We start from the raw sequence: 72089 nt of genomic DNA on the forward strand, positions 1-72089 counted from the left end.
CACACACACCCCATCTTCCTATATCTATGACAGTATAGTACTGGAAATTTAAAAAATGGTCACATTTATAAATTAGGCAAATGGGTCCGATATTCTGAATATATACACCTTAGAAAAAAAATTAAATCATAAAAAATTGTTGGACTCACTTTAAAAGAAGGATGGACTGAAAACCAGCCTTGATCGATTGCATTCCCTGTTCTTTAGTCATTTGATGGACAAGGTGCAGTTAGTTTTGGATTTTAATTTAAAATGCAAGTGGGAATAGAAAGGTGGTCATTTTGGTCTTCTTCCGACTTCCAGTAAACCCTTGCCAAAGTTGGACATGCATCTGGTTGCGCGGGATGTATACTTTTTCACAAATATCAGAGTGGTGACATTATATCCTGGTTCTTTGCAGGTTAAGAACCATTGAAACAACTCTTTGCGGGGCCGTCTGTAACCTCTTGTCTAAGCCTGCTGAATGGCAAAATTCTGACCGTATTCAATATAGTAGTTACTTTCATTGTCCATTCTCAGTCAAAGATTCAGTGACTCGTTTCATTCCGGATGGCAACTATTAAAGAACCTACCAAGTGTATTTATTGTTAAATTATTCTTGTCCTGAACGTGCATGTAATATTTGCCACTGGACAATAAGCAACATTATAATATTGTAAGTAATTAATGAATGTTATTTTGAGACTCTCATGAAGATCAATTCAAAATAATTTAATTAACCTCTTGAAATACAGACTATTTATTTAAAATATTGTTCAATTATTTCGTGCCGGACTATCATGACTATTGGGGTGTCGGACTAATAGGGCGTCAGACCATAGGGGTGTCGGACTAACGGTGTGTCGGTATAATGGACGTGACCTTGGTAAACTGATGTGTTGATGTCTCTTTCAAATAACACTGCACTTTACTCAATTTCACAAGATTAGTATTTTCTTTTGCTAGAAGTTTTTAAAACAATGGCAAATTAAAACCCCAAAAATATGCTTCCAAACATAAATATTATAATTAAATTATAACAAACAGCTCACTTATTGTGCATTTATATACATGTATGACTTTGTAATGCTTATTGTGTTTATGGAAAACAATGGGAAAATGTTGCTTAACATCTTGGGATATATATTTAGAAGGCATTTATTCAAAAGCAGATAGAATGGATTTGTAGAAAAAAACACAAATAAGGGCAGATGATCACCTATTATAGTACAAGTCTTTGGTTAACCACAATATATTTGTCATCACTGATGTATCAATGTTGCTTTTGTATACATGGTATAAAAATCAAACTTTGGTTTCTCATCTAAACTTGCTTACATTGTGTTACATCATCCAATATGGCTAGGCCGGTTATAGGTTTTTCATTATCACACTTATGCGGAACTGATTTTGCTCATTGTTGAAGGATGTACAGTTACATGTACTAACAATTACATCACTTGGTTTACGGTTGATGGTCGTCTTATTGAAATTCATACCACATCTCCTTATTCTGGTTATCATACAGTATACATGTTATACAAGACTACAATACCTAGTATTATCAAATGAACTAGATACCATTGATATGGGAGCCATCTCTGTGGGCCCCGCTGTCAATAACGTATAGAGCGGACATGATCTTCACCACAGGACACGGGGTTGTCAACTGAAACCAGTTTTTTTTTACCTTGACCTTTGACCTAGGAAGTTGTACATACATCATGACACGCCCTCTGGTGGTGGTTAAAATGGATGTCAAGTATAAACTTTGAAATCATAACGGTTCTCAAGATATAGAGCGGACACGATCTTCACCACAGGACACAGGGTTGTCAAATGAAACCAGTTTTTTTTACCTTGACCTTTGACCTAGGAAGTTGTACATACATCATGACACGCCTTCTGGTGGTGGTTAAAATGGATGTCAAGTATAAACTTTAAAATCATAACGGTTCTCAAGATATAGAGCGGACACGATCTTCACCACAGGACACAGGTTGTCAACTGAAACCAAAGTTTTTTGACCTTGACCTTTGACCTAGGAAGTGGAACATACATCATGACACGCCCTCTGGTGGTGGTTAATAAACATGTAAAGTATAAAGTATGAAATCATAATGGTTCTCTAGATATGGAGCGGACACAAAAAATAGTGATCACGCATGTACATGTAATTTATACTGTAGTAGTATCTGAGAAACATTTGGAAATAGATCAAACCACAACAAGAGTGCATACACTGAAATGTCTCGCCTTCTTTACTTATCATTGATATTATGTTGATAGTTCTAACATGTCTAAGTATAAATCTTTATTAAAAACTGTCACATAAACTTTACATTAACCAAGATAACTAAACAAAGACCAATGAACCATGACAATGAGGTCAAGGTCAGATGAACCATGCCAAGCAGACATGTACAGCTAACAATGCTTCCATACAGCAAATATAGTTGACCTATTACTTATAGTTTCAGAAAAATAGACCAAAACACAAAAACTTAACACTGAGCAATGAACTGTGAAAATGAGGTCGAGGTCAAATAAAACCTGTGCGACTGACATATAGATCATAAAATATTTCCATACACCAAATATAGTTGACCTATAGCATATATAGTATTAGATAAAAAGACCAAAACTCAAAAACTTAACTTTGACCATTCAACCATGAAAATGAGGTCAAGGTCAGAAGACATCTGCCCGCTAGACATGTACACCTTACAATCATTTCATACAACAAATATAGTAGATCTATTGCATAAAGTATGAGAAACATGAGAAAAACAGACCAAAACCATGAAAACACAAAAACTTAACTATAACCACTGAACCATGAAAATGAGGTCAATGTCAGATGACATCTGCCAGTTGGACATGTACACCTTACAGTCCTTCCATATACCGAATATACTAGTCCTATTGCTTATAGTATCTGAGATATGGACTTGACCACCAAAACTTAACCTTGTTCACTGATCCATGAATGAGGTCGAGGTCAAGTGAAAACTGTCTGACAGGCATGAGGACCTTGCAAGGTACGCACATACCAAATATAATTATCCTATTACTTATAACAGGAACTTCATAACATAAGGAAATATCCAGGCCTTTCAGGTTCTAAAATGTATCTGGTGAAGCTTAAATACAAAACGGTACGCTGTAGCCACTGCCAGATTGTAATACATGTACCTATTTCTTGCATGCATGTACTTCAACTTTTGTTGCAGGAGGGATAATAAAATTATACTTTAAAGTACATGCATGATTTATTTGTTTCAAATACTTGGCCACTAATCATGCTAATTAAGATTTTTATTTAATTCTAATTCAGACTTTAATAATTTAAGTACAGCAAGCAGTCATTTGACACTAAACAATTGACACGGACTGCACGAGACCCTAATAGTTGGTTAAGATCTTTTTACACACCCTGGACATGCTGGCGGTAGTTAACAATTGCAATGCCAATATAAACTTCAGATGTGATATACTTGTACTGTTTTGTAAATTTCACTGAAACTAGAAATTCACATTATCCATATTGTTATTATATTAAAATGACTGATTATCCACTAATCAAAAGTATTCATGAATTCAGATATGATGCACTATTATTAGTAGTATTCACTGAAACTATGAATTTTCATTATTCCAAATTACTATTTCAATTGAATAATTATCCTGGGTATTCATGGAATACAGAAACAATGTACATGTATGATTGCACTATTAATATGCACTGCAACTATGAAATTTTGTTATTCCAAATTCACAATTGATCATGATTGATATAGCAAATTAATAATTATCATGATAATCCAAGGTATTTAGTCCTCCAGTAATGTGGTCCTCCTTTAATACAATTTGTAAGTTTCCTATTTGTACAAGGCACAATTTTCTTCTTGTCCAATTTAATCAGAACATCAGATCATCATCATGGAATAATGTTGCACACCGTATTCATTATTTCCAAAAACAATAGATATCTAGCATAAAATAATGAATTAATCCATTGTTTCACAATTTGCAGCTATAAGAGCGACTCAGTGACATCTATATTTCCTATGCATCAAAGTGCACATGTACTAGCAGGCGTCATATATATTCTAAGTGGGAATCATGGTCAAACCAATGCATATTCAGTATGATTCTACAAAATAAAATATACATTTAGACTCGAGTACAGTAAATTTTTAACTACATGTATAATAAATATATAATACTACATGTATATACATTGTGCAATAATAAGAAAGTCAATTACAATAACTGTATTTACCTAGATAAAACTAGCACTTCTCATTTAATTGACCAAAAAATTCTAGCACTTATACAATTCTATTTTCAAGTGCCTATTAACAAGAAAATTAAATCTTTTAAGGGGGTCTAAATTCTATATAGTGTTGTCTTTTTTCCTGCATTAATGATTTTTTAAGTGTGACTGTGTACTTTCATTGAACATGTTGAAGAGTTACTATCTTATTGAGGCTCTCATCATACTTTATTTCATCAATTCTTTAAAGTCAGACATCATGGACATAGACATAGTTATTCCTCTCTAAAACACAACAGGTTATTTCTTTTGTTCATTTTAATTATGTTAATCATTTAACATGTTTAATATGAAATATATTGATACTACAAACATGACAAAGAAAAGTTTAAGGAATGAAAAAAAAAAATAAATGCACTGTTTTATTCAGATAACTTTTAAAATTTGCATTTTTATATCCACAATAATCATGATTATAGTATATCCTGCTGTTTCATATTTTTCTTAAATTATAATTTGTTTTGAAAAAGTTATCAAAAATTTGATTCAAGATTTTATTCATAACCTCAGACACATACTTGTGTACAAGAGGACAATTTTAATCATAATTTGTGAACATTATTATAAAATCATATTCAATATACCCATGACAGATTAAATGTCATCCCCAAGGCAATAAACTACTGTGTCTTAATTTGTATATTAGCTACATCATGTATATAACTATAAGAATTTCTGATTATTACCTATCCAGTGTTAATTATATAAAACATCCTGATTATTACCTATTTTAATGTCACATTTGCATGGTCATATTCAGTAAATACAAATATTTTAATTATTTATCATGTTTATTTTGAATTTGAATAAAAAAAATTTTTAGACTAAATTAGTAGATACAACATGCATGACATGTACAATGCAGTTAACACAGTAAATTTTATGACAACTTACTGAATAATATCATATCTACAAAATATTTTTTTTGAGCTTCATAAAATACAATGAAATACTTTAAAAAAGTTTAAACCATGTTAACATAAAAAAATATGCATACAGATAGATTTTTTTATCAGCTGATAAACATGAAAATGATAAAATTGATGAAATTACTAGTAATTCAGCATAAGCATGTTAAGAAACACATTTATACGGATACGTACAGGTAAAAATCAGTTGGTTGTTGGTTATAAAATGTCCAGTGACAAGTATTTCATGCAAATTTAGGTCCAGAGTAAGCAATACATTAACGAGGGTGGTAAAGGGGGACCCTCAACACGGAAACACGTGAAATAAAAATGGCAAAAACGTTGCACGTAAAATAAAAATCGGAAAAAACGAAGCACGAGAAATAAAATAGTAAATATTAATGTAAAACGTAAAATAATTTATAAATCAGCCGTTCTTGGAGATCATCTAGTTATTATATATCATGGACATGATGACCCTACAGTCACATTTTAGAGTCCGCTAGTCGCAACTGATTTGAAAGAAAAATGTTATTCATAATAATTAATTTCATAGCAATTTTAAATATTCTGCATTGGAACACATAATTTAAAACAATCTCCTGACTAACCGGGGCTTTGAATTTAATCCCGGCCTTACTTTTAATCAAATGAAGGACAAGCACGAGAAATTAAGAGTACCGACACGAAACACGGAAAATAAATAAAGGAGAACACGAGGCACGCACGTCAAGCCAAACACGAGAAAACGAGAAATAAAACTACAAAACACGAAAACACATGAATTAAAAAGGCGGAAAACTTGCACAAAAATAACCCTTTACCACCCTCATTAACATACAATATGTACACTACATGATGTATAGGTCAGTAGCAGATCCAGAACTTTTCATAAGGGGCCCCTATATAATCAAACAAATTGTTCCTACAAAAAAGGGGAAGATATAGAGTACCCTTTTTGTATTCCACTCAGGGTGATGTATGCAAACTAAATAGGGGAATAAATGACATACACATGATAAAAGGGGGAGGGGAACGGTGTCCTTTATGACTTTCAATGATTTGTTATGATGCACAACTCACAGGGACTCGGTTAGCAGATTAAAATTTTGTTAATCAATGTTTTTTATATTTTTTTTAGTATTTCCTGTCTATTTGTATTACTTTATTAACGTATTTGACGATGTCATCGATATTTCTTTGTTTTCTAGCAATGTGCACTTTACTATCCATATCCGTATACTGAAAAAACCTAAAGGGATCTAAGTCGCCATCTTGGATTGCCTTACCTACTTGGAATAAAAAATATTTAAAAATATTAATAAATTACTGTATACCTTACAAATGCACTCGTTTTCTTCCTAAATAATTCTTCTATCACATGCATATTTTCATTTCCCGATCAACGGAACCCTTACGCAGCTTCGGTTGCATTCAGGTCGAAACATTCAAATTTCCCGGCGAAAGCAACGTTGCTGGCACTCTCGCCGTTTCGCAACGATTCAGACGATAGGGGAGGTAACATCTTGTTATTCGGAACTTCTCGGATGAATACTCCCTACCTGACGATAACTACCCAAATTATCGAATGCAATTTTCCCGCAATGTAAACAACAACATGGATTCAGGACAGGATTTGGCTAAAAAACTTATTTGCAATGGACATAACCTTGTTTTGACAGGTCAAGGGGGAACAGGAAAAACACACACAATTAAATCATGTTTTGAGCAATTGAAATTATTAGGAAAATGCGTCCAATTGACATGCTACACAGGAATAGCCTGCAGACAGTATCCCTCATCCATAGGTGCTACAACATTACACAGGTTTTGTGGACTAGAAGATGGTCGACATAATAACAATGACTTGTTAAATTTAATCAGTTTTGATGAAAGATTTCTAATTACAAAATGCAGAATTACTAAAACAGATGTATTAATTATTGATGAAGTTTCAATGGTGTCAAAAAAAATATTTGAACAAGTAGAATTTATTTGTCGAAAAATCAAAAATCCAGCATTATATTTTGGAGGAATCCAAGTTGTCCTTAGTGGTGATTTTTTTCAGCTGCCACCAATACGTGATGAACTGTATGGAGATTATGGCCATTATTGCTTTGAAAGCAATTTTTTTATAAATTTATTTCCTCACAGAATTAATCTCAGTAAAATTTATAGACAAAATGAGACATCTCTATCAAATGCTGTGTCAGAATTAGAAAAAGGCGAACCATCCGAAGAAACCAATCTATTTATAAAATCTTTAAATAGAGACATAGAAATTCCAGACGGTGAACCGGTTGTAAAATTATTTTCTAGAAACCTTGATGTTGACTTCTTCAATTGTGATAAATTAGAGACATTGAATGAATACCCCCTGCATTGCTTCCCATCTAAAGATGAAGGGGATCATTTTTATTTAAAAAAAATGCTGGCACCCAAACATTTAGGGTTGAAAATATCAGCACCTGTTATGTTGTTAGTAAATTTAAGTGACAAATTGGTCAACGGACTTATAGGGAGAGTGCAAAAAATACATGAACATGAAATACAAGTACAATTTGTACTCGATGGAAAAAATGAGAGTGTTGCTATTACCAAGTATACTTTCACAAAATATGATCCAGTTGACAAAAAATGCATTGCCAAAAGAATTCAGTTTCCAATTAAACTGGCGTTTGCAATAACAATCCATAAATCTCAGGGCATGACAATTCCTTATTTGGAAATTGATTGCAAAAATTCAAACCAACCAGGACAAGTTGGTGTGGCAGTAGGCCGAGCTAAATTAATCAGTGGACTAAAAGTGACCAACTATAAATCATCCAGTATAAAAAGACATCCTGAGGCAGTATACCAGTTTTATCGTTTATGTGAGGTTCCCTACATGATCAATTTTGAAAATGTATGTTGTAAAATTGCGTTCAAAGAAGATAATATTACAGAAGTACATATGAATGTAGAGAATTTTACAGAATCTGATTCAGACATTGAAAAAAGTGAGTTTTTTCTCAATTTTTTAAATGAGTTGGACCATACTTATACATGTACAAGTAGTGAGCAAATTTTGGACCTCAACACAGTTTTTAATGAAGCTTGTCAAGATTTCATAGACACTCCTGAAGAAAACAATGCAGAAACTTCAAAGAATAAACTTTTGGAAAAGGAATCTTTTCTAATGAAATGGTTGAAGGTGCAAAATGATAAGGTACTAGAGATGTTCAACACTTGTTCAAAAGAACAGATGACTTTTAAGCAAAAAATGTTTACTGAATTTTATACTAAAGTTCAATATGTACCTAAAATCATCAGAATTTGAAAGTTCAGTTAAACCATTGATTCATGAAAACAAGTTTGGGAAGCAAATTTTGGTAGCAGTTATGTTTTTAATTCAAAAACGGGTGTTAAGAGATGCCTCAGATTCTCTCCAGAGCACGGGTCAATCAGTTCAAATTAATTGTCCTATAAATATGGAAATATCTGCAGGAGGGAGAGGGAAAATCCGATATATTGGTGGATATGTCATTGCAAAGTGTCGATATAAACTTACAAAAAATATACAAAATAATTTATTTGTTCCTGGGTTAGTACCAGAGGTTAGACAATTGAAATTCAGGGTTAACATTTTAGATGAAATGATTGTGTCTGCATCAGAAATTACAAATGAATCAATATATGAGGAGACTTTAGAGGAGACCAAAAGAAAGCAAAATCTATCAGAAGGTCTGACAAACATTCATGACAAAATTTTTGAATTCTTTGAGAGTCTTGAATTAAAAGTTAGAACTCTTCTTTGTTACAAAAACCTTCAACATCACAGAAAAGAACTGTTCAAATTTGCTCAAAATGAAATTTTATCTGACAATGCACTACTTGAGGAATTTTGCTTAAAATATTGTTATGTAAGGACAGCAGTAGAAACTGAGGAGGAAGAGCAAGATGATATGAGTATTTTATTAGAAATGGGAGAAAAATTAGTAAACACCTGTGTGCATTTGGAAATTATATTTAAATTTATTGTGAACCTTTTTCTAAATGTTTCTATAGCCCAGTTTAGGAAGGATTACTTGACAGCCATAAGAAGAGAGAAAAGTAAAGCATTGCGTAAAAAGGTTATGGAAAAAACTGAAAAGAAAAAAGGAGTTAAAACAATTGATATGAATTTTCTTATGACTGACACATCTGAAAATAAAATTGTCTCACACCTTGGACTAAAATCTATGTCATTACAGAATGAAAAATTCTATTTAGAATTCACAAAGAAAGATTTGATTAAAATCTTGAAAGCATATGGAGTGAATTTATCAATGAGTAAGAAAAAACCAGAATTGGGACAAGTATTGGCTGAAAAGTTGAATGAGAATAGTGCTATGCCAAATTATTGCATTTTCAAAGATTCTAGTACATGTACAGACAAAGAGATACATCATCCTGATACAATTGTTGAAATGCCAGAAACAGAAATAAGTGCACCCAGTGCAACAGTTGCAGTGTCTGATAAAAGTATGACACAATCTCAAGAAGATGCACAAATACATGTACACCAAGATAACACAACTGAAACTACAACTCATTTACCTTCTCAGAGTGTTGTTACTGAACCTGACAGTGCAAGTGTTTTTGTCACAACTGATTGCACCACCCAAGCAAGTTCATCAAAGAGGAAAGGTAATAAGAAAACTACAAGAAAGCAAACAAGTAAAGCCAAAGGTAGACAGGGGAAAAGGGGTATAGGAAGAAAGTTGAAACAAACAACACCACTTCCAGATTCCTCAGATGAGAATTGTGGTATTTGTGGAAAACCTGAAAAATCTGAGGAGGACTGGATTTGCTGTGATATATGCTCTATTTGGTATCATAGAGACTGTGTCGGATTAGAAGATGAAACCAGTTGGCTGACGTGTTCCAATCCTGATGCTGTATATACTTGTCCAATGTGTGTTTAGTTAGACAAATGTCATGAATGTAAGTATACTTCACCTTTCATTCACCTATTTCTAGTAATTGGTTGGCCAATTCCATTCAAATTGATTAAAAATTTTAAATTGAGCTCACTTAAAAACTGATATCTACATGTATTACAGGTGCATGGTGTGGGGTATACATCAATGACAGTAATCCAACAACAAAGACCCTAAAAAATCTGAACAAAATATATATCATGTACATATTTTTGAAAAAATATCTATACAATGCCCAATTCCAGATTGTCCAATGTCTACAAAAATTGTTAACAAATTTACAGAAACTGTATGGGGTATTTCAATGAGATAGCAATCCAACAACACAAAAAAACATGTCATCTAGAGGTCAAAATGTCAATCTTTTTTGATTATGGTATGTATTTTTCCAGAATATAGGTACACAGATTGCCTTCTTTCGGGGCCTTTTTTCGCTGACTATGCGGTATGGGCTTTGCTCATTGTTGAAGGCCGTACGGTGACCTATAGTTGTTAATGTTTGTGTCATTTTGATCTTTTGTGGATAGTTGTCTCATTGGCAATCATACCACATCTTCTTTTATATATTTTTAAGTTAATTTTGTAATTCAGAGAAATTTTGCTTTTCACCAAAACAAATTATCATTAATAATCTGACCTGTTTCATTTATCTGAACTCAGGAAAATAAATAACAATTTAAAATAAAATAAAACATTTCAACAAATTCAAATTTTGTCATTATATTCTATTGCATACATTTTTAGAAGTTTATTGTTTCCTGATTTTCTTGCAGGGCTCGCTACATGTCTCCTTGGAAGTTCCAGTTGTATAGATGTTTGTTGTGGTACAGTTTGACAGTCCACCTGTATTTGATTTTCTTGATATTGAACCTTCACCAAGTATAATAGTGTTCATGGTTCTACTGTATGTTAGGTAAGTAGGATTGGTATTTGCTCCATTGTGTAGACCCCTTTGTTGAGAAAATATGTTTTCTAAAACATCACTGTTAATTCGATTTGGAATAATTGATGAGGATATGCGTTGAAATCTATCTTTACACATTTCATCAAAACCCACCAGAAGTGAGGTAAGATCCTCCCTGGTTTGAAATGATAATAGGCACTTCTCTTTATCTTTGATTTCAGTACTTTGCTTAATACTAGCCTCCCAAGCTCTGAACCAATTCAGGACCTCTCTGTTCTCATCAAGTCTTTTATCAGAATACTGACATATGGGACGTTGATCCCTAAAATTTTTTGTAAGTACAGAAGTTTTTTTTAGAAATTCAATGCTACTGTTTAGCTCGTCTCCTTTTTCTTTCAGTGACATTTGGTAGCATTGCATTAAATGAAGCATATTTTCATTTAAAACATCCTCAGCTAGTTTATTCCGCATCTTTGATTGAGATGTGAGAAAAAAGTGTTCCATAGTTAACTGCTGATAAATTTTGAATGGGTTCACAGCTATGTCCCATTGGTATGCCTTGTACCAGTGCTCCCAAAAAATATGATTTGATTCAAATTTTAATACTTTTTTGTGAGTATTGAGAAGACCGCTTTTAGATATGTTGTTCCGAATTTTTTTCATAACATGGGAATAGTCCATTATAACATGTATATTTGGTTTTGAACTGTCATATATGTTCTTAATACTCATTGAAAACATTGTTTCTGATGTCTTACCATCAATTAATATCTTCATGAAGTCTCTGTTGTATTGAGCACCATCAAGACTAACATATGTTACTGTGAAACCAAACAATCCTAGCATTTTTACTGATTGCCAAAATATTAACAGCATTTCAGATGGAGTGACTTGTGTCGTCGGATAATGTGCAAAAGGGAACCTGAAACCTGTATGTCCTAAAAACAAAAGTTGCAACACATGGGAAGCTAGTTGAAGACTTTCCTTACCGCTGCAAAGAGTTTTCATATAGTTTGTTTCATCAAGTCCCTCATTAAAGCCAATAATTTCAAATGAGTTGCCTTTTTTGCGAAGTTCTAAGTCCTCCTGAATGGACATCTCATCCAACATAATCCCGCCTTCATAGCCACCTAATCCAATATTTTGGGCTAAAGCCTCATTTTTCATCCAATGTAAAATGTCTTTTTGTATTCCAGGTTCATGCTGCACTCTGTTTTTATACGTTTGGAGTAAACACTTGGACGGAAGAACCATAAATCCACTTTTTGCAAGATCTTCATATGCACGAGGAGAACGACAGTAAATTGATAAACACATTCTGATGATATCTTTATCCCAGCGCCTAGCATGAGGATTTAAATTAACAAACTGAGTTTGTGATAATAAAAAAGATTGTGCTTTTTCTGGAAAACCACCTAAAAATTGTTTTAATTGTAACAAATTATTGTTATTTACTGGTAAATCATCACATGGTTTCTGTAAAGTCTTGTTGTCATTTTGAAAATCATTGTCATTATTTTTGTTCTTAAATTTCCTGCATACCGCACATACATTTAATTTTGATTGAAACGGAACAACACCTTTGCAGTTTTTAGATCTGTATTTAAATATCGAATCATGACTGGTATCTGCACGATTTTCTCTCAGCGCATTTTCTGGTAAATCAATGATGTTGTTGATTTCAGATTCATCAACCCCAGAACAGATTATAAAGTTTTTTGCTAAGTCAATTATGCACTTTACACTTTCTTTAGACAATTCAAATGTGTCAGATATTTTTAAATCATCAAGAAAAACCTTTTTACCTGAAATTGTTACATTCCATATTCCAGAGGAATGAAAAGTAATTTCTGTTAAAATTCTGTTGCCATTGACTAAACAACCATTAAAGTGTCCTAATGTTATTGCATGGTCAGTTTTACTTATTAAAATGGTATTTTCTTGAATCATATTTGAAATGTGTTGAAATTTAAATTCATCTTCTTTTGAAACTGGAATCTTCCAGGCAAGTCCATAATAAACTTTGGTGAATTTTTTAAAATTATTTTTACATCGCTTTGTTTTAGCCACACAATTCATAAACATTGGAATTTTTCTTATGATTCTTCCAATTTCATGGGTGGAAAATTCCAAATTTCTTTGTTGTATTTCATACAGTTCAATAGATGAGTTCTCATCTTGAAAGATATTCTCTGTCAACCTAAAAAAATATATTCTTTGAATTACAAAGTGCTGTTTTTGTAGCCTTAAACATTTGTTTTTGCTTTAAATATGCCTTGTTTTGTTATTTTTGTTCATGAGTTACTGTCTCGTTGATGCATACCCAACATCTTCTTTTATTCATACATTATGGTACTAGATTTTCAAGCAACATTTTTTGTTGTTGCAAGGATGTATGCATAAGTAATATAAATCCCATAAAAGCTAGCTTCAGTAAATACAAAATATTCATTGATTGGGCATGAACAATTGTATTTAAGTTTGTGTATTGAAACAGATATCCAGTTTTATTGCTATTTGTTTAAATTTTTATTATGTTAATAAAGTATAATGTCAATTTGCAGCTTTACAGTCTCTTTATATAATGAAAAAGGAGATGTGGTATGATTTCTAAGAAGAAATCTATCCACCATATTGCAATAGGTATCCAACGTTATTGCTGTTTATAAAAACTTGCATTATGTTTATAAAGTATATTGCCTTTAACAATATAAGCAAACAAAACAGGAGTTGTGGTATGCCTGCCAAGTAGGAAAGTGTCAATAATTAATTAATGACTTTATTTAAGCAACTATAAGTCAACTGTACAGCCTTCAACAATGAACAATTTGTCAAAGACCATGCTGTTATGTCAGCTTCAAACATGAAAAATGTATCTATGACGGATAAAAAAAGGAAAATCAAATATGACAGACAGCAACCAATGACACACCAAATAGCAGGCTTCTGTATGCAATAGGATTATAATGTGATGTGGACACTTCCCTGACTTGTACAGCAGTGTATAGAATTTATAAAAGACAAAAGTCAACAGCTACCTGTGTAATGTCTAGTGTTTGCACTGAAACTCTTAATTTCAAAAGTAATTTTTGTTTGCTGGGTACCGGTGTCTATCTGAACTACATCTACCAAATATTTGCTTTATTCATCAAATTATAGGTGTGCTGCATTTTGGGCTTCTTTTAAAAAGTTATTTTCATCTTCAGTATAATAGCCAATGAGACAATCAGGAAATGAAGATCAAACTAAACTCGTATATGAGGTTTTAAGGATATTTTTTGTTGGCTTGCTGTCTAAATGATGTAAACCATTATTATACTTCTTGCGATGATCTAACTTTATGCATGAATATGTTCCATATGAGTTCAGTCAATTGATTCACTTCTCATAATCCTGCAATACACAGCAATACAAACCAGTATATTGGACTTAGGCAGCAACCATTTGAATTTGAAGGGGGGGGGGGGGTATGGTTTTTTTTAGTCAAACTTTTTTCACCTTTTGCGAAAAACAATCTTTCTTTCATATGAAGTCATGAGGTCTAAGTATTTGCAATGTACGTCACTTAACAACGAAAAAAACAGTATCATATAGTCGGCTAGGACCCAGACAAAAAATATAAGTAAGTTAGAAAAAAAGACATGAGAGACATGAACCACTGACAACCATCAAACTGCAGGCTCCTTACATGGGACAGACACTGAAATAACTATTTCAAGTTGTGTATTTCCAGATTATTACTTTTAAGATTTGCCTACCCCCCCCCCCCCCCCCCCCCCCAAGAAAAAAAATCTAGTATTTTTATCAGGAAAGAGACTTCTAACTAAATTAACTAACTGTTATATAACTAATTTTGACTATTAAATTACAATAAATAATTACCATGAAACTAGCGAACTTGTCTCCTCCATTTGTTCTACAATTCTGTTTTATCTGTTAAGATTCTGTTTTTGGCGGATTTGTAGTTAGCGGGGAAATTATTGCGGGAAATTTAATTTCGATAATTTGGGTAGTTATCGTCAGGTAGGGAGTATTCATCCGAGAAGTTCCGAATAACAAGATGTTACCTCCCCTATCGTCTGAATCGTTGCGAAACGGCGAGAGTGCCAGCAACGTTGCTTTCGCCGGGAAATTTGAATGTTTCGACCTGAATGCAACCGAAGCTGCGTAAGGGTTCCGTTGATCGGGAAATGAAAATATGCATGTGATAGAAGAATTATTTAGGAAGAAAACGAGTGCATTTGTAAGGTATACAGTAATTTATTAATATTTTTAAATATTTTTTATTCCAAGTAGGTAAGGCAATCCAAGATGGCGACTTAGATCCCTTTAGGTTTTTTCAGTATACGGATATGGATAGTAAAGTGCACATTGCTAGAAAACAAAGAAATATCGATGACATCGTCAAATACGTTAATAAAGTAATACAAATAGACAGGAAATACTAAAAAAAATATAAAAAACATTGATTAACAAAATTTTAATCTGCTAACCGAGTCCCTGTGGCACAACTAACAAGCTCAATTTTCCCTGGAATATGCAACTTTGCACGAGTGTGGTAGTATAGAATGTCGATTCATAGCTATATAGTCTATCGGAGTATCTCATTATGGAACCTGTAGGATCAGTGGCGGATCCAGCCATTTTACATGTTTTAAAAAGGGGAGGTTTCCAACCCAGGACAAAAAAAGGGGGGTTCCAACTGTATGTCCACATTCAATTGCATTGAGCGGCCAAAAGAAGGGGGTTCCAACCCTCGGAACCCTCCCTCTGGACCCGCCAATGAGTTTAAACAAACTGTAAGGTCTGTAAGCTGACAAATGTGCACATTTTCCCTTCAAAATTATGAAACCATGATTATTCGATAGACATGCTTGAAAATATTGATAATTTCTACTCACCGATTGTAATTTCCAGCTCAGATTATTGTACATGTGGTCTAACATCTAGTTTTCTGTGTAAAGATGTACTTAGAAGTTTGCCGACCTGAGGTCCGTTTTTTTGCCGACAAAAAATTAAAGAGGGTAAATCGTTTACGGTGAAGAATTGTTTTCCGTTTTTAATGAAACTTGACAGATTTTACTAATTATTTTTTTAATCATCGGAAATGTCCCTCGGGGTGTAATTCGAATTAAAACTGTTTTATTATGCTGTACAATATTGGTACCTTAGTCATAATCTTTAAATTTATTTCAGGTACACCCATAGTACATTTTTTTATTCCGCAGAATCTATCCGGCAAAACTTTTTCAAGTATAAATTTGAATGCATATTGGAATCCATTATCATCTTCTCATTTTTCTGCAATAATATTAAAACTCCATTTTAAACAACAGCTTCTGGTTTTTAAAACCAGTTATGAACGACAGATATTATAAAATAAAAAGTAAGGATATCAAAAGAATTATTTAAAGTCAAACGCACATGACTGCCAAAAATAAACGGACAATGCTACGGCAATAAATGGAAAACGACAAAAGACAAACAACGATCGCAAAATAAATGAATAAACAGCAAAACAAGTTTACAATCGCACAATAGACGATAATAGTATAAGTTATGGACTATTTCACAACTAAATAAAATCTTGAGAGCCGGGTGAGACGTGATTTTTTTTTACGCTGATCGACTACCGTTACGCTAAAATATTTGCATTAAAAACATTTACCGACTGTATCAACCTATACAGTGTTTGTTTTAAACATTTAACGACTGTGTCAACCTTTTATAAGTTGTAATAAACATTTAATGACTGTGTCAACCTTTTAAAAGTTGTAACAAACATTTTAACGACTGTCCCAACTCTAAAATCGTTGTGACAAACATTTTTTGACTGCATCAACGTCTGAAAAGTTGACACAAACAAATTTTAACTGTCCCAACTATTAAAAGGTTGGGACGGACATTATGCAACTGTCACAACTATTAGAAAGACTGTAATAAATAGGGTTTGACTGTGACAACACCGTAAACCACTGGGACAGTTCTGAAATGACTGATGGTAGCATTTTTTGACTTTCACAACCCGTAAAAAAGTTGGGACCGACATAAATCAACTGTTGCAACGAAATATGACAGATTTGACAGTCGTTACTTGTCTTTCACAGACTAAGACAGTCGTACAACGACTGTTACTGGTATGGACAGTTGTTTTTTCGTCCAGTAGTGCGGATACAGAAGAAGATCAAGGAATTGAAAGGAGACTTGAGAAGGTTAAAGAAAAGGTACAAAGTCGCCAATGAGAATGAAAGGTTACCATTACAGCAGTTCAGAAAGGAAACTAGGGAGAAACTTAAGACACTTACAAGAGCAGAAGCTCATAGAAGAGATAGAAAGAAAAAGGCAAAGGAAAGAGAAACATTTACAGCAAACCCATTTCAGTATATGAAGCGATTATTTGGAACGAGAGGATCTGGTAAACTGGAAAACTCGAGGGAAGAAGTGGAAGAACATCTCAGTAAGACCCACAGTGATGAGAGACGAGGAGAAGACCTGGAAGAATGTGAGAAATTGTTAACACCAGAGGAGCCGAAATCACAATTTGATGAGTCAGACCTGAAGTTCCAAGAAGTGCAGGACGTAGTGAGAAAGGCAAGAGCAGGGTCAGCACCAGGACCAAATGGTATTTCATATAGGGTATATAAGAACTGTCCCAGACTGATCAGAAGGTTGTGGAAGCTATTCAAAGTAATTTGGAGAAGGAGAAAGATGACAGAGTCATGGTACAAGGCAGAAGGATGTTTTATACCAAAAGAAGAGAACTCCAGGAAAATTGAACAGTTTAGAACCATCTCCCTATTGAACATTGAGGGGAAGATATTCCTGGCAGTTGTAGCAAGAAGAACGACGTGGTACCTGCTTGGCAACGAATATATAGACATCGCAGTCCAGAAAGGAGGCATGCCTGAAGTATCTGGTTGCATCGAACACACCAGCGTTATTACACAGATTTTAAGAGAAGCAAAGGAGAAGACAAGTGACTTAGCAGTGTTTTGGCTAGATCTGGCTAATGCTTATGGGTCCATACCTCACAAACTAGTAGACCTGACATTGGAGAGGTATCATGTTCCACCTACTATCAGAACTATGCTGCGAGAGTATTTTGACAAGATTGAAATGAGGTTCACAGCTGGAGACTTCAACACAGCTTGGCAGATACTTGAAGTTGGAATACTAACGGGGTGTACAGTATCAGTAGTCCTGTTTGCAGCAGCAATGAACTTAATTGTAAAATCAGTAGAAAAACCAAGTAGAGGACCATTATTGTCATCAGGGGTCAGGCAACCAATAGTAAGAGCTTTTATGGATGATATGACAGTGACAGACAAAACAGTCATAGAGGGAATATGGACTTTAGAGGAATTGGAAAGGATGATTAAGTGGGCCAGAATGAAGTTCAAACCAAGTAAATCTAGAAGTTTGAATGTGAGGAAAGGCAAAGTGCAAGATGAGACATTTGAGTTAGCAGGTGAAAAGATACCAACAGTTGGAGAGAAACCAGTGAAATGCCTAGGTAAAAAGTTTGATGCAACACTAGCAGATATGGTAAACATGGGTGAAGTTCAAGTGCAACTGGTAGAATGGCTGACGAAGATAGACAAAAGTGGGCTCCCAGGAAGATATAAGGCCTGGATATATCAACATGGGGTCTTACCAAGGATACTGTGGCCATTACTAGTTTACGAGTTCCCATTGTCCAAAGTGGAGAGAGAAAGATCAGTGCATGCCTAAGAAGATGGTTGGGTGTGCCAAGAAGTTTCAGCAGCATTGGATTGTACAGCACAGGAACAAAGCTACAATTTCCAATGAAGGCATTGACAGAAGAGTATAAAGTTACAAAGACAAGACAGGTTATGACGTTGAGAGACAGCAAAGATGCTAAAGTGAGAGGAGCCAAAGTAAAGATCAGGACAGGAAGAAAATGGAAAGCAGAGGAAGCAGTTAAGGAAGCTGAGACCAGACTAAAGCACAGTGTCATCGTTGGTGTAACAGCAGTTGGTAGACAGGGATTTGGTATGACAACAAAACCAAGGTGGGATACAGCAAATGAGAAGGGACGGATGGAACTGGTGCAACAGAAAATACGACAGATGGAAGAAGAGAGTAGGAATGTTAAGGCAGTAGGAATGAAACAGCAGGGTAGTTGGTTAAATTGGCAAGCAGCTAGAAGGAGGGCTTTGACCTGGAGCGAGATTTGGAGTATGGAGGGATACAGATTGAGTTTTCTCCTAAGATCAGTGTATGATGTTTTACCAAGCCCATCAAACCTCTATACCTGGGGGTTGATAGAAGACCCAACATGCACCTTATGCAAAGACAAACCAGCATCTCTACAGCATGTGTTGTCAGCATGTCCAGTCGCACTGAAAGATGGAAGATATACATGGAGGCATGACAGTGTATTGAAAACCATAGCAGCAAAGTTGGATACCACCAGGAGAAAGAAGAGAAAGATGCAGAAGAACATCACATTTGTAAATTTTGTGAGGGCTGGAGAAAAGAAAGACAACCAGGCAGAAGGTTTAGGGATACTTGGAACAGCATCAGACTGGCAGATGACAGCAGACATACATGAACGCATGAGTTTCCCAGCAGAAATAGCAGCAACATCGCTAAGACCTGATATAGTCATTTGGTCACAGGGAACTAGGCAGGCGGTATTGCTGGAACTAACAGTACCATGGGAAGACATAATAGAGGAAGCTTATGAAAGAAAGATGGCAAAATACCAGCAGCTATTAGAGGATTGCAAACAGCGGGGATGGAGGACGTGGTGCATGGCAATAGAAGTCGGATGCAGGGGCTTTGCAGGACAGTCAATGTGGCGGGCACTTAGGACCTTGAGAGTGATAGGAGCAGAGAGGAAGAAACTGATTACAGAAGTGTGTAGAGAAGCAGCAGTGGCATCACAGTGGATTTTGAGGAAAAGAGACGAAGTGTGGAAAAGTGCAAAGTGATAGAACAATGAACAGTTATTGTGTAGATGATGGACAGATATAGATATACAGAACAGCATTCAGTTACAGAAGAACATCAATGACATCAGCTGAGACATCGGAGCCGTGTAGGCCATCCAGTTCAAGATTCAGATTGATCACCTGAGCCGGCGCACCTCTGGAGGTTGTTGTGGAATAGCGTCGAAACAGCCAAGGAAGGAGGATTCCACCTGATGATGGAATTGGATCAGCATTCCTTTGATGTTTACAAGGTAATATCAACAATTTATGCCAATCAAAATGTTGCTTGACAAACGAAGAGTATGACTGTCAAGTAGTCGTTGAAACATAAACCTTATCTTTCGGTACAAAACCTGACGTAATTTAAAATCAATGAGTTATATTGTCATGTACGGTCTTTAACAGGAACACGTACAATTAAAGCGCTTCCAGGTATCATACAAGAAAAGCTAAACAATGATATATAATGATTTACAATAACTTAGATAAAAGAATAGGTGGTGTAAGTGCCCATTAGACAACTATCTATCCCAGTCACAATTTGCAAAGTAAACCACCATAGCTCAGGACCAGGACCCCAAACGCGGAGCCCCGGTCTACACCAAATAACAAGCCATAAAACATGTTCCTTTGAACGACCAGCTCATAAACCAACGGTCAATCTATACAAAAAACGGTTTAATCTATACAAAAAACTGTCAATCTATACAAAAAATGAGAAACGAGAAATATCAACAAACAACACCAACAAACGACAACCACCGAACTCCAGGCCTCCGACCCAGGAAATGCGTAAACAAACACAGCGAACGTCAAAAACAAGTGGAAAATACTATAAAGAAAATCAAATGTCGTAAGTCAAAAAGAAACGAGCAAATATCATGGCAAAAGAACCGTAAACGACGAAAAGATAAACATCAGTCTTCAAAACAGTCAGACTGTAGTTTAAAAACGGACGAATTTGTTCTGATCTGTTCCTTATGTTCGCCTGAAAAAATCACTTGAAACTTCGCCAAAAAAAAAATGATAACAAAAATACACGGAACACAAGACCTGCAAAAATCCACAAAAACAACTTTTGTCTTCATCCACAAGTTGCTAAAGACATCGTTTTCTTTGTAATGTCCTTGCATAATGGCGTATAGTGCACCATGTCATAATTTGGTAATAAATTGTAATGCCTAAGTTAGTATTAGCAGCATGTAAAATACAACGACGAGGTTGGAAAATAAAATGGTCATAACCTTTCGGAAGTTTGGGTCTTAAATACTCTTCAATTTCGTACTTTATTTATCCTTTTAAAATTTTGATTAGAGCGTCACTGGTGAGTATTTTTAAACAAGACGCGTACACAATATTAAGCTTGGCTTCTATATTTTTTATTTAAGAGTACAGAGCATGACGGTATGTAGTGATCTATAATATGAACATTTATTAGCATTCAGCTTTCACTGTTCCAACGTATATGGTATTTACACAACACAAGTTATTGTACAAAAGTGTGCACTAATCTATAGCGAAGTAGAAGTACATGAAACAATCATGTAATTTTCTAGAAAGAGAATGGCAAAAGATACCAAAAACGATTTTCAAACTCATATGTCGAAAATAAAACAGACAACGCTACGGCTAAAATAGAAAAAAAAATACAAACCCATAAAACAATAGTACATGAATAAAGGCAACAGTAGTATACCGCTGTTCAAAACTCATAAATCCATGGACAAAAAACAAAATCGGGGTAACAAACCAAAACCGAGCGAAACGCATTAAATATAAGAGAACAACGACACAACACCGAAACGCAACACGCACAGAAACTGACCAATCATCAGACAAAACACCACGAGAATAACAAATATAACATGAAAACCAAATACAAGAATTTGGGATAGACAAGTACCGTGCCACGTCTTATCTCAATATCTCAAAAACAAGAGAAAACACAAACGACTCAACGTTAAAATACAACACACAGAGAAACGAACAATAATATAACAATGACCATCTTCCTGACTTGGTACAGGACACTTTTAAAGGGGAATAAAGTGAAACACATCATATAAAGCTAAAAGTGAGCAACACTTATCCCATAAACAACTGGGGTGATCTCAGGTTATTCGCATGAATGAAGCTTACAAATTTTTCTTTAATACACATCACCAGGAAATGAACATTGGTCGCTCGCACATTATCTGTTTTGGAATATCGTTGATTTAAAAGCTACAAAGTTATGCACTGATTATTCCGGAGGTTATCCTCCTTTACACAAACTTCAAAGTGCATTTTATAGAATGACAAAAGTGTAATCGTCCATAGACAAAAATTATGGACACAATTTATAACTAATTTTACAGCTAAAAGTATACATTTGCAGTCTTTGTCAACACATCATGAGTCAAGCATGTAACTACATACTACTACACATATGGTTTAGTCTCAGCATATAATATGCTGATCTTTCTTGGATTTGAAAATAGTACAACATTTGTCAATCAATCTATGAAAATCTAGAAACACCAGTATACCAAATGTTGTCGACAGCATTACTATTCCGAAGTATCCAATACTAGCCGAGGATGGTCGAGAGTCTTTAGCAGATGTAAGTTTTCTAGTGTGAGATGACATTTTTCGTTTATCTACTTTAATATTGTTCACTATCTCCTGAATACTCTCCTCCAATGATAATGTGGTTGTTACATTCTGACAAGTACATGTACAATAAGGAGAAATGCCTGAAAATAGACGATATCATTAAAAAAACTAAACATTTCCTGGACTTTGAATTTATGTATAGTATCTGATCTGATATTACGTACAACATATATATATATATATATAGTTTAGATTTTTGTTATTGATTTTCTGTGTTTTAAACGCCACTTTTAAGCACCGCTTTTGGGCTATATCATGGCGGCCAATTTTTATTGGTGGAGGAAGCTGGAGTGCCCGGAGAAAACCAACAACCTTCGATAGGAAAACTGACAATCCTATTCAATTAAGATTGGAGTCTAGTGCATCTGCAAGAGCAGGGATCGAACTCACAACCTCAGTGTTGACTGGCTAGTTATTACAGTAGTAATTACTTAGATCACTCGGCCACCGAGGCCCTTCATATAGTTTTGAAACTTTTTTTTATATATGAAATAGGACTTTTATTTTTTATGCAATACACCAATTTCGAGTTTGTTTTTCAAGAATGAATTAGATCGGTTGACCCTAGGTCAATCGTCGTATACAACGTCATCGAAGAATAGGTTCTTATTTTTACGTTAAAACAAACGCATTGTCGAAATTCGGATTGTTTTCTATTTGGTATTAAATTTTAAAATGTTACATCTCGTGATCAATTTATTTGGCAATCGTCAATGGCAGTCAGCATGGTTTAAAAACATCAGTTGTTCGACCTGTTAGTAAAATGCGTTTTCTTAAATATACTTTTCACTTTTTTGTTCTTTTGGAAAATGTTGTTTCTGCTGTATTTAGACCCCTCTTCCAAGAAATTTGTTTTACATGCACACGTATAAACATTGCAGTTTTTATCCAACGCAATCATAGGTTTGAACGTTGTTTTCAATTGAGACTTGTTTATAAATATATATTTACGAAAGCAAATTTACAGATCTAACACTGTTGGGTTGATGTTTAGACGAGTTATATATATATAGTGATATGTTTATACCTGGTAACAAGTCATTGTTTCCTGTCGGTCATTTTTAGCTGTACTGACTCAGAAGATACAAATTTAACCTAGCCCGCTCCATTTTTAACATACAGCATATTCTTTCTCTTTAACTTGATTGTGTTTCTCTTTACCGAAGACATTTTAATTATATAATCGTTAAATTAAAAAAAAAAATGGATTTAAATGAATGAATCTGAAATCCTAATTGGTACCTCCTCCAGGGCTTGCTGGATTGCCAATGATAGTTACAACTTCTATTGTTGTCTGTGTTGGTTTCATTCCTGTAGACGTCTCATCTTTCATTGTTGTTGTTCCCTTTTCTGTTGTCATCGGATTTTCTTTTGTTGTTTCTGTTGTTAGGTCTTCAGTTGTCTTATCATCTCCCATAGCTGTTGCATGGTCTTCTGTTGTCATCTCATTTTTGAGAGTAGTCTCTGTTGTTCTGTATTCTGCTGTCGTATCATCTTTTTTTGTTGTTGTTCGGTCTTCTGTTGTCATCTCACCTACTTCTGTCGTTGTGTGTACACCAGTGGTGTGGTGTTTTGTCGTTGTGTGTTCTTCAGTGGTGTGGTCTTCTGTCGTTGTTTGCACTTCAGTGGTGGGGTCTTCTGTGGTTGGAAAACACGCTGGACACTGACTACGTACGTGTACTGTAAAATTATTTGTAAGTTTTTATTTAAAAATACAGTATATCAGTTAACAAGTTAATTTGACGTGTCATTCAATTTTCGTAAACAACAATCGAGATTCAATTCGCCTTTTCAGTATCTGAAGGACTATGGGTAATCTCTTTGTTCGTAGACCAAAATGAGAAAAGCGTACGCAATTTGTTGAATTCCTATTGTTTATAACGTTTGAAAACAATCACAACGTTTTGATGTACTCTTTTGAAGATATTACCCAAAATGCATTAAATTAAAAAACGACGAATTGCAAACTGCAATTTGAAGAACTAGAGGCACTAAAGAGCCTGTGTCGCTCACCTTGGTCTATGTGCATATCAAACAAAGGACAAAGATGGATTCATGACATAATTGTGTTTTGGTGATGGTGATGTGTTTGTAGATTTTACTTTACTGAACATTCTTGCTGCTTACAATTATCTCTATCCATAATGAACTATGCCCAGTAGTTTCAGAGGAAATATTTTGTAATAAATTACAAAAATTTACAAATTTATGAAAATTGTTAAAAATTGACTATAAAGGGAAATAACTCCTTAAGGGGGTTCGCGGGTCTAAATCATTTATATAGGATTTCTCTATATTTTTCTATAAATGAACTTTATCTTGTAGTTAATACAAAAATACAATAAAAAAGTGGGGTCACCGTTCATTTGCGCTCACAATCTGCCTTCGAAAGAAGCATACATTTTTGTAAAGGTGTTTTTTTTTCTGTTAAAGTAATAGGAGGAATAAAGATAATATTGAAAAAAAAAATAGAAATTTATTACAGAAATCGCTCAAATTTTACAGTAATTTAGTTTAAGTACAGTTTATATGGAAATTATATTAAAAAATATAGGTCACCGATGAGTTTAAAAAGATATTTCAATTTTAAAGCAAAAAAATGGCATTTTTCCACCAAAGGGAGATAATTCGGAACTTTTAAATGATGTATACATTTTAAAAGTCATCTGGGGCCAACACGAATTGATAGTTTTGAATGATTTTTGTACCATATGATAAAGTACATGTAACAACAAAAAAAGGTAATAAATAAAATTTGTAATGAAAAACAAATGTTTATTTTTTTCTGAAATTTTTAGACCCTTGAGCCTCCTTAAGGGGTCAATTGACATTTTGGTCATGTTGCATTATTTGTAGATCTTACTTTGCTGTAAATTATTGCTGTTTACAGTTTATCTCTATATATGATATTATTGAAGATGATAACCAAAAACGGCAAAATTTTTAAAAAATTACCAATTCAGGGATAGCAACCCAACAATGGCTTGCCTGATTGGTCTGAAATTTCAGGGCAGATAGATCTTGACCTAATGAACAATTTTACCTTCATCATATTTGCTCTAAATGCTCTGGTTTCAGAGATATGAGCCAAAACTGAAATTTACCCCTATGTTCTATGTTTAGCCATGTCGGCCATCTTGGTTCGCGAGCAGTGTCATCGGACATATTATTTTAACATAGATACCCTAATGATGATTGTGGCAAAGTTTGGTTAAATTTGTCTCAGTAGTTTCAGAGGACAAGATTTTTGTAAAAGATCACAACAATTTATGAAAAATTTACTATAAAGGGCAATTACTCCTCAAGTGGTCAACTGACAATTTTGGTCATTTGACTTATTTGTAGATCTTACTTTTGCTGTTTACAGTTTATCTCTATATATAATAATATTCAAGATAATAACCAAAAACGGCAAAATTTCCGTAGAATTACCAATTCAGGGCACCAACCCAAGAACGGGTTGTCTGATTCATCTGAAAAGATCTCAATCTGATTACCCCTATGTTCTATTTTTAGCCATGGCGGCCATCTTGGTTGGTGGGCCGGGTCATCGGACACATTTTTTAAACTAGATACCCCTATGATGATTGTGGCTAAGTTTGGTGAACTTTGGCCCCGTAGTTGAAGAGGAGAAGATTTTTGTAAAAGTTAACGACGGACGCCAAGTGATGAGAAAAAAAGGTAACACCTCAACAATTAGAAAACGATAAAAAAAAAACATTCATATGTCCATAGAGTATACAGAAAAACAAGACAGACCTTGCAATCTCGAGCTATCTATTAAAAATCGTGTAATTCTTGAGAGTTTGCTTCAAAAGCAGTAAAAGTTTTAATATGCATATTGAAACCAAGTGTATTTGTATGTTATAAAAAAGAGAACAAAATGACTACTGGGTCAACAGAATAGTCTGTGACACAGACATACTATGAAGGTCAACCAAAAAATTGCAATCATGAAACTTTCGGACCTTTGAAGACAATTACATTAGAAGAATTATTTGGTTTAAATGTTTTTCAAAAGATAGAATGAAACAAATAATTGCATGTCCAAGGATAAGGTCAATCAGGACAAATTAAAGCTACAGTTGTTTGCAGATTTTAAAATCATGCAAATCCATCAAGAAGGGACAGATCAAGGTAACATAACAAATACTCAAAAAGGAACAAGACGGGATGCATCGAAAGGAAAATGTTTTCTGCTTTGCATGCATCATGCGTCATGCAAATGGACGGGAAAAACCAACAATTATAGACCTAGTCAGTATTTATTGCCATGGCTGGTTTAGTCTTAGCTTTATCCTAGGTCACTTTTAAAGTTTTGAATGTAAAAATGCAACCACTATTTATTGATTGATTGTTGCTGTTTTAACGCCACTTTTAAGCGCCACATTTTGGGCAGTTTTTATTGCTTGAGGAAGTCGGAGTGCCCGGAGAAAACGGCCGACCTTCGATAGAAAAATTGACAATCCTAGTCAATTAAGATTGGAATCGAGTGCACCCGCACGAGCGAGGTTCGAACTCACAACCTCGGTGTTGACTGGCTAGTAATTACAGTTTTAGAACTACTCAGACCACTTGGCCAACAAGGCCCCCTACAACACAATAAGATTCCATGTTAAGGTGATACCAAAAACCTTGACTCAAATTAATTAGGCTCGTTCCAATTTCATAAAATTATGACAAAATATTTACTTTGACTCTTTGACAAAAATATAAAAATTTTGAAAAGTTTTAACCAAGCCTTTTATCGGAAAAATTTGGTTAGATATATTGCAATTTGGTTAAATATATAGTAGCATATATAACAATAATTTTGATCATTGAGAAGCTTAATATTTCCTTAACAATACAACGTGCATGTGTAATTAAAACGTTTCGCTGATTTTACAGAGTTATCTCCCTGTAGTGTTAGGTACCACCTTAAACTGAGGGAAAGACATATTTAATAATCGATGTCAATGTACTTGTTCATGTTATATCTTCTTTTATACATTATGAACAGGACATGTTCTCCCTTCCGCGGAGCACCTGAGCTCACCCCCAATTTTGTTAAGGTTTCGTTTTCCCAGTCTTTAGTTTGCTACAGTGTGTTATATAGAGTGTTTATTGTCTTTTTTATTAACTTTTTTCTGTTGTCATGGAGTTACCAATTTGTCTTCGACAAACGAGTTTTGTACCACTCGCTTTTATATATATATATAAATCTAAATAAAAGGAAGAAGACGCAATCAATAAAGATGAATAAAAAGAAAAGGAGGATTAAAAGGATAAAAAGAAATAAAAGAAATAGATTACATAAAGGTCAGGATGGGTATTACAGACAAGAGGATACTTGGTAAAAAGTGCAGAATAAATGACCAAAATGATAATAGAAAAAAATAGCCACATAAAAAAAAAGAATAACGGGGAGATAAAATATAATGAATAAAGAATAATGAGCCAGATTTATAAGGAAAAGAGAAAAAAAGTTAAAAAAAATTCCAGAACAGAATTACTGCAAATGCATAAAAAAATACTTAAGTTATATATAATTACTTGTTGAGTTACAGTTGCGGATGTAGTTATAATGGTTTTCAGAAGCTTTTTGATTGATAATGTTGTAGTAAGGATCATCAGTGTCATCATAGGTACGACATACCATTGGATTTGACGTCACACGCAATACGAATCCCCAGCAAACACCATTATTTCCTATTATCGATTCGCAAGCGTTAGTACAGTCTTGCGCTGTTGCCGGTGAGATAAAACGATTACCGGTAAAACTCCCATAGTGCCATTTAGTAAAAGTATAGTAAACACCAGTAGTGCAAATACCTGAAACAGATTTTATACGAAATCAGCGAAATCGAGCTCAGTTGTCAGTGATCCGGTACTAAATGATTTAGGGAGATACCATTTGATTTCTAGGGTGAAGGTGGGTTGTGCTTTTAGGATGAAATTTTTAAAAAAATTAGGCAGGACAGGTGTTTTGAGTAAAAAAAAAAGGCAGGATGAGTCGCATTGCAAAATAAAATAAAATAGACAGGACCGAAAAGAGTGAAAAATAAAAAACCAAGGACAGAGATTACAACTTAAAAAAAGGATGGACAACATTTTTCATCCAAGCCCCCCCCCCCCCCCCCCAAAAAAAAACAAGAAACAAATGGTACCTCCCTTATAGCATACATGTAACTATGTTTATTTACTTTTCTGAAGATGTTTAGGAAGCATTAGGACACTAAGAATCTAACTCCGTGGGGCAAATATGAAATATGGCTTTGGTTTTACTTTTGATGTCCTTATTGGCCAATATATAGCACTTGACATATTCACGTACTTGAACATCCTTTGTCTTCACATTGTTGGGTTTAATCGTTCATGTTGAAGGTGAATCTATAATTAGATATAGGAAGATGTGGTGTGAGTGCCAATGAGACAACTCTCCATCAAAATAACAATTTATAAAAGTATATCATTATAGGTCAATGTACGGCCTTCAACACGGAGCCTTGGCTCACACCGAACAACAAAATATAAAGGGCCCCAAAATTACTAGTGTAAAACCATTCAAACGGGAAAACCAACGGTCTAGTCTATATAAAAAACTGTTTTCGACGCACCACGCTTATATTTTTAGTGTTATATATATTAACTGAATAAAATACGTTAAATAAAACCAACATTACTTCACTAATGCACAAATGTTAAACCTATGTATATTTCTTTAATAAATATATATATTATATCATTTAAAAAATAAAGCTTATTGAAGAGAACTGTAAGAGGGGAACAATTTATCTAGGCTGGTTATTAACCTTGCAACATACGGGTATAGCAGAGCCAAACAGATAAAGGACCCAGAATCAGTCTTCTATCAACTAGAAAACCATTAGGGAACGACAATTTAACTTCAAAGGAGGGGGTGGGGAGAGGGTTATGGGTTTTTCCTAAAAATAAATAATCTGATCCCCAATTTGATGGAAAAAAATCTTCTGGTCAAGCAGATGACAAAAAAAAATTTCTGAATGCAGATTTCCCCCATACCTTATAGTGTAAAATTTTGAAAAAAATAATTTGATAGCGTCCAAAAACTAAATGATTTTTTCGCCCCCCCCCCCCCCATCCCCCCTTTGAAGTTAAATGGTTGTTCCCTTACATATCATAAAATATCCATGACATATTGATAAATTTTGCAGTCATAATTTATGGTTTTACTAAGTGATGTTTATAGTGTCTCTGTGTTCTGTCTTTTGAAGGAAAAAAAAAATACAACCTACATTATTTCCAGTGTTTTTATAAGTTATGATTTAGAAATTTTCTAGAAAATAAGATCTTATAGAACAAATATATCAAATAGAGCTAGTGCAATACTGTTTAATAAATTACATTTACATATATGGTTCATTACAATACGCTGCTATTTAAATTGGGTAACAGCCATCTCGTGTCATTCTGAAATCAACCTTAATTTCAAATGAAATGTAACATTCATGATGACACGAGCTTCCACAATAAAGTGCACAGGTAAATTGAAGTATTTTAAAGGGTGGTGAAAGCGTTGATAGTGCGCACATTTTATGAATGAAGTGCTTCCACGCTTCATAAAAATGTACTTCGGTCAACGCTTTAACACCCCAAAATATTTACAAAAAGAAGCATTTAATTCTTAAATAAAATAATACGTTTGTCTTCTTCGCACATAAACGACTTCTTCTCAGTATCACAATCTGCCAAATTCCATTCCAGTCCCGTATTCTGTACAACGGTATAAGTACATAGATACCCAGCACCTTCCGTTTTTGATGAGGACCAATTCTCATAAATTGGCGACGATCCGTCATCTGACCATATGCGATTAGTATTATCACTTGGATTTGGAGCATACAGTCCTATCCAGATGTGCATTCCCCTGAAACAAAAGACCAAGATGAAGCTAGACAAGGGAACGATCCTTTAACTTCAAAAAGGGAAGGGGGTTATTGGTTTTTTTCTAAAAATATTAAAATAATAATGAATAAAAATATCTTGGTCAGGCAACCCAAGAAAATATTCTGAATCCAGATTTTCCCATATCGTATAATGCTTAATATTGAAAAACATAATTTGATTGATAGCGTTAAAAAAAAATCGGACCCAGGAAAAACCATTACCCTATCCCTTTGAAGTAAAGTGGTACTGCTCCCTTAACGAGTTTTCCCCTCCGGAGCCTCGGTCACTTTTACTCAATACTCGGCGTTCAAACTTTGTTATCGCTACACCGAATCCATCGTTTTGATTGGTTGATATCTGATTCTGAGTGTGATTGATTTGTTATCATGCGTAAATTATTAATGATATGACGACAAGGTCCAAGTGTTGCGACTTGTTCTGAATATTGGAAACTTAAACTGAAGAATCGCAAAAACACCTATATCAAAAAGTAAAATATTTAAATGTAGATTATTCATCCATTTCATGATTCAATTGCATAGATTTTTCCATTATACATTGTAGATAAGATGTACACGCAAGAATCATTGATTGATTGTTGGTTGCTTAATGTCCAATGAAAAATATTTCATGCATGTTTTGGACGAAATAGATATATGCAAGAATGTTCACAATTAGATAGTGGTGTAATACAGTAACTGTTATAAATACAGCAACTGTTGTAATACACAAAATATACTATTTAAGTTTAACTAAGTCATGTAAGTAATAAGTTGTAAATTGTATATGGAATTGAATCAAAATAGATTGCTATATTATAATGCAATCTTTGTAATAGAATAAAGTAATGTTAGATACTATGCAAACGTAAATGGATCGGAAGAAAACAGGCACACCTTTTTTTTTTAATCTTATTCTCAAAATGTATTTTATTTCATCGATACAATTATTTGTATATTACATATTTTTGATAATCTCATTTTCAATACGGGCCTAATTATCAGACCTGGACTCGTATTAAATAGCAATGGGTTGATTCAAGCAATAGTATCTTAAAAGTGGGAGGTATTGGTGATCCGTTCTCGACCATTCATATCCCTAATATGCAAATCATATAAAAATTATATAATAATGACAATAGTTACAAGTGGGACGATAGATGTTCTTTGAGAAGGTGATTCTTGGCTTCTCTATAAATCTGTACAAGATTTTGTCCTTGACTATTGCAGACGGTCAAAGCAGTTTCCCACGTCACAGGTGTCGTGTATAGTGTAATATCTCCCGCAATAACCTGATATCCTAAAACCATAAATATATTCTCATCATATTTCAAGTAATAGTTACCTCAAGTCACATTGTGAAAAATATCGAATTGGCTTTATATTCTAAAAGCAATGCAAAAAACTCCCGCAACAATTAATTTCATCCACAACATCAAACATGTTATCTAACAATTATTCAGGGTCTCTCTCTGATACCAAAGGAACTAAGTTGTTCATCTACTGTAATCACACCAACGCTGAGGTTGTCAGTTAAACCCCAATGTGGCAGGTGTGTTCGACTTCAATCTTAAAGTCAAATGAAACGAGGGAGTGGTGAAAAATACTGTTTATTTACAATAGAATTCTTGAACCAATGCATGTATATATCATAAACTTAGTCTTATATACACGATTTTATCATTTTTTTACGTGAAAATATCGCATAATCGTAATTGTTTTCTCTCTCTGTCTGTTATGAAGTAAAAATATGGCAGTTCATTGATTGTCGTGTTTTGAAGCCGTAGTTTACCGATTGTCGCATTATAGTAAATAATCAATAAAAAAGCATGAATATTGGGAACGTGTGTAATATGTCAATCAGGTAAATCAGGTAATAGTTTATTTCAGTGACAGATCTTGAGTTTTACTACCGAAGGTCGATGATTCTCTCCAGGCACCCTGGCTTCCTCCATTAACAAACTAAGCGTCTGTAATAAAGCTTATGTTGTTGAAAGTTGAATTAAACACCAACAATCAATCAATTTTGTTTATCATTAAAAGGAAGTTTAGAGCGTTTAAAAAATATAAGAAAGAAGATGTTATATGATTGCCAATAAGACCAACCTTTTACAAGAGACCAAATGACACATACATTAACAATCATATGTCACCGTAAGGCCTTTCAACAATGAGACTTCTGAATAAAAAAAGGGATAATCAATATCAAAATTGAAAAATAAAACCAAGAATGCCATAGCAAAGGTTAGGTGTTCTTTCGTGCTAATAATCTAATGTTCGTAGTGTTTCTCATGTAAGTACAAATTCGTCGTGATTTGATTTGACATTTGACAACTTGCATTTGAGCACCACTGATAAGTATTTATACTGCACTCGTTCTATTTGAGCAGTCAAAATGCGTTGACTGTATATTTCTGTGCCATATACGGTCACTGACCTGATATCACTTTTCCTCATGAATATTTAAATAGAAATTGTCGAAATTATATTTAATTATTCATACGACCTCTTCAACCTGTTCTTGTTTCCAATGTAAACAACGATGCGTTTAACGACTCAAACTTGTTTCTTTTGAAATTTTTGGGAAAACATATTTCACTTATTAATATTTTTTTGTTTGCAACCTATAAATCATTAAGTTTTATGTTTATTGATGAAATTTTAGTCTGCAACGAATTCGTTCATCATTGATTGCGGTAATGATGTACATTTCATCGTGTTTTATATTTCTCCGTCTGTGTGATATGAGGCCTTTTTAAAGGGGGATTTTTCCCAATATTTAAATCAAATAAATAACATTAACACAATAAACAACAATTGAAAATGTTTTTTAGATTGCAGTATAAAGACAATAATAGTGTATTGACTTGACATATCAACGATATAAGGATTCGGCCCGAAACGGGGAAAATGCTCGGCACAGCCTCGCATTTCCCCGTTTCTAAGCCTCATCCTTATATCGTTGATATGTCAAGTCAATGCACTATTATTGTCTATGTTGATGCTTCAAGTTGTTTGTATTTGATATCAAAACATTTTAAAACAAGTTTGAATTGTGTTAAGCTACGTTGTGGTCACGATCCAATACCAGATCTTTCACAATCCTTTAGCTATATTTGACTGCCATCAGTTATTCTTATACTACGATAATTTATCTCCATACACTAAATAACGACCATGAACTAATCAATAAACGGACTGTCAAATTGTGAATTGAAATGGGGAATGTTTCAAGAGACAATAACCCGACTAAACAGCAGAAACAGCCGAAGGCCACCAATGGGTCTTCATTACAGAAAATTGTGTCTTGACTATGAAATGTCTGTTTTTTGTTGTTGATTTGCTGATATTAATATAGATTATCTTAATTTGAGATATCTTCATTATAAATAAATTAAGAAATAACTTACCGTTTAACAAAATGAGATAGATGATTAAATTCATCATCATCTGAAAAGAAAAAAAAAACGTCATAAATATTTTTATTCTTAGCATTATTACCAATATAGCCGAAATCGAAACGTGCTTTTCTTTTAGTAAGTAAAATAAAATTATTAGTATTGTTTCGTAAAAATACAAGTACTATATACGATTGAAACAAAATAGAGGCCTTCTTTCGCTCATTTTGTAAGTATATCCAATATATGAAAAATGCAAACACTTAAAGGCATGTTCAACCATCTACAAACATGTATATTAATCGCGTGATAAGACCAGCTTCAGTTAAGAGAACAGGCGAAGGCGGCATCACAGATACCCCACAAAGGAGTTATCACGTACTTGACAAACTGAGTCGGAACCTTTTATTTTCTTAAAGAAATCAGTGGGATGGGCCCGTTATTTCCACCTGGACACAGGACTTATATAATATATATATTACGTAATAATAACGGATATAGTAATTTCAGTAGAATATAACCTGTATCAACGCACTAACTTGTTAAATGTATTTTGAACCATGGAAGTATTATATTGTCGATATAATACTTCCATGGTCATATAATATGTTACAATACTGATAATAAAATATTAATTCAATGTCATGCAATAAGGTTTAAATGCTAAAAGTTTTTAGAAGATAGAGTTTAATGTCTGCTTTTTTAGATTAATTCTGCGAATTGTTTTTGTTTGCAAAATCATCAAACAGAATTATAAAGAGAATCACTACTATTTGAATAAAATGGAGGATTGAATTGGAGAATGTGTCAAAAAGACAACCATCCAACCAAAGAGCAGAAAATGGTGCGTCTAAACACGGCTAAGGACTCCGAAGTGCACTAATGAGTTATATTATGCTACTACAAGGACTAAAAGAGGTGTTGTACAATGTAAACAAATTTCTTATCTAGATGAAAGTTGATATTGCATGCACATATTCAAATTTAATCAATAAAAGATCACCAATGATAATTGAACAATGCCTGTGCCGGTTTTCGTTAATTTTTCCGAAAATCACTAAACTATAAGACACGTGTCAAAATATATAACTGATAACACTTTAACTTTAAAAAAATGAAAAAAAAAAATATTTGGATAAGAAAATTACCCTGACATTTAGATATATTTACCATAAAAATATGTTTTTAAATTTAATTTTTTTTTAATATGCATCGGTTTATGATTAAATGAAAAATATAGAAAATTGTTTAGCTGGGTTTTTTTTCAGGAAGGAAAATAAGGTTTGCATCGAGAAAAATAACCCCTTCTCTATAAATGATCATTTATTGAGGCCCATTTATTTACCTAAGTGGGGGCTTAAATTTCCGTAGATTTATCGCAAAGGACCTCTTTAGTGCAACAAGAACAAAAATGTGCACTAAGGGCCTGATGGAATGATACAACTGCTACAAAGGACATGAAATATAGAAATAGACTTGGTAAAAATACATGATTTTAAATTGTTTAATTATATCTTTTTTAATAAGAAAGTTATTCAATGTTTTCTCGGCACGCGCCTCAATCAGTTGATTGTCACTGTTAGTGTGTAATCGGTAGAAGTTCAAATGTTCTCTCAACCGTGAGCCGTTTATAATCCGCTTGTATACTGATTAAACGTGCCGGATTAAACATGTAGATGGTATTTCAAATTGTCTGCATGTTTTTAATATTTTTTACTTTTAATGTAATAGCGTATTTTCAACTCTCATTTGAGGATTTTTTTTACTTTTTTAATTTTAAAATGACAAATAATTGTGAACTCTTCACGGAAAGGTGAGGATTTGTATTTAATTGCTTAACGTCCAGTGGCCAATTTTTCATTCATTTAATTCTGATGTCCGGAACCATGCCTCACATCAAGGTTTTTTAATTGATAGAACATAGGCAAATACAAAAAGATTTTATTGACTATATTTGCTGCCTTGGTCTCTATATGATGATTTATTATGTTTTATGCAAGGGACACTAAACTCATGTTCAACAAAAACAAATTTACTCAGTTCTTTATGAAGCCACCATACTAACATCTCCTCTTTCGCTTTTTTTGTTGTTGTATATATTTTTTCTTCTTCGTTTTCCTTGTCTTTTAAAATTTTTAAATATATTTATTCCATCATAAATTTTATTTGGTGCTGAAAATAAGAGTACGAAGGTATTTGTTAAATTCTGTATATAACTAATCGAAGTGCCTGTCCCAAGTCAGGAGCCTGTAATTCAGGGGTTGTCGTTTGTGTATGTGTTACATATTTGTTTTTTATATTTTTTTATATATAAATAAGGCCGTTAGTTTTCCCATTTGAGTTGTTTTACATAGACAATAATAGTGCATTGACTTGACATATCAACGATATAAGGATGAGGCTTAGAAACGGGGAAATGCGAGGCTCTGCCGAGCTTTTTCCCCGTTTCGGGCCGAATCCTTATATCGTTGATATGTCAAGTCAATGCACTATTATTGTCTTTATACTGCAATCTAAAAAAAAACATTTTATATTGTTGTTTAATGTGTTAATGTCATCATTGATTTAAATATTGGGAAACTTCCACCCTTGTATAAAAAGGCCTCATATCATGCAGGCGGAGAATTATACAACACGATGAAATGTACATTTACCTGTTGAAACTCACAATCGATGGTGAACGAATTTGTTTGAGAATGAACTAAAATATCAACAATAAGCATAAATACTTTGATTTATAGTATGCAGACCAAACATATTAACAAGTGAAATATGTTTTTTTTTAATAAAAATTGCAAAAGAAATAAGTTTGAGTCGTTGTATACATTGAAAACAAGAACAGGTTGAATAAGGTCGTATGAATAATTAATCATAATCTCGGTAATTTCTATTTAAATATTCATGAGGAAAGTGATATCATGACAGTGACTGTATATGACATAGAAATATACGGTCAACGCAATTTGATTGCTCAAATAGAACGAGTGCAGTATAAATTGTCATATCGGGGCCTTTTATAGCTGACTATGCGATATGGGCTTTGCTCATTGTTGAATCCGTGCGTTGACCTATAGTTGTTAATGTCTGTGTCATTTTTGGTCTATTGTGGACAGTTGTCTCATTGGCAATCAAAGTTAACCACATCTTCTTTTTTTATTAGCGAAGTAAAACAACCATTAATAATTATGCATATGAGCATTATATATATTTATATAATATTTGAAATAGAAGCAGACATACCATTTGTGACACCAATTTCATTTATTTCCACATCTTAAAATCATATATTTCAACATTTGTCCAGTTCTTTAGCGTCTCTTAATAATGACAGAACGGGCTTTGGAGTCATATATATTATGATTAAGTTAACTAAATTATTTTAAAAGTTCTCCCACATTGTGAATTATATTTCTTACATCACTATGATTATTACATGGTATTCATCTTCAATTGTTGAAATAAAGATGAAAGGTTAAAAAAAAAAGCATTGACATCGGTAATAAAGTTATCGTTCATAGAAGACAGTTATGATTTAGGTTATCTTTTTAAAACATAAAATAGTATCTACCTCTTGGAGTTTATCTATAATACTTCTGTAATCGGGCTTTGAAGAACCCCACGGACGCTACATACTCTAATATATCTTTCAAGGTAGAATGATAGTATGTAAACTCTTGTGATGTAAATAGGAAATGAAATCTCAAAACATTTTTGTTTCTCAATTTGTATCTCAAAATTGGCTTTTTTAAAAAAGGAAGCTTTAATAACAATGTCCTTAAAAACAAAATAAAACAAAGGTTAAGTAAAAACAATATTCAATTTTTAATTTTTCTTACATCAACTTGAAACTATACCACGCTAAACCGTTAGGTTTATTCAACAACAACCATTAATTAATCAATTAGTAACGATCAAAAGACAATAGTTTATTGGATAAGGTTGATTGAACATGATGATTGGGAATTAGCAATAAGCCGTTGGTCACGTGCCGAGTGGCACGCGATGAGTAAAAAGTCATGTTACTTCAAATTACAATATCTATTGATACCAAACTTTATAAGTATGAGTTATATACTCATATCATTTTATATCCATGTTCTTTGGGGTCTTAAAACATCGTTTTAGTGTCCTTAGTGCAAAAACTTTCTTCTGAGTGCACTAAGAAGTCCTTTGCGGTATTTCTAAACACCGCCTAAATTTGGACACCGATCGCGAAGCCTGACTGCCATAAACAACCGATTACGAACAGCAAACAGTGGATATGTATGAAAGACAACGACGGACACAAAATGATTGCACTGAATAATTTCAACTACCATTGAGATCGATTTTTCAAATCTCCTTATCAAATTATCTTTGGATATCTATTACCGTTTGTTTCCAAATTGAAATTAAAATTTGCATCTTCCCAAAAAGTTTTAGGTAAAACCCCGAGAATCTCACCTAATAGAAATTTGAAGTGTCAGCATGTTTGAAAATATGTATGAATTTTCTTACATACTTGAAGTTGTATAAGGAATATAAACAAATTTAGTATGTTTACTGTACAAGCAAACAACAGACACCAATTGTGTCTTATATGTTTTAAATAATTTTTACTGAGAGCAAAATTTGATTAATTGATTATTCGGTGGTTCTTTAAACGTGCAGTGGCAAAATATTTATGCATACGCAGGACGAAAAGCCGTTTCAGAAGTATCTTATGAAGTATTTGGTATAACAAATGTTTAAATTTTCGAATCAAATTTTTCTAACAAAATAACATCTTTTGCTCTTAATTAACACATACGATTCTGATAACAATGAATAATATAAGGAACATTGTAACTTACATAAAAAAAAAGAGATTAATATGATTGTTTAATCAGTTGTTTTGTCAGTTTGCTCGTGTCAGTCGGATCACTGATTTTCGGCAATATCAAGGAAAAACCGACACGTTCTAAATATTGTTCAACTACTCATTAATTGGTGAAATTAACCCATTAGTAATTAGTAATATGTCCTGTTGATAAGTATATATGTAAAGAACTACAAAAATTTGCAGTGCATGTTACATAAAAGAATCAAATAATTGCTGCTATGCTTGTTGTGAATACGAAAACAGCTTACAATATTTTAGATATATACATATATAATCGTTTATAAAATGTATCCGTCAAAGTGAAAAAATATATAACATGAAAATAAAAATACATAGCTCATTCATTTATTGCAATCAATTATATCAAACATGTAGTTGAAATGTTTTCTAGAACCAGTCACTGACTGTGGATAAAATGCGTCGGACATTGTATGCATAAGAATAAAATTTAGATTTATAACTGTATGAAATAAAACTAGTAAGGCTGAGCAAAATCAAGACACTATAATTTTGATTGTTAGAAGCTTCTGTCCAAGTTCACAAATATTTCCGGTGCCTATAAAATAGCCGACTTTAATTAAGTTATTTGAATCTGAGCTGGCAAAATAAGATATTATATATTATGCTGGTATCGGCAAAACATTTACAAGTATTGCCTTTAATTAAAATGCATATCAATTTTAAATACTATTCTAAATAAAATAGCTTTGAAAATCGTGTAAAAAGCGTTCGTTGTTCATTCGTCAATGAATCATTCAACGTGCGTGTATCGTGCGTGCGTGTATCGTGTATTTATCATTCATCGTGCATCGTGCGTGTATCGTGCGTTCATGATTCATCATTCATTTTGCGTTAATCCTCCATGTAACGCTCATCGCTCATCGTGCGTGTATCGTGCATTCACCGTGCGTGAATCGTGCGTGTGGTCAGTTTTAGAATTTTAGAAGGTCTGTAACAACTCGAGTTGTTTCCTAATTTCAATATAATAATAAACGAGCCTTTGGCATCATTACAGTTAAAATCAAGCAATATCTAATATTCACAAGTTTTTAAACATTTATTTTTTACTTCAAACAGAGAAAGATTGTAAATATGTCAAAATACCTTTTGCATGTTTTCCACTGAAATGTTTTTTGTGCAATTAATAATCTTTAACAAGATTTAAGTCTTTTAAAATGAACATCGAGTTCATTGTCGAATTTACATATTGATTATGAACTAAGTGTTACAAATAACCCATACAAATGATATAACTTAACAATTACTTATTTTTTCTAAAGAAACAAAGTTTAACTAGTAAAATATACATGAGAATAAATAAAGTGTGTTTAAACAATTTTGTGATAATTTTCATTGTCTCATCATTGATTTTTGTATTATTCGGTCTCTTTTTAGAGAGATTTCATAATTATTATTGGTATATTTAATTGTAAAACTAATTAGAAACCCGCTTATGAAAAACTTTTATTGAATTGATTAACTGTCAACCTCTCTTTAGTTTTAGTAAAGTTTATTGTGAACCTTTAATTTGGATTCTGCATTCTGAAGGACATTTTAGCGAAAAACAAAAATACAAGTGGATGTTTTAACGCAGACATTATAGCATCGAACTCATTCTCATTAGGCCATTTTTTTTAAATTAGCAAAAATTAACATTTAGTCTTAGATGGTGTTTTTAAAACTTGGTAGTGGCTTTGAACTAGCCGTCAGCAACTACGAGTAATCTAAGATCAGTATTGAGTACCCGTCCACGTCCAATCTGGGTATTTGTTATATTATTTATATTTGCATCCGTCTGATGAGTTAAGTCTATTTCAACTTATTTTTATATAGTTGGTTCTTTTGTTGTACTGCTACACCACTGTCCAAGGTTGGTGGGAGGGTTATGATCCCGCTAAGAATGTTTAACCCCGCAAAATTTTGTATGTATGTGACTATCCCAAGTCAGGACTCTGTAATTCAGTAGTTGTCGTTTGTTGATGTGTAAAATATTTGTTTTTCGTTCGCTTTGTGTACATAAGTTAGGCCGTTAGTTTTGGATATATTATGTTCGATAAAATTAAAGTCCTTACAACTATCACAGAAAACCGAATTCATGCTTGCTGAATTTTTAAGTTGTTTGTATTTCCTATTTTGTTGAAAATGGATAAAAAAAACTGTTGATGAAACGAACAGGAAAAAAAGGTATAATATATGTGATAGTTTCATATTTGAGACAAGCATCAATTTATAAACAACAACGTATATTAGATTTAGAAGTATTGACGAATCTTCATCTACCACAAAACAAGATATTTCAAAAGAGAACAAACACTTTTTACGAACAGTATAGCATCAAACTCCAAGGCAGTACCAACTCTGATCCGCGTACTACTCACACTAATGATGGAATAAAGGGATATAATTCTGGAACGGATACGATCACTGTGCGGAGTTTGGTATCGCAAGAGCTCATTACACACGTTCACTCGGAAGTTCCAGGGTGAAAAAAACTCGTATAAGGAAGCAGTTTTTCGGTGAATTGTCTCTTTTTTTTTGAAAAAAAAGTTATTGGAAATAGAAAATGTAGCAACTGTGCTGAGATTGGATATTTTAGAAATAAAAAGTAATAATACTGAGCTGACTTATATGTTATAAGTTCATTTTGCTTTTGAACTATTTATACACATGGTTTCCCCATAAAATATCAAAATTATTTGATAAACGATTGTACATTTGAGTATTCCAATTATCAGGGAAACAAAGACCATCTAAATTACTTAATTTTCTTAAGCAAACATCTTATGAACTGGTGACTATTTGTCTACTCAAAGATGTATTCGTAATTTCAATAAATAAATATTTGTTTATATATTTGAGAATTACATGATTCTTTTTATAATTGTATAAGGGTTGTAAAAGAGTTCACCGAAGCACATTTTGTATGAAGCGCTGAACTTCTAATATAGAATCGTATATCCCAGACTAAATATCAACCAGGGGTGGTGTTCACGAAGCTGTCTTTTGATTAGGACGCTTCATTAGACCATCTAATGACACGTCTTTGTCCTAAGTCGTGTTCTCGAATATTAGGATACGTTCGAGAATGTCAACAATCAGTACGTAATACAAAAAATGTGTATCCCAGAGGCCGTGTCAATGAAAGTATCCTAGGATATGTCCTAAGATATGTCTTAGGTCATTATTAAGGATGGTCTTAGGATGTGTCTGAGACATGTCTTAGGATGTAAAACAAAGTTATCTTAGGACAGTCCTAACTGCGATGGTTCTAATACCATCCTAACACATTTAACTTATTGAAAAAAGTATGAAGAGAGGTGAATGGCCTATATTTTACTGTATTTCAGTATATACGTAAAAGGCTGGAGAATGACTCTTTTATGGAAAACAATTAACGCAAAATATAAGTTTTGATGTAATATGAATAGTCACGTTATTATATATGATAACAGATATACTGAATGAATTTCTTACGTCAAAAATAAAAGTAAATATTCAAAAAAACTTGGTTGAATGCGATATTCGTGTTGAAATTTTAGTACATAAACTTGTTTAAAAATTGTCATTAGGTCCACTCGATTTTATTTCACGTATTGAATAAGGATAGTTAAAAAAAAGAAGTCACTGAATATTTTCCACTTTAAAATCATTAAATTGAACTGTATGTGCAAGTGCAAAAATGTTGTACATGTATATGATCATAGTATTTTTTAAGCTTCCAAAAGGGCAGCACCATTTATTTAAGATTAGCGTAATACTGTGACATCGTAAAATAAACTTTATAGAGAGTTACTATTGATGCACATTTCATACAAATATGTATATAGAAAAGTGATTTCAGAAAAAAAAGCACTTCACCAAATGACTCTGCAATATCTCAATGTATTGATACATGTGCACCAAATAAGTTCCAGAAGATACACCGAAAGTTTTTTTTTCTATTATTTAGGTTATGCCATATTTGTTGTTTTTATTTCGTTTAAGTTCATCGCAACTATTAGGACTATCCTACATAAAATGCACTAGATTGAGAAACGGCGAATTGTACACATTATATGCAGAAGATGATAAGGAAAATTGTCAATGCCATATATGTATCGGATCTTGTTAAAGGGAAAAAACTTTTAAAGTTGGTTCGCGTAACTGCTTTTCTGAATCAAAGAGTGTATAATCACATGACTACGTTGGTAGCCATTTTAAAAAAGAACATATAAGATAAAAACAAAATTTATCTGAAGTAAACTTTGCCTGACGGAGGAATATTTATCTTTCTCATACATAATTTATCAACCGATGAGACAACTATACACCAAATGACATAAAAATTTACAATTAAAGATCATCGTACGGCCTTCAACAATGAGCAAAGCCCATAATCTTAGCCAGCCATACAATTTAACACCAAGTATATTTTTACAATAGTTCATTTGGACTCTCTCTATTTCCTGGGCTTTATGTGCACCCCATATTTGATTTGCATAACTCAATAAAGAATTTATATAAGTATCAAAAAGTTATAACAAAGTGATGTAGTTTAAAAACGTATTTTTCACATTTCTTCTTTAAGCAAACATTGCTTTTCTACCTTATTTCGACAATTATTGTTGTAATATATTATATTTAAGAAATAATTCCTTCATGTCATGCTCTATGCTCATTTTAACATGGGTAGACATTACATTTGTCAATATTTTACACTGAGTGTTAGCGAGGTTTAAAATGTGGTCACATATTATGCCTGTCCATATCAAAATGAGCATAGAGCATGACATGAAAAAATTATTTCGATTCTAATAGGACAAATACAGTATTTTTATAAGTCGAAGCGAACGAAAATACCGTAACAATATTTGGCTTTTCCCATTTCCTTCCCGAGGAGTCTGTGCATTACATTTCATATTTGATAAGTTTAAAAACTACGAGCAGGGTAAATATATGTTGTTTTATAAAAATAAATAATAAAAGTTTATAGCTGCTTAAATGTATATATTTTAAATGATTACGATGGAAATAACGTAATATACACAGTAAGTTCATGCGCATGTTTCAAACATATTTTGTGCTCATTAGAACACGACTTTGTTTACAAATCGTAAGAAGGACGTCATATTAGAATTGCCATTAAAATTCAAAAGTACACCAAGGTAGTTAAAACTATCAACAACTTCAATTTCTTTATAATCATAATGCAATTTCTCCTCAATATGAACTCTACCACTTTTCCCAAATACTACAATTTTAGTTTTATTGATATTAGGTCTAAAGCATATTTTGTAACCCTTATACAGATTCTGAGAAAATAACCATAATTATCATCAGCATACATAAGAAGAAATAAATTCAATTCTTTCATCTAATATGGTATGGCATTACTATTAATGAAAGCCATTTCACAATCGTTAAAAAAGAGGGATGAAAGATACCAAAGGGACAGTCAAACTCATAAATCTAAAAACAAACTGACAACGCCATGGCTAAAAATGAAAAGGACAAACAAGCAACAGCACACACGACACAACATAGAAAACTAAATTAAACAACACGAACCCAACCAAAAAACTAGGGGTGATCTCAGGTGCTCCGGAAGGGTAAGCAGATCCTGCTCCACATGAAGCACCCGTCCAGTTACCTATGTGATAACAAATCCGGTAAAAAGTCTAATTCGGTAGGTCACATTCATGAAAGGGAAGGGTATTGTAGTTACGACGTGAGGAACATATCCGATATCATTTGTGAAACGGTTATTCCATAACGGTCAACCAACTCGCGATGGCGTCCGTAAAATTTACGAAGGGATGATTTCAACTTCACCATTTGGAACTCTTGGTTTAATAGCTTCCTTGTGAGCAGCAACCTTCTATCAAGAAAATCATGATAGGAAATGCAAGCACAGAAATATCGTATCAATTGGGAGATGTATACCCCGTATGCAGGTGCTGCTGGAATGTTGCTACTTAGAAATGGAAATTTCACAATTGGAAAGCTGAAATCATCTCTTTTGTCGTAAAGTTTTGTTTTCAACCGTCCTCATTGTCAATTACTAGATGTAAGTCAAGATATGAGGCCGACTTAACTGTATCTGTAGTATCCTTTTTCTCTTGCTCGATTGGATAGATGCGTTCCACATAGTCACCAAATTTTGAATTATTTAGTGAAATAGCATAATCTATGTAGCGAAAAGTAGAGTTAAAGGATATTGCTAACTTCTTATCCTTCTTCCTAAGAAGTTCCTGCATAAAGTCAGCCTCATAATAATAAAGAAACAAATCGGCAGGAAAAGGGGCACAGTTTGTTCCCATTGGAATGCCGACAGTGTGTTGAAAAACACTTCCTCCGAACGTAACAAATATGTTGTCAATCAAGAAATCAAGTATCTTGATAATATCAGTTTCAGAGAATGCTTTGTTCGAATCAGAGTGATCCTTTACAAAGTAGGATTTATCCCTCCCTAAGACAAGATACTTGTATCTACGTTGGCCATTTTTTACGAAGCAAAGCAATACCAACTCTTTCAATTGGTCTTTTAGTTTGGAATGTGGAATACTAGTGTAAAGAGTAGAAAAGTCAAATGTTGTAATACTGTTACAAGATGAAAGAGAGTTAGATTGTATGTACTCTAAAAGATGGTTGGAATTTTTAAGTATCCACATCTGATTCACGCCCCCTCTAGAATATGCAGTTTCACAATAACTTTGAAGCCCGTCTTTGATTGCTGATAAAATAGATGTTAATAATTTCGAAAGAGGTTTCGTGGAGCACTTGGAAGACCCAGCAATATACCGTTGTTTGTAAGGACATTTATGTAGTTTAGGTATCCAATATAGTGATGGCAGATCCAGTTCTTCATCTTTGGATGAAATTCCAAAGGAACACAGAACAGGCCTATGATTATCCAGGATTTCCTCTTTGGTAAGTGTCGTGAGGGTATATGTTGAGTTTCCAAGTGAATTGTCAATACCTAATTCGTTTATCAAGCAGTTAATGTAATGTAATGAGTTTTATACACAAAAACGATGTTGTTTGGGCTTTATCTGCGGGGACAACAACATATTTGTCAAAGAGGTAGGATAGGTGTTTTGCAACATTTGGGTCTTTAAAGATTGACGTAGCATGGGCATTGATAGACCCATTCAGTTTCTTAATTCTGATTTGTATCAACGACCTCACTGCCTTAATCCATTCGGAAAGAGTGTCTACGCCTTCCTTCTCGCGCTTAGCCCTTTGCCTGGCATAATCCTCAACTGAATCCATCAAAATTTTAAAGTTGTATTTCCAATTGATGGATATAGGCTCACGATATTTCGGACCTTTCGATTACACATTTCGTAGAGAAGTGTTATTTACAATGTTGAGGTCACCGGTAATAACGTGGCTAGCAAGAATTATATGTGAATTGGGAACTAGCACAAGTGCAATCAGGAGGTTTAGACTTGAAGTCGTCAATATCGAGATCCTGCAAAACTTGTTTGTTAAAATATACGTATGGAAGATAACATCTCTCCCTGCATCAGTCCCAATTCATTGGTGAAGAAATCAGAATAAAAACCACTAGAAAGTGTTAATTAGACTAAGCAATTTTGACAAGCAATTTTGATACAAGTTGGTATTAAATTTTCGTGTATGCATGCATGCAGTCTTTTAAAAATGGCAGAAATGTACACATGATTGACAATAAAGTTAATTGGAACAAAATTTGTTCTATAGTCTTTTTTCAATGTTTTCTTTTATCTAATTTTTAAATAAAAAAATCAATATTTCTTTCAACTTCGAAAAAGAATAAGCCACTTGACTGAATAAATTTTATTCAAAATTTGTTCTTTAGCCTGTTTCTTTTACAATGTAAAAAAAAGTAGCTACTTGACCAAATAAATTTGATTAAAAAATTTGTATGAATATTTGTCTTTGTTTTTTTTCAATAAAGTTAATGTATACAAAAGCACTGAAATCGTTAAACTTGTTTGTTTAACTTGTTGATATAGATAAATTAAAAACTTAACAAAGAAATCAAAATATTTTCTACGTATTTGCCTCCATTTTGGAACCGGAAATCACTATTTTTCTTCATTTATATGTTGTTTTGTCGTACATAGGAATTGTTTTGAACGTTTTATAATAACTAACATTGGATTGTACCTATAACACATCTTTCAAGGATTTACATCCCTTGTGAAGTTGGTTGAAAGTATCAAAAATTATTTTTTACATTTTTGCCGGCATTTTGAAACTGGAAGTCACCTTTAGTTTCATACATGTATTGTCTAGTCGTAATTAAGGAGCTGTCATTTACTTTTTATCAAATCTAACATTAGATTTTACATAAAACACACCTTTCAGATGATTAACGAATTATTGCCAACTTGTAATGATGCCATTTCCAAAATGTGTGGTGGCCATCCTGAAAAAATGATTTTTTTTTCTGGCCAGCAGCGGATTTTTTATAAGTATCATTTAGTCAACCTTTATACCAAATTTCATGCTTGTATCACGATTTGCACAATTATGTCCATAATATCTCCCAATATTCCATCAGGAGTTAAAGTTTGTCTTATCTAGCATAAATAAGTGAAAGGGATATATAATTGAAAAAAATGAGTGCCAAGTATACTAGTATCATATATTAAACCACACAACGATAGCACACTTAATGAGATAAAAAAAAAACAATATCTGGCTGATTTTATAAAAGTAGAAATAGTAAAAAGGTGATTTGAATGTCAATAAATAATTTACGGATCAGTTTGCTTTTGGTCTTTACATTTTTCTGTAGATAAATAATAGCGTTACTCTATCTACTATAATTGTTGTCTTTGTAAAAGGCGCAAACGTAGAGTGAAATCATCTAGTAAGTGATTTATGTTGTGTAGGCTTTTACATAATTGATAAAATAACAAATGCCTACAGGGTAAAACTATATTCAATTATTATATTACAGCGTTAAAAGGTAAAATAAGACAACCGTACGTTTAACATTCTATAAGTTTCACCGAATCATACTCAAATTCACGGGTTTGACATACAATACCACCGTTAAAATTTTGATGTACTTTTAATAAGATTTCAACCAAACGTCTAACCCAATATCTGTAGCTAAAAAAGAATAAACTAAATAATCTAATTATCTTGAAGAACGAAATTTTTTACTAAATAATTTATTAGAAACGCAATGCAATGATTCATTGACACCGGACACGTTATTAAATACATGAAGTTGTAATACTTCAATACCGTCAGATTTAACGTCGCTGCTCAAAAGGAAAAAAAGAAAAATTTACGATAATTAACGAAAATTCGTCCCATTTATCATAAAAGGACTAGACAAGAAACTAAAATAAAAAATAATACAAGACTAACAAATTAAAGGCAAAAGGCTCTTGACTTGGGACAGGCGCAAAAAAGCGACGGGGTTAAACATGTTATTTTCCCTATAACTCTAGCCAATGTAAAAAAGTAAACGTATAACAAACGCACATTAAAATCAGTCCAAGAGAAGTCCGAGTCTGATGTCAGAAGATGTAACCAAAGAAAATAAACAAAATTATAATAAGACATAAATAACAACAGTCTACTAGCAGTTAGCTGACATGCCAGCTTCAGACCTCAATTAAACTGATTGAAAGAGTATGTCTTCATCATATGAATATCAGGCACAATCCTGCCCGTTAGAGTTTTAGTATCATATTATCATAACATATATGAGAAGAACATACATGACATAACCCGTGTCATGTCAACAACTGGTTTTTAAATAAATGGGTTTAGTTATGATGCAAAGACCCTATAAGTGAATCAATATCAATGACAAAATATGCAATCTTTAATGAACTGACAACAGTATCATAACTATATCCTTTCTTTATAAGTCTATGTAAAGGTTTTGTTAGCTTCTGAGGTAAATACGGACATTTTTGGGCTTTATAAAGAACATTTCCATAAAATATTGGATGTGAAATACCTGAACGTTTAAGAAGTCTGCATGTTGAAGTCTGCATACTGAAAACCTTCCATCCTTTATGGGTAGATTTTACATAGATAAATAAAATCGTATAAGATAGGCAAAATGAGGATGTTAAATTTGATGTATGTCTTTTTTGAGCTTATTCGTTACATTTGTTGTTTTTATAGTGATTAAGATGAAAACACAATGTTGACTGCTGAACCCCTATTTTTGACATTTTTACTTATTGAGTCTGTTTGGTTTGTTCACGCATCGTTGACAATCTAATGGAATTTGATGCGACTGTCATACAAGTGAGAGGTTTAGCTAGCTATAAACCAGGTTCAATCCATCATTTTCTACATAAGAAAATGTCTGTACCAAGTCCGGAATATGACAGTTGTTATCCATTCGTTTGATGTGTTTGAGCTTTTGATTTTGCCATTTGATTATGACTTATATCTAGAAATTGACTATGAGGGTCGGTTGAAAACAAAACTTTACGACAAAAGAGATGAGTTCAGCTTCCAAATTGTGTGAATTTTCGTTTTTCAACCAAGAGTTCCAAATGGTGAAGTTGAAATCATCACTTTGTAAATTTTACGGACGCCATCACGAGTTGGTTGACCGTTATGGAATATTCATTTCACAGATGATATCGGATATGTTCCTTATGTCGTAACTACAATCATGTTCCCTTTTCACGTATGTGACCTACCGAATTAGACTATTTACCCCTATCTGTGACATTTTAAACTATTGTTTTTGTTGTTTTGTTCACACATCGTTGTCAATATAATGGCATTTGATGCGACTGTCATAGAAGTGAGAGGTTTAGCTAGCTTTAAAACCAGGTTCAATCCACCATTTTCTACATAAGAAAATGCCTGTACCAAGTCAGGAATATGACAGTTGTTATCAATTCGTTTGATGTGTTTGGACTTTTGATTTTGCCATTTGATTTTGGACTTTCCTTTTTGAATTTTCCTCGGAGTTCGGTATTTTTTGTGTTTTTACATTGAATCATATTTACGAATGATGTCCTTATACATGTTATACCGATGACAAAATTTAGTAAATGTTTTGGCTAGTTTAAAGAAAACCCTGGTGTAATAATTTTTCAGTAATACATAAATTTCTCTCCTTAAAATCTAGAACATTGTTACATACACGAGCGAATCGTACAAGTTAAGATACATAAACACCGTAAGATGATAACAAGGGAACGTCACCATCTAAAAATGGATAATTAACGATAAGAAATAAAAAATCATCTCTTTTATCATAAATTTTAGTATTGAGCTTTCCGTTTATGATATACATACATATATATCAAGATCGAGGAAAGGGCAGTGGTCATTGTTATCATAAGTGTTATTTAAAGTAGGTTCAACAGGATAAATTTCGTTAGTATACATACTGAAGTCGTCATTATTGAGAGCCAAAATGTCATCCAAATATCTAAAAGTATTATTAAATTTGTGTATCAGATGTTTCGATGGGTCTTTGCTAGTTAAGATTAGTTATGCTAGATACATGTAACTAACATCCAATGATTTTTCTTAAGATTTGCAAAAAGAACCCCTGTTGACTCGGAGGTATCAAGTTATAACTTATTATAATGGTATTTTACCTATATTCTTTCTTTTTGTTTAGGTAATTTTTACTATTTATAATCAGCATCTTGCCTCAATAATTTAAAACAAATAACAAAAAAAGGAAGCGAAATAATATATCACATATGTCTGCTTTGCGTTTGTTTCAATGCTAGAAACACATTTTCGTGGAGGATATATGCTAAATTTGTCAGAATTAATGTATTCTTACTCAAACAAAATTGGTTCAAATATAAAAAACTGACGAACCAACAATTTACAGAGATTGAATTACAACATTACTTAGGTTGCATGTTTTTTTTATATGTGTGTAATTTTTGACGAATGACATCGATATATGTTATTTATATTCGATTCTGTCATTTGTCTTATACGTGTAAAAAAAAATAGTACCAAGAACAGTGAGCTCAGTAGGCTCGCTTCGTCCGGTTCCAACTTCATTAACAGCATTGCAAGTATACTGGCCTTAATCTTCTGGGGTTACTCGAAGTATAGTTAATGACGGTTCTGTTATCTTCGCACCATACACACCAGGACTTTGGGAAGTAATATTTTTAAATGTACCATTATATAGGTGTTGCCAGTTAACATATGTGTGGTTTGGAAAAGATATGATGATGCATTCTAGAGTTATATTGTTACCATACGCACTATCGTATACTGGATTAGGAATTGTTACACTCGGAGAATCTGTAATATTCATTCAAACAGATAGTTAAATACAAACGCGTTACAGGAAAGATGTAATTTCAAATAAAATTGAGAATGGAAATGTATGTATGCAGTTTATTTATGTTATAGCACATGTTTTAAAGGGAAAATATACAACCTTTTTTTTGGGAATTTTTTCTCATGTTCTATTGATATTATAATTGTAACTAATTATAATTGTTGAAGGCTGTACAGTGATCTATATTAGTTAATTTCTTGTCTGTTCTTTAGAGTTGTCTCGCCGGCATTGATATTTCATCGCCTTATATTTATCATTCAGCTCAACCAGTTTACTATTTCTATTCCTATGCACGATTAATTAAATTATACAAATTATACATACCTTTATAAACAGTTAATGATATAAAAACGCCTAGTGTTGTTACCCCTTTTGAAGCAACCGTAAATCCACAATAATATTCGCCAGAGTCTTGGAATGTCGCATCACTTATGGCCAATACATATGGAGATGAAGCATTGTTACAATATGAAAACTTTATCGCATGTCTATCGCGCATCCAGAATACTTGGCAGGTACGGTCATCTTTAAACGTGTCAAATGTAATATCACAAACTAGTGTGATATCTTGATACGGTCCTGGTTTTATCTGCAAACCGATCCCTAAACATTAAACAGCTGATTAAAGTTACAAAATAGATACGATTGACTAAAAAAAAAATCTACATCTTCATACACAATAATTTTAACTGATACGTGAAAGATTTTTAAAATATGAAATACAATCCATTGTTCAATCTATAAAATGCTGAATAATTCAAATCACTATCGGTACCTTTTGCATGTTCCCATTCATCGTCCTGCCTGGTAGTTTTAAGATCATAATCTGGACTTGATACTCGACAAAAGTAGGAAATGACAGCATTTATAAATACAGCGACGTTGCGTAAATATTAAAATCACAAAATACTAAACTTCGAGCAAAATTTATTAAGGACAGTCCCTTAGTTGTATTTTAAAACTTTTAGATATGTTAGGTCCTTAATGCGCTTCAACTTCGTATCTATGTAGATTTTTAACATTTTTGTATTTGAGCATGACTGATGAGTCCTTTGTAGACGAAACGCGCGTCTGGCGTAAATATAAATTTCAATCCTGGTATCTATGATTAGTTTATTCCAAATCATGGCAAAAACGAAGCTAAACACATCAAACGAAGGGATAACAACTGTCATATTCCTAACTTGGTACAGGAATTTTATTATGTAGAAAGTGTTGAATCTAACCTGGTTTAAAAACAAGCTAAACCTCTAACATGTATGCAAGTCGTATCAAAGTCCATTATATTGACATCGATGTGTAAACAAAAGAAAGAGACATGACAGGTAAAAATATCAAAAATAAGGGTAAAGCTGTCAACACTGTGTTATAACACTATAAAAACAAACAAATATGTAACAAAGAACCCCAAAATAGCATAAAATGAAAAACAAGAATACAAAAATGTTTTACAATAACACATTAACGGGATGTATAAGTACAAAATCGTCTCCATCCGCGTTAATTTATCAATGAAAAGAACGCGACGTCATTCATTCTACTGAATAACTATCTCAACGTTTTGAACGGATGCAAGTAGTTTAAACAAATATGCCACTGCACTTCATAAACCAACCCAAAAAACATTCAGTTTTTTTTTTTATATATATTGCCGATAGAAAGACTAGTTGCAAGATTTGTTTTTATACTGATTTCATCATTTTGAATTTAGATCGCCCTAGCAGACTGGCTTGATATTAATGTTCTTGCTGATAAAGTCAGTATTAAAAACAAAAAAATGCAAATTACTCTATATATATATCATGTATATATAGTATGTAAAAAGTCAAATGTATCAACGAAAAATATATCTAGATTTAAGTCATTCAACAATTTTAATTTATCAACGGTTATTTATCGTTCTATACATTAAAAATTCCTTTACAAACCCACAAAGTTACAGTTATGTGCTCTCCTCGACCAATGAAATTTGTTTACTGGTAAGCAATTTTGTTTTTGAGTAAGCAATATTTTGAGCGTACACGATGACATGTCTTTCAAAGATACCTGTAAAAGCGTTTTTTTCTGAATTTAAATCCAAACAAAAGCGATTTATCCGCATACAATTAATTTGCATTCACTCTGCGAGTTGAACATTGACATGTCAATGAAACGTTCATGTTTGCCTGAAAATCATCAGACATATTTTCAAAGAATCTTATTAATGTCTTTCGTCCACTATGAGTTGTTAGGATAGCTTTCAATATTACAACACACATTTTGATATGTATTAAATGTATACGAACCATCTACAAAAGCCATGAAAATCTGTACATTGAAACAAACTTAAAAAAAATATATAATATTATTTGACTTGATCATGATGTTAGGCTGAGAAGTAACATCGAAGTTAATGGAAAAGGTCTTGGCCACGTCTGCAAAATCAGAAGGTTCAAGATCAACGTTATTTTGTAATGGAATATATTCATACTATTAACGAAATTTGTCGTTTTGACATACTCTTCAGCATATGTTTGTGATTGTACCGTGTTTGTATCATTCTAATGGTTAAATATCAGAAACGTTCACCTTTATGTCCTTTTAGATGAGATATTAAGATACTGACTCTTGACCTCAATTTCACAAAAATACAACAAAACCTTCCGTCTCGTACACGTTTACTCTTTCCAACGATATATAATTGAGGTTTGTGTTCTTCCGGAACAATAAAGTTTTGAAAATAACCTCTGGTTGCAGTACTAGTAAAGTTATATATATTTCGTATTTATTATTTTCTATGTCATATGGTATTTTGTGAGAGCAGGTTCATTGTCAGTCATACCACGTATTCTTTTTATAATACCTGATGCTTTTTTTTAAAGATAATATACAAACATATTAATTTATAAACGCTTACCTAATAACGTCAGCATGATGTAACTTGGGACACAACTGTTCCATGGCATCTTCTAAATTTATATGTTTACAAATCGGAAGTTTGCATGTTTATCTGTTTTAGTGACAAGTTTTTCTTTCTTATCTTTCAATGTTCATTTCCAATGAATTTCGGTCTCCACGACAAAGGGTATCATTTCAAACTACAAGCAATCAAAGTGATTCATGTCATAGTGTATTTAAGTTTAGTCTTAAAACAATAGAAGAAATTGATGAATTCACTCAAGATTATTACTTTGTGTCTTTCGATTTTTTAGTAGTTTTATGTAGCTCGCATATCTAACTATTCAAGCTATTTCAACTGCTTTCAATATGTATATGGTATGATGTTACAACACTGTCCAAACTTATTTCAAGGTTAAGCGCACAGAAATTGAAACCGAGCAACATTTTGGCAGTGGTTGTCGTTTCTTATCAACACTTTTTTTTTTTTTTGATAATTCATGCCATTGTTTTTTTTTAACGTGCATTATATCAGGGCAATTGATATGTGTATGCTTGATGATCAGAAATGTAGTTGCAAAATTAAATATTTCTCTTGTCAAATATTCATCTATAATAAGTTAATCGTTTACTCAAATTATTACAAATATGATGATCTTCTCCTATATAGTGCTTAAATTGGCATCTGTTTTGTATGATTAATATGTCAAAATATTGTATCATACTTTAAAAAGCGTTTAATTATTTTTAGATTCTTAGGAACGCCGTAAATTTGGTATTGCTGAATTTATTATATTTCAACCTATCAACCAAATGTGCTCCTCTAGAGTAGTGTTGCTGTCCTACAATTTTGAATCACAATATACGGCCGAAATATTCCTCTTATAGGTATAAATATTATTTCAATAAATAAAATCCCTACTAAATGTTTTCTACATACATTCGAGTTTTTATTTGCATGCACAATATCATGTGTGTGAAGATACATGTAGTTAAATACATTACACTTATCTAGTTGATGTTGGATGTGCACTGATATTTTTTTATTCTTAGATTCATAATATTTTATATAAGCTGTTATCGGTATAGAACTAGCACTAGCTTTCCGTAACTGCTAGTACTCTCAGACCTGTACTTTGTGTCATTTGTATTGATTTTTGTGTTTGTTGTCGATTTTATTCTGTAGAAGCCTGTCCGTCCAAACTCGGGAACACGTTATTCAGTGGCATACTTAAGTATCTGTATAATATATTTGTTTTCTGCTTATTATTTTGTATATAAATCAGTTAATCGAATGAATTGTTTTTCATTCCGTATTTTGAGACCCGCAATTTGTCATTGATTATTTTTTTTCAATCCATAAAGATGCATTTATGTTTTTTTGTTTTTTTTAAATATATAATCTTTAATAAACGTTATCCGGCACGAAAAACATATTTTTTGCACTTTGGTCAGCGAAGAGTTCAAAATTACATTTTATTGTTTGGATTCGGTCTTCATATCAACCCCGAATTACCGGAAGAAGAAACTTATTTATACATATATCTAGTTTAATTGATGATTTCAGTGTAAAAATCATATCATATGAATCTGGAAATTACGCTGTATACAGAAAAACAATCAACATTAATTTTCATATAACTTCTTAATAATCGACTATTATCATTGTTGAAAGCCATATGGTGATGTATAGCCGTAACTATCTGTGTCGTTTGATCTTTTGTAGAGACTTATCTCATTATCAGTCATACTACATTCTTTCTGTTATAGTAAGTAACTCTGTCTCGCAATTCAGTCAAACTGTTTTGATCTCATTAATTTCTACATATATATAGATATAAATATATATATAATGACTGAATAAATAGTCAACGATCAATCTTACAGGGCGATGGATCATGTAATATGATTCTGTACACTACAAAATCTAATATATAACAAGTCAAAAACGGTATAACATCACCATTAAATAACTATAAAATGAACAAATATTAGATATTTCGGATAACAGATATCCTTCTGCAATAATAGCACGATGTCAAATGAATCATGTCAAAATATTCAAACTGAGAAACTTTTTCTAAATCTCGAAATTTATACAATTTAAGTGAACACCACAGACGCTGATACAATTTTAAAATTTCCAAACACGGCGCAAAAAATACAAAAATATGCCAAATGAAAATAGTTATTTTACTGGCACAACTGTAAATTTCCAAAGGTTGTGACAGTTTAGATGTTATAACTTCATTGAGGGCAGTCCCCAAACAAAAAAATCAAAAATGTCCTAACCGATCCAAGTTTGTATAATATTTCAAATTTGACAACGGTAGGGCAATTGCAACAGAAACTACATATTTAAGCCTCCAAAACGAATAGCAATCTAATAATGATTAGAAAAATAAGTTTGATCTAATGAGGTAACATAATTGAACGTGGCTACGTACTTATACATCCATCCCGAATGAATGAAGCCCTGTAATTTAAACTGGTATTGTAAAATGAATTTCGAGCTGTAAAGCCAGTACTAAAGCCGGAATACTGGAAACAAGTGATGACAGGAAAATGAGGGGCTCATTCTATGTTTTTTTATTTATGCCCTCTGGGGAAACTGTCCGTAATTTTCTTATCCAAAATCTTTCCCGAGCGACTCTGTCGACCTTCGACCAACCCTCGTTGTGGTCTATGATTGTGATATATTTCAACCTATAATTGAGTTCAACCACGTCATTTTGACGATCATACCTGAATTTCATCTCTTTACCTCACCTGCAACCTGTATTAAAGGATCTATATTTCGTACCCGAAAAATATGGAAAATCACAAAACAATACTGAACTTCGGGGAAAATTTTAAACGGAAAGTCCCTAATCAAATTGAAAAATTAAAAGCTCAAACATATCACACGAATAGATAACAACTGTCATATTCCTGACTAGGTGCAGGCATTTTGTAGACAATTGTGTATTGAACATGGTTGTATAGCTTGTTAAACTCTCACTTGATTTACTGTCGCATCAAACTCCTTTACATTGAAAACGAGGTTTAAACAAAACAAAGAGACATAATAGGTAAAAATGTAAAATAAAGGTAACAGTAGTATACCGTTGTTTGAAAGTCATAAATCAATTGAGCTAAAACTTTAACTATAAGAGAAAAACAACAAAACAAATCCAACATTGAAGCGCAAAAACAACACCAATCGAAAATGCAATACTTACAAAAACTATAAGATAACAACTGGCATTTTCCTTTGTACAGGACATTTTAAGAAAAAAAAAATGGTTGGTTTAACCTGGTTTTTTGGCATTCAAGCCTCGTGCTTTTATGGAATGATAAATAAAACACTAAAATGACAACATTACATGACAGAACTGCAGTACAAATAAATGGAAGACTATTTAGGTTCAAAAATAGGAGTACAGTGTCGTGCGTCTGACTAATGTCTCATTTCTTTATGGTATGAAAGGTATTTGTGCCTATACCCACAACAACAGTGCGTGTTTTTTATAACTATATGATAGTGCAAAATACAGAACTACAAAAGAACCGTTCAAGACATTAATTGACATAAGTATCTCTCTTACCAGATATCAATCTCAACTAGTTATCATGGTTAAGCACTTGACCCAAAATATTACAAATAATTTCCACTACATCGTATCGTACTTTGACTGGCGTTCATTTTGCTTCATGTATGTGTCGACATATCATGATACTAAAAGTACGTGAATACACAGCTGAGAAGTAACCGTGATTCCATAGGATGTCACACTTGGTTGTTATATAGATCTATAAAGTTGACAAACCCTTCGAACAACACAATAGACTTAACTGTATAAAAAATGTTAAATGCCAGATTTAAAGATACGTTACTTTACTTAATAACTATTAGCGGTAACATTTATAAAACATCGCCGTGTCAACATCAAACAAATTGATTGTATTTTACGTTTGCCAAATTGATTTATGTGAGGATAATGTTTGGTTTAAAGAATAAAATATTGCATTATCAACATGTAATACACCGTAGAACTAATGATGTAATATAAAACGTGACTAACAAAAATAGACTAATCATGGCTTTCAGAATGATGAAATGTTTGTAAAAAATTAGAAATATGACATGATCGCGTGATGTGTTCAGACTGATTTTCAAATTGATAAATGACTATCTGTTTTGACTTTTCCTTGAAATTCGGTATGTTTGCTATTTTACCTTTTCCTTACATACACTGATATCAATCGAAACCGCAGTTTTATTTATAACACTGATCGGGTTCCGTCGAAGGTGAAAAAAAATAAGAAATATGTTAAGGATTTTTTTTTATTTATATAGGTTTTTTTTTTCCATATAACCATTATGTGAAGTTTTTATAAAAGATAAAATACAGATAAATTTTACAGAATCCGTTATTTAAAAATATGGAAACTGTTTACGGAAGCCTATAACTCTATATACAACTGTCTAGAAAATTAGATCAAAAGAATATAAAAGCCAACTCTGGTATGTTCTTTGGAACAGATACCATATTCATGAAATATGAATGAATCAATACAACTCTAAACAAATGGTTATGTGTCCTATAAGTTTTCTTAAAAGGTTTGTTTTTATTTGACCTTTTTATTTATTTTTATATTCAGCCGTACTTTATTTGACCTTTTTATTTTTTTGGGATTCGAGCGTCGCTAATGAGTCTTTTGTGGACGAAACGCGTCTGGTGTTAATACAAAATGTAACCCTGGTATATATGATGAGTTTATTCATTATAGCAGAAACCTATCTCAGCTCAAGAGGATATTGAAATCTAACAGAATAATCGACCGATTTTAAAAACTGTATGTCCATTTTTCCATAAAGTCAAAACCAATTGTCCGTAGAAGAATGAATTCAGCTTTATATTAAATTCACAACATGTTGATGTATCCACACTGTCATGTCACATTAATCGCATATTAGCATACATGTATGATATTGATACACAGATACATTAACAAATTGTTTACATACACTAACCTGCACATATTGATTGTAAAAATGGTTCAGAGAGTTGGGACTAAAAGAGGGACGAAAGATACCAAAGGGACAATCATACTCATAAATCTAAAACAAACTCACAACGCCATGGCTAAAATGAAAAAGACAAACAAACAACAGCACACATGACACAACATAGAAAACTAAAGAATAAACAACACGAACCCCATAAAAAAACTAGGGGTGATCTCAGGTGATCCGGAAGGGTAAGCAGATCCTGCTCCACACCCGTCATGTTGCTTGTGTGATAACAAATCGGGTAAATAGTCTAATTCGGTAGGTCACATTCATGAAAGGGAAGGGGATGTAGTTATGACGTAAGGAACATATCCGATATCATTTGTGAAACGGTTATTCCATAACGGTCAACCAACTCGTGATGGCGTCCGTAAAATTTACGAAGGGATGATATCAACTTCACCGTTTGGAACTCTTGGTTTAATAGCTTCCTTGTGAGCAGTAACCCTCTATCAAGAAAATCATGAAAGGAAATGCAAGCACGGGAATATCGTATCAATTGGGAGATATATACCCCGTATGCAGGTGCTGCTGGAATGTTGCTACTTAGAAATGGAAAGTTCACAATTGGAAAGCTGAAATCATCTCTTTTGTCGTAAAGTTTTGTTTTCAACCAACACTCATTGTTAATTTCTGGGTGTAAGTCAAGATATGAGGCTGACTTAACTGTATCTGTAGTATCCTTTATCTCTAGCTCGATGGGATAGATGCGTTCCACATAGTCACCAAATTTGGAATAATTTAGTGAAAGAACATCATCTATATAGCGGAAAGTAGAGTTAAAATAGAACAAAAGAATTCAACACATCAAAATTAAATAATTCCCTTTTTATTTTTTTGGATCTGACAAAAAGAATGTTTTTCAAGACCCAAAATGTAGTATAGATTTAATAAAGATAATACGTGTCAATGATATTCATGCATCAAAACTATTACATTTTAAAATGCTTGTACCAAGTCAGGAATATGACAGTTTTTGTCCATTCGTTTTTGATGCGTTTTGTTATTTGATTTTTCCATGTGATTATGGACTTTCCGATTTGATTTTCCTCTAAGTTCAGTATTTTTGTGATTTTACTTTTTACATTTTAAAATTCAAAAATCTTGTACGGTCTATTTATTTTATACTACAGATTTTCAGAAAGTCAGCAATGAAGCTTAACATTGAACTTATCTTCCACGATTTATAACTTGGCGTTTATCTGGGTCAAAACCAAACTTATAAATCGGATCATCTGCTATTGGCATATTGGATAGCGCTACGTATGATATATTTGGTTCCGACAAAAAATTTAAAACATTTAGCATGTTAAAATTGCATAAGAAACCCATCTTTCAAAAACTAAATAATTTTATTTAAGATTATCTAATTAGTACACTAAAAGTATAAGGCGGCACCCACGGCCTTTTCACAAGTATAAAGACAAAATAAATCTTAGAAAACTGTCAATAATCTTGAACTGTTTATTCAAAAATAGAACTATAGACATCTGGACTATTAGATTAAACAAAACAAAGATGCATTGGAAAAGAAAACATTTTATAAATCAGGCCAGTATAATTTGATTTATTATTATTATCTCAACGCAGGTAAGCATGCTGACATTTCAGCTGACATCAGACCGTCTAAAATTTCAAACACAACCCACTAGGCTATTTTTTAAAGCATGTTTAATAAGATTATGCAAGCTATCGTAGAAATAGTAATTTCAAAGTTTATAAAAGTATACAAACCGACTTACAGTATCAAGAAATCATTAAAGAGATCATTGATAGCACGAAAACAGATTTAATTATTAAAACTGTCTTACTCCGTTGTCATGTTTAAAGCTGTTTCAAAAGTCATCACAATGCAATACATAACTGTAAATTAAGAATCAAAGAAAAGAAAACCAAATCAAAGTTTTCCAAGTAAAAAAAAAACTCTGACCCTTTAACTGAAATTGTAAGAATATAAATTGAAAATGAAAATCTAAATCATTCTTTGTCTGCTTATACATGCACAGCCAAACAATGAGAAGGATAATTAACACTAGCAGAGTTATTATCGTCCACGGTTAATCAGTTTGAAATACTTATCCAAGTTTTAATTAATTCTTGGTAAAATTCTGGAACACTTTTGAACATTTATTTATCTAGATCATTTATATTTTTTAGATTCATTAGAACTATGATCAAGTTATTACCAAATCTATTTAAATAAAATCTTGTATAACTGTCCAATTGTTCGGTATAAAATAATTTTGTTATCAAGCCTATGTGTATGGATTTTATAAAAATATCAATGTCCATCATTTTAAGTCCCCCCCCCTTTTGTACTCTGTTGTAAGAGTGATCTTTTAATTATATCTCTTTTATCATTCCATATAAATTGTATATGAGGGTTTAAAATGTTTTTAGCGAATCTTTTGGTATTACAGTATTTGATGCCACATATGTTAAGTTTGGTAGAATTAAAGATTCAGTTACTACTATTCTCCTTAATAAATACTTAGTTTTCTTTTCTTCCAGTTTGCTATTATTTCTTTCAAATTTCAATATTTGTTTTTTTTTCAATATTAAGATTTTGACATTTTGATTTATTGTGTCCAAAATAAATTCCCAAACTTTTGATAGTTTTATTACTCCAATCAACATTTTATATTTTTCTTTGCAGTGCATTAATTTGCCAAGCCATATTCCTTCAGTTTTAGTTCTATTAAGTTTAAGGCCAGAAAAGTTACATAATGTTTCAATTAAATTTAATTCAACTGTAATGTCCTGTTTAGAATGTAGGTACGAAGTAGTATCGTCTGCTAGTTGACATATATTTAGGGTTTTATTGCTGTTTTCTAGCTTAATTTCTAATCCCTTAATATTTCTATTTTCTCTCATTTTTATAGGAATTATTTCTACATCAAGAACAAAAAGTAACGAAGATAGCGGACAGCCTTGTTTAATACCACGGAATGCTTTAAGGTAGCACAATACAAAGATTTGTTCACTCCCAATCAGGCAACTTTAAACTGATGTAATTTATTTCATCCTTTTTTTATATTATATAAATGAGGTACCAAAAGAAAGAAGAAAGATTAATCTTTCAAGTTGTGATAATTTCATTATGACATAATTATTACATAATCAATTGTTATGTAATTAGTTGCTATATTGTGATGTCCACACTTGAATGAATTTAGCGTCTTTGTTCTTCATAGCAGACCAAAATATTTTATAGATTCTTGTACAGCTTGACCTCCAAAACTGTGTCTCAGATTTCCAAAAACATCAATAGAACAAATTTTATACCACATTGAATTTAGTGATCTCTTATGAATTGATGTTGCAAACTTCATTGAAGATTTATGAGAGAATGAAATACAATAGGAAAAATCTGAGACACACTTTTGGAGGTCAAACTGTGTTGTGCAAGAATCTATAAAATATTTTGGGATGCTATGAATAACAAAGAAGCTAAATTCATTCAAGTATGGACATCACAATATAGCAACTATTTTCTCTAATTTTTATAGGAATTATTTCTACAAAGCCATTATTAGTTATACATCCCTTTATATCTGAATACATAAATTGAATCCATTTTAAAAAAACTTTCTTTCAAACCAAATTTGTTTAGTGTTTCAAACATAAAGATCCACTCTGAAGAGTCAAAAGCTTTGCTAAAATCTAAAAATAAGACAGCTCCATCTATTTTGAGATTTTCTGAATAGTCAATAGCATCTTGTATCTGTCTAATGTAGGAACCAATGTACCTATTTTTATGTATCTTTTTTTATCTGAATGTACCAGTTTATAGAGTAGTGGTTTAAGTCTTTGCGCCAAAACATATGCCAGAAGTTTAACATCATAATTCAAAAGTGTTATAGGTCGATAATTATCAAGCGACAATGGGTCATTTTTTTCTATAAATGAGTGATATAACGCCTATTTTTTGTGTGTTGGAAAATTGTCCTTTAGTATAGCAATAGTTAAATGTTGATACTATTAAAGTTTTTAATTCAACCCAAAACTTTCTTTAGAATTCAGCATTTAGTCCATCTAATCCTGGGGCACGGTTTAGTTTCTTTTTAAATATAGCTTCTGTGCATTCGTCATAGTTATTTCTCCTTCGCAGGCATCACTTTCACTTTCACTTAATTTTTTATGTTTTTTAATATCATTTAAATAATTTTGTGTTTCTTGTAAGTTTGGATTTGTTGGCGTATATAAATCTTTATAATATTTTACTTTAAGGTTTAATATGTTTTCATGATCCCTAGTTATCTCCCCTTTTACATCATAGATTTGTTGTATTGTTTTTTTGCTTTGCCTAGATTTCTCAAGACCTCGAAAATAAGCTGAATTTCTTTCACCCACTTCCACCCATTTTGCTCTAGCTCTAATTTGGTAACCCTTTATTATTTCATAGTAAAGCTTTCCTAATTTTTTTTCTGTTTATTCTATTGTTTGCAATAAACTTGTTTTAGTTATATTATTGTTTTCAGTATCAGCTAGGATTTTAATTGGTGAAAGATTATTGATTCATACTTATAAATACTGTCATATTTGAAAAACAATGTCATTGTCAATAGGAAGATGTATAATTTGTTAAACAGGTAACTACTACAACTGTGTTGTGTGACAATTATATAACAAACTTGTGTATTTTGAATTCCAAGATGAAATTGCAACAGCAACCAACAACAACCAAAAGGTTAGAGAGCTTGTAATAACCATCGTTCACCTAATACCTACTAGAAGTGTGTTACAATAAAGATAAAAAAAAAAGCTATAAATTCCGAGAATATTTCTTGCGTTGCTTATAATAAACATGATATATTTATTATTTTCTTTTTACTTTCACCAGGCTTTGAGAAGACATTTTCTAAGCCAGAACTAATAAAAAAGCACAAAAATGTACCTTCTATAGCTCATCTAGCCCAGCATAACGTCAGGCATTGCCATTGTCAATTTCGACATCTAAACGAAACTGTTTACTTATGATACTGAAACAAAATCGAAGGATCCTTCACTATTTTTTGTGGTCAAACCAAACTAAGAAATCACAACCACAACGGAACTGCCACATAGATAAACCCATACCAATACTAGTAGTACATTCGTGCGTATTCTCAGATACCATCTCCCATATCAAAATCGTATCATTCAGTAATGCACATAATCATGATATTGTATTACTCTCCTAACTTTAAAAAATCAAAGATGTCGAACATGCATTTTATCATTTTCATTTGGTAATCAATGGAATTATAGTGGCTCCATGACAGTCTTGGACATTAAAGCTTAATATTAAATAAACAACACTCTTAATGTTTGGTATTTGGTTCTGGCTGTTATGGTGCTACACAATTAAATATAGAATCCTATGGGGAAAACAGACAACTCTTTCTGTCAGAAAACACTGTCAAATTATCCAAACATTCTATCCACACTGATCTGTGTCCACACTTGAAATTATTTGAAAGATAAACAAAAATCGTAATTTAAACTAGAACATAAGCTTACAATTGTCAAATCTTAAGAGAAGCTAAACCGATTAACTTAACTGAGCACGTATGTATCTGAATATCAGTCAGTCAAATAAAACGGATTTATTGTAAAGACGTTATAAACAATCAGAGAAAAGCACAACCTTTTTCTATGACAACATATATTAAGTATAAATAGTGTAGACAAGATGAAAGATCATAAGTTGTTTTTGGTGGGGTTCGTTTTGTTTATTCTTTAGTTTTCTATGTTGCGTCATGCTGGGTTTTTTTTTGTCTTTTTCATTTTTAGCCATGGCATTGTCAGTTTGTTTTACATTTACGACATTTACTGTCGCTTTGGTATCTTTCGTCCCTCTTTTGTTATATATTATGGCCAAATAAATAATAAAACTTTAGACATGTTTATATCTTATGGTATCTATTCTATAAAAATCGTTCATACAGTAACTTGGTAAATTTTTTTTGGGAAATATATCGATTTAAGATGAAATGATATGGGACATATTTTGAGTGAGAACCCACTTTTGTCCCGTGAGTGCACGGTGTTAATTTGATCCTTATGTTATAAAAGGCCCAGACATAAAAAAAAAATATCAAACATTTCAATTGAGAAAAACTTAATAACAACAATTTTACTTCAAAAAGTGCGGGGTGTACTTTCCCTTAAAACAATATTCTGACATCAAATTTGATAAAAAAAATATATATATATTTAATAATTGTGGTCCAGCACAAAAAAAAATATCTGAATCCAGGTTTTCCACATACTTTATGTGGTTAATTTTGACGAAAACATTGATTTGATAGACAAACTAAAAAGAATTTGACTCGAATCAAAAAAAAATTCTCCCACCTTTTAAAGTTTAAATAGTTAACAGCATACATTCCACAATATTTAAGGACAATAAAACAGATAAGAACCCTTAAATATTAGCAATAGGAAGACATATAAGAGTATCAATAGAGTATCGAAACACACATCAATCCGTATACGGCCTTCAACAATGAGAACAAAAACCAAATACCGTATACTATATTATAAAAGGCCAAAACAGGAAATATATGAAGGAATTCAATGGAAGAAAGTTAATGCCGATTTTATATAACAAAAACATATTCAAGATTTGCAATAAACTGCTTCTCATAACATTACAATAACAAAAATGTGTCCATAGTACACGAATGACCCGATCGCACTATCATTTTCTATGTTCATTTGACCGTAACATTGGGGTCAAAACTCTAATTTGGTGTTAAAATTAGAAAGATCATATCATAGGGAACATGTGTACTAAGTATCAAGTTGATTAGACTTCAACTTCATAAAAAAACTACCTTGACCAAAACTTTAATCTGAAGCGGGACACACGGACGAAAGGACGAAAGAACGGACACACAGAAAAAAAAAACATAATGTCCCTCTACTATCGTAGGTGGGGCCTAAAACGTAGTTATTCGGCGCATCACATCAAGATGTCATGCATCTAAATTCCGTGGGACTAAGTTATGTCCCTTGATAATTATGCTTACTAAAGGAAACAGAGTAATGTGTTAGTTTTTTACATCTTTAGGATTTTAATTTGTAAAGCATCATTGATTCTTATTTATAAATGCTTTCATATCTAAAATGCAATGGTGTTGCCGATTGGAAGACGTATAATTTGTTAAACAGGTAACTACTACAACTGTTTTGTGTAGCAATGATAACAACTTAAATTATTATGAATTTTAAATATTACAAAGAGACAGCAACCAACGACACAAGAATTCAGAGAGCTTGTTATGGACATTTAACAACTCAAACTTACTAGAAGTAGGTAACTTAGTGTTAACAAAATTATAAAGAGCTATAAATCCTACGATAGATTATTTAAAAGCCCTCTAAATATATCTCTTTAGTTGCATGCAATATACCTGATATGTTTATCAATATACTTTTATTTTACTTTTACCAGGCTTACGAGAAGACATTTTCAAAAGAGAAGAACTAAATAAGAATAACAAGTGTACCTTCTAGCTCATCTAGCTGATAAGCATCATGTCCGGCATTGTAAACTTTTTACTATTGATGCTAAAACAGAAAAGAAGGATCCTTCACCTCTTTTTTTTGTGGACAAACCAAAGTAAGAAATCACTACCACAACAGAATATAAATAAACCCATACAAATAGTACATGCATGCGTATTCTCAAATAACATCTCCCATATCAAAATCACATCATGCAGAAATGCACATAATGTGTTCCTCTCCTAACTTTCAAAAATCAAAGATGTGGAGCACATTTTATCATTATCATTTGTTAGTCAATGAAATTAATATCTCCATCATAGTCTTGGACATTTAAACTAAATATCAAATAAACAAAACTGCTAATGATTAGTGTTCTGTTCTAACAGTCATTGTGCAACACACTTAAACATAAAACCCCATTGTAAAAACAGACAACTCTCTACTGTCAGAAAACACTGCCAAACATCCAAACATATTATCCACACTGATCTGTGTCCACACTTGTTATTATTTGAAAGATGAACAGAAATTGTAATTAAAACTAGAAAATAAGCTTACATTGTTTAACAATCTTAAGAAAGGCAAACTGAATTACTAAGTGCAGTTGCTAATTACATGCCCATATTTATAGAAAGAACGAATTTCAGCCATATTGTAAATTCTGAAAAAAAAACTGAGCATTTAAGTATCTGAATATCAGTCAGTCAAATAAAACAGATTTATTGTAAAGGCGTTATAAACAATCAGAGAAAAGCACAACCATTTTCTATGCCAATATATGTGACCTACCGAATTGGACTATTTACCGGATTTGTTATAACATGACGGGTGCCACATGTGGAGCAGGATCTGCTTACCCTTCCGGAACACCTGAGACCACTCCCAGTTTTTGGTGGGGTTCGTGTTGCTTATTCTTTAGTTTTATATGTTGTGTCATGTGAACTATTGTTTTGTCTGTTTGTGTTTTTCATTTTTAGCCATGATGTTGTCAGTTTATTTTCGATTTATGAGTTTGGCTGTCCCTCTTGTATCTTTCGTCCCTCTTTTAGGTAAATAGTTTAGACAAGATGAAAGACCATAAGTTTTTATATATTTGCATAGCAATACATATAAGTTATGTTTTAATAATTTAACAAGAACAACATTCAAAGATCTAACTACGGTGTTAAATGGATCATTATTTTATAAAAGGCCCAGACATAAAAAAAAAAAACATTTCAATTGAGAAAACTAAGGGAACGACCCTTTAACTTCAAAAAGGGCAGGGGGTGTATATTTTCCCCCTTAAACAATATTCTGACACCAAATTTGATGGAAAAATATATATTGTATTCAAGCAGATGACAAAAACAAAAATATTCTGAATCCAGATTTCCCCATACTTTATGTGGTCAAGTTTTGACGAACAAAATGATTTTGATAGACAAACTTAGAAAAACTCTGACGCGAACAAAAAAAAACCCTTCCGTCTTTTGAAGTTAAATGTTTGCTCCCTTTCGGTCTAACTTATAACAAAAAAACAATTATAAGTTTTGCAGTATTCAGCGTCTCACAAAATTACAATTAAACGTAGTTACTCAATGTATCACATCAAGATATTTTTAAGTGAGAGTGACTGAGGAGTTGACTATCATGCATCTCTATTCCGTAGAACTGAGTTATGTCCCTTGATAATGATGTTTATCAAATGACACTGAATAATGTGTTAGTTTTGTACATCTTGTAAGATTTTAATTTGTGAAATAGCATTGATTCTTACTTATAAATGCTGTCATATTTGAAAAGCAATGGTATTGTCAACAAGAAGATGTATATTTGTTACATAGGTAACTAGTACAACTGTTTTGTGTGGCAATTATAACAACATTAAAGATTATGAAATGATTCATAGAGACAGCAACAAACGACAAAAGTAACCAGAGAGCTTGTTATGAACATTTTACAAAACAAACCTACTAGAAGTAGGTTATTTTAAGTTTTTTTTTTCAGTTGAAGATAGATATGCAGTATACAAGATATCTTTCTGTAATTGAAAGAAAAACAAAAAATGTAATCTGAACTAGAACATAAGCAAACTTAAAATTGTCAAAACATACAAACAACATCATAGCTTATGGCAACACATCGATATCGTGAGATTCATAAAAAGAAACTTTAAAACATCATGTCAGAACATCAAAATACAGGTATATCTTGCGCAAGTCCGACTAAATCTGGAATATTCATATAAAAAAGAAGATGTGGTATGATTGCCAATGAGACAACTGTCCACAAGAGACAAAAATGACACAGACATTAACAACTATAGGTCACCGTACGGCCTTCAACAATGAGCAAAGCCCATACCGCATAGCATGTACAGTATGAAACCTTCACACAGTAAAATAAACCTTCAAAATCGAGATGGTTCAAAGACAAGCTGCCAGATATGTCTGTAACAGGTACCGTAACATTAGTAGTCCGATAAACTGATGAAACTGGTCTACACTACAGGAAAGACTGCGCGCAAGATTAACACAAAATAGTTCATGAAATCGTAGCAATCCCATATGTTTTCTCATACCATCAGACAGTGGAACCAGCTAAAATCATAATTTATAATACACATTTCAACCGAAGAACATACATATATATATTTTCCCATATACCATAACCAAGTGGAATTTAATGCCAATCCAAAAAGTCATTGTTACTCCAGTCATCAGGCTAGCAGAGAACAGCTCGCACCATCGTTCAAGTTGAGCCAACTGTACAGAAATCTTACATCTTTTTCTTATGTTATATATGCTGTTACACCACTGTATATGTGACGTGCATGTTTTTCGCTTGCACATGCCTGTACATCCAAAAATGTCACGGCATGCCTTAAGCCAGGAGCCTAATACATGGTTGTTGTTGGATCATGTTTGTCATATTTTCGTTCGTGAATTGTCAAATGACAACACTTAGCTGTTTGGGATACTTTGCTAATGGTGTACGTAGAGCGGCCATATTGCCTTATCATGTCGACAGCCATATCATTACAATAGGATTATACATGCCGCATAAATATTATAAATGCAAAGTGTATGCCAATTCCTATGTCGAATCAACAATTTGTCCGCATATTGGTAAATTATACATGATTTTACCTTCTGTTAGTGTACAAATGAACAATGAGTGTTGTTATAAATCATGCCGTTAGTCATATATTAGTTTCCCAAACGTCACAGTTTGAATTTTTTCACATTATTCATGTCAGGCCGGAAAGTCTTTAACCGTGCAACTATACATATACGGTTTTTACTCTCATTCTTGAGGGCCATACGATGACCTATAATTACTTCAGTTGTACTCTGTAGCTAGTTGTCTTATTGGCAATAATACTCACGTCTTATTTTTTAGCCTCCCCAAGGGGTTTTTGATCATGTGAGATTAGTTCTAGATAGGGATTATTTGATTAATACCAGACCAAATGTTTTATGATGATTTAATATCTAGGACTGTATTTTTGAATATTTGAGTTATTTTGTTTAAAAAAAAATAATGATTATGTGATAATATTGACAGAAAAATTTTACGATTATGTGAATACTTGGACACCCCCACTTCTTCTTCTTTGTATAAGCTTCCTATAGACAGGAACACCTCTAATAATATTAGAGTATATATGAGGGTAATTTTGTGGATAATTTTTTATTTGTTTTTTTTTATAACTATGTACAGCACACTATGTCTATGGTTGCACAAGGGGCCTCTATTTTCATATTGACGATATTAAACGCGGAAAAATTTTACCGAAGTTTTTTAATTTTTTTATTTTCTTCATAACATCCGGTTGAAAATCAGATTTCGGTCTGTTTTCAATTATACATTGTTTTGCAGGACAACGGCATTGTTATGAACAATGAAGTTTTTAACTGAAGATGTCAGCAGTATTTCTACATGTCGGTCAATGCGGAAACCAAATAGGAAAGGATTTCTGGAAGAAAACATCACAAGACAAAGCTGTTCATGAAGGGTATAAAAAAATAAAAATCTAGTCAAATTTGCACCCAGTACAGTTACAAATGTATATTTCGTCTCCGAGTATTAACAACTTTTTATGCTTTGCCAGTAAACTATTGATGATCTTTTTAACTTATATTTTCTTCTCCATATAATGTTTCAAAGGTGTCAACAGGTCAGGAATAACCACCAATTGTTGGATTATATCTCAATTGACGTATAATCCACCAATTGACATATTATGGTATAGACCAATTGATGTATAATTCTTTGTTTCGCAAAGCAAATTATTCAACCAAAATGGAACATTGTTTTCTTAAAACCATAGATTATGGTATGAAAACATGTCAAACATTCCTGGTTTAGTATAGTGACATAACATACATGTATTGCATTTAATCAATAATTGTATTTGCAGTTTCTTCTATTGTTATCTTGTCAATTCTTGATTGGCAATTTACCAGTAATCACCTAGCTGCCAATGGACTTCAATACTGTCTGCAGTCATGTGATTTTGAGTACAACTCCACAGGTGAATGGAGCTCTTTGTTAATAGTTGACTTTCATTATTAAAAGTCAATTAAGGTCAATAGTACAGATGTTTTAACAAAAGAATTGTTGTACACATGCATTCTCAAGAAATGCAGCAGGCTTTGACAAAACTGAAACTTTCGGAGGAGTCTCAATAATCATGATAATGGTCATAAAAAGTGTAAAATACATTTGTAGGTCAGTCAGGGGTACTACTTGTACAAGTGTATTTTATTTACTTGAAGAAGTAAAAAAAAATATACACATATAAGTAAATTTGTAGGATACTTATACATGTTATACAAGTGAATTTTATTTACTTGTATAGGTAAAAAAAAATTGGCTTAGTTATGTCCCTTAGGCATTCAGAATTTTTTACTTGTATAAGTAAAAAAATCATCCTTTCTTCTTTTCTTGAATTCTTAAGATTTCTTTGCTCTAATAGAATTTTAAACTGTGTACCCTTTACAGATGTCTTTACTAATCATTTAAGTGTAATTTCATGGACAATGAAAATCCCATTTGTCTGTTATCTTCATAACACTGCTGATTTACAAGCCCCAAAGGAGCAATTTTTGATTGCCTTGCGCAAATAAACCAGATCTTTGCTCAATCAGTTTCTTTGGTGAATTAATGAGATGAAACATTGAACTTTAATGGAAAAATTTGAGCAAACCTGGGAAAAATCATGATTTTACATCTCAAAACTTGAGGATTTTTGTGGGATTGTAAGAAAAATTTACTTATACAAGTAAATTTTTTAGAAAATTAAGGGGAGATTATTCAAACATTATTTATTCACTTATATGTGTATATTTTTTTTACTTCTTCAAGTAAATAAAATACACTTGTACAAGTAGTACCCCTGACTGTAGGTTGTAAGTTGCAAAATGATGCTCTTATCTCACACTAGCATTTTATTACAAAAAAACTTGCATTATACATCAATTGGTCTATACCAATATATGTCAATTGGTGGATTATACGTCAAT

At 32.6% G+C, this 72089-nt stretch overlaps 2 protein-coding genes and 3 long non-coding RNA genes across 5 annotated transcripts in view; 1 reads left to right on the forward strand and 4 right to left on the reverse strand.

Annotated features, from left to right (window-relative positions):
- Positions 1–3284: 3284 nt before the first annotated feature.
- Positions 3285–16368, reverse strand: LOC143058352 (uncharacterized). The gene is made up of 2 exons (XR_012973020.1): positions 15993–16368; positions 3285–4135 (listed from the first exon to the last, which is right to left on the reverse strand). It is a non-coding gene; the product is annotated as an uncharacterized LOC143058352 (long non-coding RNA).
- Positions 10911–12976, reverse strand: LOC143059258 (uncharacterized). The gene has a single exon (XM_076232737.1). It carries the CDS (start codon positions 12406–12408, stop codon positions 10936–10938), a length of 1473 nt encoding a protein of 490 aa, XP_076088852.1. The 5' UTR covers positions 12409–12976; the 3' UTR covers positions 10911–10935.
- An 11884-nt stretch (positions 16369–28252) lies between the features above and the next one.
- LOC143058505 (uncharacterized) lies at positions 28253–34062 on the reverse strand. Its single transcript, XR_012973093.1, has 4 exons — positions 34021–34062; positions 31757–31910; positions 30365–30591; positions 28253–28517 (listed from the first exon to the last, which is right to left on the reverse strand). It is a non-coding gene; the product is annotated as an uncharacterized LOC143058505 (long non-coding RNA).
- Positions 34063–50840: 16778 nt separating this feature from the next.
- Positions 50841–54220, reverse strand: LOC143058420 (uncharacterized). The gene is made up of 4 exons (XR_012973053.1): positions 54046–54220; positions 53435–53473; positions 51474–51752; positions 50841–51109 (listed from the first exon to the last, which is right to left on the reverse strand). It is a non-coding gene; the product is annotated as an uncharacterized LOC143058420 (long non-coding RNA).
- Positions 54221–70392: 16172 nt separating this feature from the next.
- LOC143058543 (tubulin delta chain-like) overlaps positions 70393–72089 on the forward strand; it is a 21230-nt gene continuing 19533 nt past the window's right edge. Inside the window, exon 1 of the mRNA XM_076232044.1 lies at positions 70393–70579. Within this exon, the coding sequence (XP_076088159.1) occupies positions 70485–70579 (95 nt within the window). The 5' untranslated portion in view covers positions 70393–70484. The remainder of the gene's footprint in view (positions 70580–72089) is intronic.

The sequence above is a fragment of the Mytilus galloprovincialis genome, chromosome 14 (genome assembly GCF_965363235.1).
Source record: "Mytilus galloprovincialis chromosome 14, xbMytGall1.hap1.1, whole genome shotgun sequence".
NCBI lineage: Eukaryota > Metazoa > Mollusca > Bivalvia > Mytilida > Mytilidae > Mytilus > Mytilus galloprovincialis.

Bases quoted from the DNA above. Each gene is read 5' to 3' on its own strand.
- LOC143059258 (XM_076232737.1), bottom strand. From the start codon at position 12,408: ATGTGTTTATCAATTTACTGTCGTTCTCCTCGTGCATATGAAGATCTT.